Source organism: Lactuca virosa, chromosome 5 (assembly GCF_052849685.1).
Source record: "Lactuca virosa cultivar CGN04683 chromosome 5, Lactuca_virosa_CGN04683_v6, whole genome shotgun sequence".
Lineage (NCBI taxonomy): Eukaryota > Viridiplantae > Streptophyta > Magnoliopsida > Asterales > Asteraceae > Lactuca > Lactuca virosa.
In genome coordinates this window covers 286266073-286338161 of record NC_136430.1, presented here as the reverse complement: position 1 = coordinate 286338161, position 72089 = coordinate 286266073, and the positions used below count along the sequence as shown (strand labels likewise).

The 72089-nt window shown below is 37.2% G+C and overlaps 3 protein-coding genes and 1 long non-coding RNA gene across 9 annotated transcripts; 1 reads left to right on the top strand and 3 right to left on the bottom strand.

Moving 5' to 3' along the window:
* Window positions 1–18703: 18703 nt before the first annotated feature.
* Window positions 18704–36002, bottom strand: LOC145116978 (uncharacterized). 2 transcript variants are annotated; one of them, XR_013712416.1, is made up of 5 exons: window positions 35479–36002; window positions 34884–35324; window positions 19393–19635; window positions 19024–19069; window positions 18704–18941 (listed from the first exon to the last, which is right to left on the bottom strand). It is a non-coding gene; the product is annotated as an uncharacterized LOC145116978 (long non-coding RNA). The 2 variants fall into 2 exon arrangements; XR_013712415.1 differs by lacking the exons at window positions 18704–18941; window positions 19024–19069 and having other exon boundaries at window positions 19079–19635.
* Window positions 36003–36555: 553 nt separating this feature from the next.
* On the top strand, window positions 36556–44510 carry LOC145114856 (uncharacterized). Of its 4 annotated transcripts, XM_079050953.1 has the most exons (7): window positions 36565–36648; window positions 38250–38422; window positions 38870–38921; window positions 42272–42891; window positions 43104–43224; window positions 43345–43404; window positions 43483–44510. In XM_079050953.1, the coding sequence occupies exons 4-7, from the start codon at window positions 42308–42310 to the stop codon at window positions 44314–44316; spliced, it is 1599 nt and encodes a 532-aa protein (XP_078907079.1). In that variant the 5' UTR covers window positions 36565–36648; window positions 38250–38422; window positions 38870–38921; window positions 42272–42307; the 3' UTR covers window positions 44317–44510. The 4 variants fall into 4 exon arrangements, with proteins under 4 accessions (XP_078907077.1, XP_078907076.1, XP_078907079.1 ...); XM_079050951.1 differs by lacking the exons at window positions 38250–38422; window positions 38870–38921 and adding an exon at window positions 37210–37292 and having other exon boundaries at window positions 36556–36648; XM_079050952.1 differs by lacking the exon at window positions 38870–38921.
* A 1537-nt stretch (window positions 44511–46047) lies between these two features.
* On the bottom strand, window positions 46048–47917 carry LOC145117302 (uncharacterized). The gene is made up of 3 exons (XM_079053606.1): window positions 47262–47917; window positions 46692–46876; window positions 46048–46615 (listed from the first exon to the last, which is right to left on the bottom strand). Exons 1-3 carry the CDS (start codon window positions 47770–47772, stop codon window positions 46238–46240), a joined length of 1074 nt encoding a protein of 357 aa, XP_078909732.1. The 5' UTR covers window positions 47773–47917; the 3' UTR covers window positions 46048–46237.
* Window positions 47918–52660: 4743 nt separating this feature from the next.
* On the bottom strand, window positions 52661–56460 carry LOC145116389 (putative clathrin assembly protein At5g35200). 2 transcript variants are annotated; one of them, XM_079052731.1, is made up of 15 exons: window positions 56353–56460; window positions 55688–55796; window positions 55540–55609; window positions 55353–55450; window positions 55130–55271; window positions 54956–55056; window positions 54784–54867; window positions 54610–54660; window positions 54385–54450; window positions 54235–54300; window positions 54075–54155; window positions 53768–53992; window positions 53601–53676; window positions 53369–53472; window positions 52661–53219 (listed from the first exon to the last, which is right to left on the bottom strand). In XM_079052731.1, the coding sequence occupies exons 2-15, from the start codon at window positions 55784–55786 to the stop codon at window positions 52914–52916; spliced, it is 1569 nt and encodes a 522-aa protein (XP_078908857.1). In that variant the 5' UTR covers window positions 55787–55796; window positions 56353–56460; the 3' UTR covers window positions 52661–52913. The 2 variants fall into 2 exon arrangements, with proteins under 2 accessions (XP_078908857.1, XP_078908858.1); XM_079052732.1 differs by having other exon boundaries at window positions 53369–53469.
* Window positions 56461–72089: the final 15629 nt, after the last annotated feature.

The window sequence follows — 72089 nt, the reverse complement described above, 5'->3', positions numbered from 1 at the left end:
CTTCTTAGGGTAAAATGACCATTTTACCCCTGGTCAAATTCAACATCCTGGTCAAGGTCAACTCCCAGTCAACCTAACTCGTCGAGTTATCTCCCAACTCGGCGAGTTCCTGTACTACTCAAACTCATGGCCAACCGACTCAACTCGTCGAGTCCCTTCACATAATCGTCGAGTTCTACCTGACATACAAACGGGACAACCCGCTTCAACTCGCCGAGTCCCTTACTGGACTCGCAGAGTTCCCCTGTCTGTTTTGGCTATCTTAAGGGATTAAGCCCCTACAATTCAGATCCAAGCTTCATACTTCACCTAATCCTTGAAAATGTCCTTTTTAAAGGTAAAGTTTATGACTTTACCCCTTAATACCACTTTTTAAAGGGTTTAGCCCAAACCCTAATTCCTTGGGACATAGAACTTGGTCCTTAAGCCTTCCTTACACCAAACTCAAGCTTACAACCTCATATCTAAACCCCTAACACTACTTAGACACGTAAAGTTCCCACCTTTTCCCCCACATGCATGGCCTTTTAGGCTAAAAAGGCCAATATGATACTCTATGGCTTGCATGGGGGCTCCAATGGCATAAAGTTTGCACCTTTATGCCATAACAGCCCCTCTAGATCCTGGATCTAGAAGATTATCCGCTTGGGTTGTCCATTCTCTAAAGGTTATCATTCTTGGGCCAAAACCTTCATAAAAGAGGAAGGAAGAGATCTAATGAACTAGAGGTCAAGATAAAAACTTGATTACCAGGAAATTAAGGAAAAATGATGTTGCTCCTGGATCTACAACCTTCTCTTGGAGTCCTCTAGCTTCTTCTTCTTCTCATAAGCTTCAAATCACACCAAATCACTCAAAAATGGTTCATACACTCACACAAGGCTCAAGCTCACTGATTAGGGTTTTCTGGACAAGGGAAGACGATGAGGGAGGCCACAAGGGGTGTTATGTTCTTTAAATAAGGGGGCCAAACCCTTAAAATTAGGGTTTCATCCTGGCAGTCCTACTCGTCGAGTCGGGGCTTCCCAGGAGTAGACATCAAAACCCGCGTCCCTCTCAATCTCTACTCGGTGAGTTTGGGGATACCTCCAGTTGCCTTGTGAAAATGAGCAAATAAATATCTAAATGCATACCAGGGATCTAGGCGTTACAAAAATAAACGACCGAACCTCGACCACGAGAGACGTGGTGTTGTGTAATGGGCTTATATGACACTAGGTGGCTTGATACTCCTTTTTTCTCAAGAGTATGATTCGATTGATGCGATTCAACGTAACTTGCTGATAATTTGATGCAGTGTAGGGTTGCTAATGATGTCAGAGCGAGGCTGCTGTATGAAGATGGTGTCGATAAGATGTTGGGCCAAGGTAGCTAGGAAGCACGACTTCGCCATACAATTTCTGAGATTTTCCTTTGGCGCGGTTGTTGTACCAACTGCGACGTACTCGATTCATGACTCCTGCCTCTTAGTCACGCCCAAAAGTTGTCCATAGAAACACCGTTGAGGAAAATATGCATGCTCTGGTGAGGGGGGATGAGATTCGCAGCTAGCACCGGATAGCAGGTTATATTTCTATGCCCAGGGGGAAACTTTGGATGACTGTAAAGTAGTGCACATTTCACAAGTCCCCTTTAAGTGTTTTACAGGTCGAGCTTTGCTCTGCGATCCTGCTGCCGGCACACTTTGAGTGTCGCGGCATTTGGAGTGGTTATCTAAAAAGACAACATAATCAAATCATAAGTCGATTCGAATTTCCTCTCGCGGTTGTTTCCATACGCTTTGCGGAGTAACAGTAGTAGCGTGCTGCTCTTCTCCCCCCTTTTTTGGAAAAAAAATGTATGGGGTTGGATTGAAACGTATATTCTGAATACTTGTTTTGTCTAGCAAAAGGTTGCAGTATTCGAGCGCCGAGTGGCTGACTCTTAACTTGTAATATGGTCATTTTTGTTGTTGAGCTAACCCATTAAAAATGTGATTGGGAGCCCAAAAAACTGTTGGAGCCCAAAAAAGAATTTGTTCAACCCACTTGGGGGAGTCCAAAATGAAATATAAAGTGCCCAAAAATGAGTTGTTGGATCTCATTTAAAATACTTGTCCCAAATGTTGGTTTGTTTTTTAGAATGTCGAGCGATTCCAGACCGCAATACGTATTCTGAAAACGTATTTTGTTGGGCGAAGCTTACGGAATGCAAGCGTAGAATGGCTGAATTTTATCTTTTAAAATTGAGCCATTATTGTGTTGTGGTTATAGCCCAATAAAATCAGAAACTGGATTGGGGAGGCCCAAAATAGCAACAACCTAAAATAAGATTCTTTGGAGCCCAGTCTCGAAATTAGGCCGAAATACTGATTTTCTTGTTTGAACTTATTAGGGCACCTACAGGCCCACTTATGTTTTGTCAGCTTGGATGAAAAATGTTGCAGCCTCCTTTTCATGATCTTTCACAAACAGCGAGAAGGAAAATGGAATCCGATGTATGGAGCTCCTAATGACTGCTCGCTAAAGTTCGCCATATGCAGACAAAGGTTGAAGCTCGATTAAAGGAGGTCGGAGCAAAGATCAGAGTTCGTTGCCGGAGTTCGTCGTTAGTAGAGGAAGATCGGAGCAGCGACGTCTTCGTCAGCTACTAAGGAGCGGTGATAACCTTGCAACTCCGGTCTGCTTTATCTACGACGGTGACGGAGTTACAGGAGGCGACCTGGAGTTCGAGTTTGGGTCACGCTAAACGAAGGAGGTGAGGTATGGATGCCTCGTTGATTTTGGAACGTCCACTGGCATCGCTGATGGTGATTTTTTGCTATCTCTCGTCAGGATTCGTCACCAGAGGAGAAGATCGGGGTTTCTCTTGGCGACTGTTGGTGATGTACCTCTAGGGGCGATGACAGATCGAGAGAAATGAAGGTTGGCGGTCGACTGGCGATGATGTTGCTTTCGTCGTCGATGATTAATTGAACACAAGAGTTGGCGATTTTCGTTGGGATAAGCAAAGACTGTTACCGGGGTTCTTCCAGCTAGCTGATTTTCCAGTGGTGCTTCGTCTGAGCTAGTGATCGGTGACGGCGACCTGTTGGTCCTGTGATGGTTCCCTGTTCCGAAAGAGTGATGGACCAAGCGAGCCCACTTACAACAACTTTTTCTTTTATGCCAACTTTTAAGTGGCCTTTTTCTTTTTTGTGTTTGTCGGCTAATCTAAGACCAAGCATATCACTCTTGTACCATTACTGAAATGGTAAGCTATAGAGTGATAGGGTAGGAGCCACAAAACCCACCTCACTCTTTTTTTTGGTCATAAAGACATATATGCATTATTCTTGTACATTTTATTACCCTTTGTACAACCATGAGTTGTAAAATTGTCCAACTTTTGAGGTTGGGTTTTATCTGATATATTTTAGTGAAAATAAAATGAACACCACGAAATTTAAGGGATCTTTTAGATGGGTTTTAGAATGTACAAACACCATGACAATATTTACGAGCATATCCTACATAAAACATCAAGTATTCATGAAAACTTCAACTAAAAAGAGTTTTATAGGAATATGAATTGGTAAAGGTAAATAAATTCATAAAACTTTCTTTCTTCCCCATTTTTCTGACTAAATCACGAAAATGAACTAATAAGAGAGATACAAAATTCTTTTCTCCTCAACTTTATGAATAAGTTACCAAAACACAAATGAAAACTAATCTGAAAATGTTTTGTTGAAAGAATAAACTTTTTTTTCAACTTTCTGAATAAGTTATCAAAATACAAACAATAACTGATTTGAGAAACTTTTATTGTGCTTGAAAAATGTTTTGATGAGCTAAAAATTGATTTTATTGATCATATAAATTGAAAATGGTGTGAGAACTTCTGTTCTTCTAAGATTATTTGGATAAAACACCAAAATATGAACAAAAAATGAGTAAAAGCTCGTATAAACTTATTTTCTTCTCATCTTGCTGCACAAACCACCAAATCTTAAACGAGAATGGATCTGAGAAGATCTTTGCAAGCTCGGAAAATGTTCAAATGAGAAAGAAATGAAGCAGATCTAGAGATTTTAGGGAAGAAACGAAGCAGATCTAGAGATCTGAACGTTTAGGAAGCAGATTTGAACAAATCTTGGCAAAAGCTAAACATATCTGAACAAATAATGGGTCAAACGAACATATCTGAGCAAATATGAGGCGAAGAACAGCAGATCTGAACGGATCGGAGGCGAAACTGAGGTTGAGACCAAGAGACGACAGTTATTCGTTCTTGGTCCCACAGATGGCACCAAATGTTGCGACATCTCACTAGGTTTTCGGGTCTTGGAGTCTTTGATCCAGATCAGAGATCTGGAAGTGATGTTGTCTGCTTATTCCCGACTTGATACCTAGAAACAACCACAACATATCGTTAGAGTTTCCCCAGTGCTTAAGCCCCGGGAGTAAGCTCCAACGATCAAGTTAGATCGGTGTTGAGGATGAACGAGTTTCTCCTAGCCGGAGAGAATCACTTTGGTGTGTGGGGTGTGTGTTTAGCCATGACGGCTGGTTAAAGATTGAGAGACTAAAGGGAAGTCCCCAAGGTTTAGATCTAGGTTCTAGAAGATGCCCGCCCAAGGAGGTGGACTTATTCTATTTATAGGGGACAATTAGGTCTAGGGAGAGTTAGGTCAGGCTTTAGGGCCGACCCAACTCAGGCCCATCTAGCAAGGAGTTGGGTAAGGCCTCCTGGGGTCGCCAGGAGAGCGCCAGGGGCGGGCGTTACACGAGTGCCAGATGCGGGTGCTATATAAGGCTGGCAGACGAGCACCAGGAGAGCGTTGGGCTAGGTTGGCATGTTAAGTCTTGACGTCTGGACCATGCTAATGGACCATACGTTAACAATGTATATATATATATATATATATATATATATATATATATATATATAGAGAGAGAGAGAGTGTGTGTGTGTGTGTGTGTGTGTGTGTCCATATCTGGTAGGAACCCAAAAATTGGTAGGAACCGCGAGGATTATTCTCCACCAATCATTTCATCAAGTGCACAAACGTCAAACCCATTTACTTGGTCGTGATGTGTTTGCACGCGACGCGTGTCCATAGAACGTAATACGGCTTCGAGGGAATAATCACGTGCGACGAACGTCCATGGAACGTCATTTAAATGAGTTTTATTATTTTTTTCGATTTTTCGTTTTTTTATTTTTTGTTAAAAAAAAAACAAACATGTGTGTGTATATATATATATATATATATATATATATATATATATATATATATATATATATATATCTGCTCGGTTTTAACGTTTATACTTTTTTTCGTTTTTTTTTAATTTTTTTCGTTTTTCTAATTAATTTTTTCGTTTTTTCATTTTTTTAATATCTTTAGTACATATTTAAAGATACTAGTGTTTTTCTTTATTTTTTGTTTTTATTTTTTTTATTTTTAATTTTTTTTAAAATTTTTTTTGATCAATATATACTCGGTTTTTCAGTTCTTCTATTTTTTCGTTTCTTTTTCCTTTTTTTTCTTTTTAAGTTTTTTGTTTCTTTTTATTTTTTGAATTAAATATCGGTTCAATTTTGTGATCTTTAATCATTATAAAAAGTTTCGAATCATAACAATATTATGCATCATATATTTTTGGATCATCAAAATTTAGAGCATCTCATTTTTAATCATAAAATTTTGGATCATATCATTTTGAATCATAGTAATTTAGATCATATTATTTATGAATGATATGATTTTGGATCACAATATATTGAATTAAATAAAAATTTTGTTCAATACAACATTTAGATTATTATAGTTATTAAATCATTTAATTTTGAATCATACAAATATAATTATTAGGGATCATTAAATATTTGAATCAAAATATTTATAGATCATAGCAAGTTAAGGATCATAAACATATTGAATCATAATATTTTGAATCACAAATATTTTGAATCATATTTATTTCAATCATATTATGTTCAACATTTTTTTAAATAACTTTTAATCAATTAAAATCAAGTTTGGTATCGAAAACACCTTATTTTTTAAAAAATCTTTTTACAAGGTCATTTGAATTGTTGGTAGAAGTATTCCTTAAATTTGTATAATTTTTGGAGAATTCTTTTTCTGATTTTTTTTATAAATATAAAAAATTAAAAAAATAACTTTTTTTTTCAAATTTTAATGATTGTGCTCATTTTGTAGATAATTAAATTTTAAGAACTTTGGTTTTTCAGAATTTTTTTTAAAGATGTAACACCCATAAAATTCATGAAAATTTTAAACTTTTAAAACCAACCCACAAATCATCATTGTTTACAAAATAGTTGTAACATCCCGCTTTCCATGGCTGGAATTCTAGGGATTTTGGACATTTTAGAAAGCCTACTCGACGAGTTGGAAGGCCCAACTCATCGTGTAGGAACCCTTATGGCCGCGTGGATTATGAGACCAACTCGACGAGTTGAAGGACCTATCTCGACGAGTTGGAGCTGGATATGAAAACCCTAAATTTTTAGGGTTTGCACCCTATTTAAAGAATGTTATGGTTCATTCACAACCCCTTTCATCGTCCCCTTACTAGAGAAAACCCTAATCTCCCCATTGTGTGAGTGTATGAGCTTGGAAGTCATTTTGGGTGCTCTTTTGAAAGGAAACTTGAAGATTGAGAAGCTTGGATCAAGAAGAAGGTTGTAGATCCATTATCTACTTTGTATTGGTAATCAATCTGAGGTATAAAGCTAATACCTTGACTTCTCATTGCTTAGATCTTCCCTTGTTAAAGAAAATGGTAATTTCTAGTGCAAAATGGAGTCACTTTCGGGTTTGAGCTTGTCACAAGGACATGGTTTCAGATCTGGACTCCTCTCGGCCCTCATAGTCATAAAGTCATCGACTTTATCAAGCTTTGGCCCTTCTCCATGCCCTAAACCTCTTCTTAGACTTAGTTTTGGTGTTTTAAGCCTTTTGAGACCTTGCATGTGCGTAAAGTCAACAACTTTACATGGTAACTTCACCCTAGGAAGCTAGATCTGGAGTTTGGAGTTATGTACTTGACTGGAATTAGCTGAATAGGAAATGGCTGAAGGAACTCGATGAGTTGGATAGCCAACTCGACGAAATGAGTAAGGTTTTCCTGCTTTCTGGATTCTGAGTGAACTCGATGAGTTGGTAAGATAACTCGACGAGTTGGTTAGTGTTTTCCCGGTCTTCTGGACAATGCATGGACTCAACGAGTTGTTTGGCAACTCGGCGAGTTGACTCGAGTTTTCACGATTTTTGAGTTCTGAAGGAACTCGGCGAGTCAGTAAGCTGCACTCGACGAGTTGGGTTAACATGGACTGTTGACCTTGACCGTTGACTTTGACTTTGACCAAGGGTAGACCAAGTTTGACTTCTGAGGGTATTATGGTCAATTGGGATTTTGATGGACTTGGTCCTATGGTGGTTATAGGTGGTGGAGGTTGTGGCTGTGATTCGGGAGTTTGATCTTATCACTACAATTCGACATTGTGAGGTGAGTTTTCCTCACTATACTCAAGGGTTGAAGGCACCAAGGCCGGCCCTTTGGATTGCTATCCTGCTTTATTATTAGTGAGATCGGTTAGATCATACCCTAGTATGTTTGAGGGTATATCATCCTGAGGATGATTGGACCCTATTATGTTGTCTCTATAGATTGTTATATGATTATCTGATATAGGTGCACATGTTTGATTGGTAGTGAGAGTATTCCATCCCGGGGATGATTGGACTCGTAATATGTGGGCATTCCAACCTGATGGTTGAGGGCATGGGATATTCCAACCCGATGATTGATTGGACCCATAGTATGTTGGCATTCCAACCCGATGGTTGAGGGCCGGGGGTATTCCAACCCGATGGTTGATTGGACCCATAGTATGTTTGCATTCCAACCCGATGGTTGAGAGTCGGGGGTATTCCAACCCGATGGTTGATTGGACCCATAATATGTTGTTTGTGATTATATGTATATTGTTGTGTGTATGGGTATTTTGGGGGAACTCACTAAGCTTCGAGCTTACAGTTTTGGATTTTGTTTCAGGTACTTCGGATGATCGCGGGAAGGCGAAGGCGTGATCGTGCACCTCCTCATATTTTATGATTTTGATTTCTCGGATACTGTGATATGAAACTATGTTGAAAACATTTTGTAATAAATAATGGTTTTTGAATGCTTGAAAAAATTTTAAATTTTAATGAATTTTATGGATGTTACAAGTTGGTATCAGAGCCTTAGTTTGAGTGAATTGGAGGTACACTCGTGTGAATCCAGTCTCAAACTAAGGAAAAAGGTTTCAAAATGGTTTTCAAATGGTTTTCAAAATACGAAAGGAGGATGCAGAGTGTATGATCAGCCGGAGCCAGTAAGTAGACCCCAAAATACCATACGGATATTTGATATTGTGATATGTTAGAACAACATGCTAGTAATAGGCTAGGGATCTTCAGGAATTGCATGATTATATGATGCCTTAGTTCCTATAGGGTTCTCTTGTTGAGATGATATGTGACTCTTTCGCGTGTGAACTGGCTATTGAGTGGATACGCTAAGTCACATAATGCATGGTTTAAAGGATCTTAGGCTGAGAGGTTTGGTCCTGCTGCGCAACTCTTGTCTGAGTCCAACCATTGTGGGATTGAATCTTTTAGCCTAAGATTGTTTAAACTGTGGGGCATGTGATTGTATACATGCGATAGTCATCTGGCACCAACGGAGGGTCGTGTGGCAGTTAGTGGTAGGACGAATGAGTTGTGCGGGGTCAGTCGGCCAGTTATGAGATATTTAGCCTTCCTCTAGGAGTGAGGATTGAGCGCTCGCCTATGCTGATGTATATTGTTAGGGTGTTATGATGATACTTGAGACAAATATGGGTAGGTGTGGAAGGTAGTATGGGCTCGTACTACTGAAAGCACAAGACCCATACGTGTAGCAAGGAAGTCACAAATCCCTAGGGTTTTGATTGGTAGTTGGTTTTTCCGTTGTTGCACGGAATGTCTGATATCTTCCTGGTATGTATTTTTAGTATGGTGATTACGAGACGATTTGAGGTCAGATCTGGGTTAGGATCAGGAGCTGGCAGCCAGCATAGGCCAGCGTTGACAGAGGATCGCGTCAGGGAGATCATCCGGGAGGAGGTGATTGAGATAGTCCAGGGTCAGATTCCGGAGATGTTTGGGTCTATTAAGACCGCCATGATGGAGTATTTTGATGACAGATACGCAACCATTGCTGAGACTGCGGCTGCTGCAGCCATGGCGGTTGCAGGTGCGGGGACAGGTTGGGCTTTTCAGTATCGGGACTTCGATAACACGAAGCCCCCGAACTTCGAGGGGATTCAGGATCCGATCATAGCCATGAGGTGGCTATCTGACATGGATGGACGCTTCTTTACATGTTCATGCCCTGCTGACCAGAAGGTCAGGTGTGCTCTGAACCTGTTGAGGTCCGAAGCAAAGGATTGGTGGAGGTTGATTACTGGGTCGTATTCTGACGAGTAGAGAGCTGCGGCTACGTGGGATCAGTTCAGGGAACTATTCTGTACTCGATACATTCCGCAGGTCGAGCGATAGAGGTTGGCTCAGGAGATTTTGGAGATGAGACAGGGTACAGAGTCGGTGACAGAGATCACCCGCATGTTTACTGAGAGGGCGATTTTTTGCCCTGAGTTTGCTTTAGATCAGGCTCAGATGACCCGAAATCTGAGCATGCTCAAGATGGACATCAGACAGTTCATGTCCATACAGAGATTTGATACCTTACTAGAGTTATAGGAGGCCGCCAGGCGGTGTGAGTTGGAGATTGATCTTTAGTTGAGGGAGCAGAGGCAGACCCCGGTGCAGTCACAGCCTGCGCCGAAATGGTTTAGGGCCGTTGATTCCAGGCAGGAGAGTCAGAGGAGTCGCACTTGTGGGAAGTGCTTCAAGGTGCATGATGGGGTTTGCCGATCTTCTTCAGGATGCCACAAGTGTGGCAAGGAGGGTCACATCGCGAAGGATTGTAGGCAGCAGACTCCAGGTTCCGGTGTCAGACTTTGTTACCATTGCGAGCAGGTGGGCCATATGAAGGCCCAGTGTCCCTTGCTAGCCGCCAGGCCAGCACCGGCTCCAACATCGGCTACCTTGAGGATTGCTGACCAGAGTCAGGGTAGGGCAGAGCCTCCGAGGGCTAAGGGACACGCCTTCCAGCTTACTGCCGAGGAGGCCAAGACAACACCTGATGTGGCGACTGGTATGTCATTACCTCTTATCTTATTGTTTATTTTTGTATTGTGAACTTTCATTTGCCTTCTGCATGAGACGCTAGGACCTAGGAGGGTCAGGGGAATTTAGTATCAAAGGGTTGTAGATGGTTAGGATCCAAGGATGCATTTGAGGATGATAAGTTAAGTAGGGAATCGCCATTCCAGGGTCGGTAGTTGTAATTTGGAAATTCGGAAGTATCCAGCTGGGATTCAGGTTTCTCTTGGAGTTCGGTTGCTCCGTGTCGGGAGGATTGTTTTGCGTAGGTTATTCATTCCAGGGTTAATCATTCCATGGTTAAGTATGGTAATACCTGGTTGGGACGGTTAAGTCGTGTTTTGGTTTCGCCACCACTAGGTGGTGGTTAGTGTCCTAAGTGGGGGAGAATTGAGAATTCTCAGATGGAGCATCATCCATTGAAGGTTTTGTTTGTTTATGTCCGGATAAGGTTTCCAGAGAGTTTGGGCAATCAAACATGAGTTCAAGGGTTTCCCCAAGTACACGCATGAAGCGATTCTTTCGAGTGTATCTGTAGGTGTTCAAGGTAGAATTGGGGTTTGGTACGACTTACGTGTATGGTTAGGTCGGGATTATAGTTTGCGAATTGGATCAAGAGTTCGAACCCCAAGTGAGGGAGAGTTGGTTATTTATGGAAAGGGCACCAGGATGGGTTCCGGTTTTTGCTCAACAGACCTAGGGCGACCCGGATAGATTGAAGGCCAACGGGGCGTACCAGTCAGGCCGAAGGCCCAGAGAACGGTCCAGACAGGCTAAAGGCCTGAAGAGGCGGTCTAGACATGTTGAAGGTTCTGAGAGTGGTCCAGATAGGCTGAAGGCCCGGTGAGGCGGTCCAGTCATGCTGAAGACTCTGCGTGTATTCTGTTAGATCTACGTTTTGGTATTGAGCATGCTGCTTTGTGATAATAACCTGTGGAACCATGCGGTATCTGTGCTTGCGGGTTATCACTTATAGAGTGCCCTTAGGGACTGTCGGTGGTCATGAAGGAGAGCCTGGAAACTCTTGGGTAGCAACTTGTTCCAAAGGGAATCGTGCATGGTAGAGTTTCAGTATTGTGGTGCTTGTTTGGTGATGTGAGGAATGCTGATTAGGCCTTTTAGGCAACGGAGGAAGGTGGGTACCTTCAGGCCTGAAGGATTGGGCAACTGACGAGAAAACGACAACGTCAATAGGTTATCAGGAGCATTCCAGTCAGAGGTTGTAGGCCTAGAGATCGTAATGGTTTATCACTCCTGTGGGAGCACTTTCGGAATAGATGTATTGTTGAGGTTCGGGTGAGTTGTAATCGGTTACGACGAATCAGAGGATTTTGACCGAGATGCAAGGATAGGTCCTTGGATCTCAAGTTAGGGGTTTAGACCCGAGTTATGTATATAGTGGTATTCCAATCTAGGATATTCCATCATGAAGATGACCGGACCTTATGATTGATTGGACCTGACATGTTTGGTATTCCAACGCGAGGGTTGATTGGGCTAAACATGTGTGTGATACGAGGGTATTCCATCCTAGGGATGACTGGACCCGTCGTGGGCATGCCTGGTATTCTAGCCCGAGGCTGATTGGGCCAGGTATGAGTGTTCATGCTTGTTAGCTGGTTGTTTATGTATGGTGGTTCGGGAGCTAAAAGAAGCATTATCCTATCAGCTCAGAAGTCAGGAATTATCTACAGCCGCGTATGATCTATGATTTTGTTTCTGGCAAGAACTTCAGGTCTTCAGGGTGTGATCCTCTTTAGGAAGAAAGGAAGTTGGGTCCCAGATATATCGGGTCATTTCGGGTTGTTGCCAAGGTTGGCAGGGTGGCGCATAAACTGGATCTTCCAGAGGAGCTCAGTCAGATTCATAGCACTTTCCGTGATTCGCAGTTATGAAAGTACGTGTAGGACGGGGATGATGTGGTATCATTGGGTGGTATACAGGTCGATGAGTGTCTGACTTACATCGAGAAGTCGGTGGCTGTCGTGGAAGGTAAGGTAAGGGTTCTGCATAGAAGGGAGATACCTTGGTAAAGGTACAGTAGTAGCATCGGAAGGGGTCCGAGTAGGCTTGGGAGCCGAAGGTTGAAATGCAAGAGCATTATCCGGAGTTGTTCGCCGCAGCAGACTTCGAGGACGAAGCCTAGTTCAAGTGGGGGAGAGTTGTAACATCCCGATTTCCATGGCTGGAATTCTAGGGATTTTGGACATTTTAGAAAGCCTACTCGACGAGTTGGAAGGCCCCAACTCGTCGTGTAGGAACCCTTATGGCCGCGTAGATTATGAGACCAACTCGACGAGTTGAAGGACCCAACTCGACGAGTTGGAGTTGGATATGAAAACCCTAAATTTTTAGGGTTTGCACCCTATTTAAAGAATGTTATGGTTCATTCACAGCCCCTTTCATCGTCCCCTTACCAGAGAAAACCCTAATCTCCCCATTATGTGAGTGTGTGAGCTTGGAAGTCATTTTGGGTGCTCTTTTGAAAGGAAACTTGAAGATTGAGAAGCTTGGATCAAGAAGAAGGGTGTAGATCCATTATCTACTTTGTATTGGCAACCAATCTGAGGTATAAAGCTAATACCTTGACTTCTCATTGGTTAGATCTTCCCTCGTGAAAGAAAATGGTCATTTCTAGTGCAAAATGGAGTCACTTTCGGGTTTGAGCTTGTCACAAGGACATGGTTTCAGATATGGACTCCTCTCGGCCCCATAGTCATAAAGTCATCGACTTTATCAAACTTTGGCCCTTCTCCATGCCCTAAACCACTTCTTAGACTTAGTTTTGGTGTTTTAAGCCTTTTGAGACCTTGCATGCGCGTAAAGTCGGCAACTTTACGTGGTAACTTCACCCTAGGAAGCTAGATCTGGAGTTTGGAGCTATGGACTTGACTGGAATGAGCTGAATGCGAAATGGCTGAAGGAACTCGACGAGTTGGATAGCCAACTCGACGAGCTGAGTAGGGTTTTCCCGCTTTCTAGATTCTGAGTGAAATCGACGAGTTGGTAAGATAACTCAACGAGTTGGTTAGGGTTTTCCTGGTTTTCTGGACACTGTATGGACTCGACGAGTTGTTTGGCAACTCGGCGAGTTGACTCGAGTTTCACGGTTTCTGAGTTCTGAAGGAACTTGGCGAGTCAGTAAGCTACACTCGACGAGTTGGGTCAACATGGACTGTTGACCTTGACCGTTGACTTTGACTTTGACCAAGGGTTGACCAAGTTTGACTTCTGAGTGTATTCTGGTAAATTGGAATTTTGATGGACTTGGTCCTATGGTGGTTATAGGTGGTGGAGTTTGTATCTGTGATTCGGGAGTTTGATTTTATCACTACAGCTCGGACATTGTGAAGTGAGTTTTCCTCACTATACTCAAGGGTCGAAGGCACCAAGGCCGACCCTTTGGATTGCTATCCTGCTTTATTATTAGTGAGATCGGTTAGATCGGTATCCTGGTAGATAGGATATTGCTATGATTAGAGATCTGTAGATCGGTTTGACTGTCTGTAGACTGTTATGTGATTACCTGTTATATGTGTACATGTTTGATTGGTAGTTAAGGGTATTCCACCCTGATGATGATTGGACCCTAGTATGTTGTCTCTGTAGATTGTTATATGATTATCTGATATAAGTGCACTTGTTTGATTGGTAGTGAGAGTATTCCATCCCGAGGATGATTGGACTCGTAATACGTGGGTATTCCAACCCGATGGTTGAGGGCCTGGGGTATTCCAACCTGACGGTTGATTGGACCCATAGTATGTTGGCATTCCAACCCGATGGTTGAGTGTCGGGGGTATTCCAACCCGATGGTTGATTGGACCTACAATATGTTGGCATTCCAACCCGAAGGTTGAGGGTCGGGGGTATTCCAACCCGATGGTTGATTGGACACATAGAATGTTGGCATTCTAACCCGATGGTTGAGGGCCGGGGGTATTCCAACCGTGTACATAATATAGATCCAATCAACCATCATGTTGAAATACCCCAGGCCCCTCGACCATCGGGTTGGAATGTCATCATACTATGGGTCAAATCATCCTTGGGATGGAATACCCTTGGGCCCATTCAACCATCGGGTTGTATGCCCCGGCCTGTTGTCTTACGCACAAAGCAGTGAAGCCTCAACCACTGACCAAACATGTGTACATATAACAAATAATCATACAACAGTCTACAACTAGTCAAACAGATCTACATATTACTAAGCATAACATCATCCTACCAGGATACCGATCTAACTAATCACGACAGTACAATAACATGCATAACAGGATATCAATCCAATGGGTCGGTATTGGTGCCTTCGACCCGCAAGTACAGTGAGGAAAACTCACCTCACAAAACTAAACAGAACTGATGAGGTCCGACTCCGAATCACAACTCTCTAACCGATACCTATTTCCACCAAGTGACAATTTCCATCAAAATCCCAAAATACCCAAAATACCCTCAAGGTCAAACTTGGTCAAAGTCAACCGAGTCAACCCGGCCAAGTCGACCCAACCGAGTCAACCCAACCGTGATGACCCAGTGCGAGTACGCGGGGCGTACTCCAAAGGTACACTTAGCATACTCCAATCCTCACATTGACCACCATCGGGGTGGTTGACTGCGTACGTGGGGCGTACCCTTGCAACCCCCAAAAACTTCATTAAGTCCTTAATGGCTTAAGAACTCAAGTCCATACTTCAGATCTACGGTCCAAATGCACCCTAAAGTCATAAAAGTTTCCAACTTTATGACTTTACAAGCCCAGAAAGTGCTTATCACAAGGTCTTAATCCATTAAGACCTTCTACAAAATACATGAAGCTATTCTAGCAATTAGGACCTCATTTTTATGGCTTAGGACCCTTCCTAGGGTCTGGAAGGACAGCTCAAAACGACAATAAAAAACCATGCACAAGATGGGACCTTTTGGACAAGAAAAGCAACATAAAACATCCAAAAATGGTATCTAACAACCAAGACATCAATGTATAGACTTTATACCTTCTGGAGCTTCTCAAGAAGACAAAGATCCCAGATCCACAAACTTGCTTCCACTTTAAGGCTCCTTGATGCAACTTCTTCTTTCGTTAACACACCAAAAACACACTCTTGAGCTTAAAACACACACTGAGGGGGCTAGGGTTTGCGAAAACGTCTCAAAGGATGTGGAGGCTAAAAAGGTTGAGAGAAATGAATCATAATGTTGCTTAAATACCACCCAAACCCTAAAAAATAGGGTTTCCTCCTGACGTTAGTACGCCCCGCGTACATAAGTGTACGCCCAGCGTATAAGGGCGCGTCTTAGTATGCTCCGCGTACACACATGTACTCTTGGCATACTCCTCTTACCCTATTTACGAAATTGCCACTAGGGCTTGAAGCATAATTCTTGGACTTAGGGACCAATTTGACATGACATAGAACTATAGGGATGAATTTAGAAATACCTTAAACCGGGATGTTACAAAGGGAAAAAAATAATTAACTAAAAACAAAAAATAAAAAATAAAAAAACCCAGTTGTTGTAATGGCGACATGTGTCTTGCTGTTGAGAAGGTTTAGACGCATGTGATGATTCTCCTGACGATGTAACGTTCCAATTTAATTTAAGTGACCATATTGCCCTTCAACTTTTATCCAATAACCCTTAAACTTTTTATTACTTACATTACTAACCTTCATATTTATAAAGATTAATCAGTTTTTTCACATTGGATCAAAACCATCCAATTAAATTAATAAACATCATACATGATCCTATATATATATATATATATATATATATATATATATATATATATATATATATAGAGGAGGGTTCAATTGAGAAAAAAAAAAGATTGAGAATGGGGGAATGATTCTCATCCATACATTTATTTTGCCGCAAAACACTTAGGCGTACCGTCGGAAATGGATAACGGATAAACATGTGTTTTCCAACCAAACATGTTTCCTTAAACTATGTTAATCATTACCTTAATATACACAAAAACATACTTTTTTTATTTTTTTTATTTTTAGAAAGCCATTTTTATCGAAAAATTATTTAAATATATCAAAATTCATAATTTTTTATTCTCTATAAATATACATTCATATTGATATAGTTTTAAGATAAAATAAAAAATTTATTTTTTTTAGAGTTTCAGCTCTCGTTATTCATAAGTGAATAAAAATCTATCAGATTTTTATTACAGTACATTCGTTATTTACTTATAAATAAAACGTATGCTTAACTTTTTTTATAGTTTAAGTATCGTTTATATATGAATATGACACGTAATAAAGTTTTCTTACTTAAAATATATTTTTTACATCATCTTTTGTCATATATATTATTTATATACGAATAAAACGTGTATTAGTTGTCGTTAATATTTTATATTCATATATGAATAAAACATTTATCAGATTTTTGTTACAGTTAATTTGTTATTCATATATGCATAAGTAGTATAAATGATACTTAAACTGTAAAAAAAATTAATTATATATTTTTATTCATAAGTGAATAACGAATGTACTGTAGCAAAAATCTGATGCATTTTTATTCACTTATAAATAACGATAGCTGAAAATATAAAAAAAATAATTTTTTTATTTTATCTTAAAAGTATATCAATATGAATGTCTATTTGTAGAGAATAAAAAATCATGAATTTTGATATATTTAAAATCATTTTTCAATAAAAATAGTTTTTTAAAAATTAAAAAAACGAAAAAAACTATGTTTTTGTATATATTAAGGTAATGATTAGCATTGTTTAAGGAAACATGTTTTGTTGGAAACACATGTGTATTCCTTATCCATTTTCGCTGTTACAACGGAGGCTTTTGCGGCAAAAATAAATGAGTGGCTGAGAATTATTCCTCCATTCTCAACCTTTTTTATTTTCTCAATTGAACTTACCTCTCTCTCTCTCTCTCTCTCTCTCTCTCTATATATATATATATATATATATATATATATATATATATATATATATAAAAGACAATCATATTTTGTGAGACATGAGGACATAATCATAACCATTCATTTTGGAGATCAAAAGAATATTTTTAAATTGCAAAATTAATGAAAATTTTCAATTTCTTTTTTAAATATTATTTTTGTCATTTAGATTATCCAAAAAAATTACCGTCTTTTTTTGAAGTACACGTGAAATATTTAAATAGAATATTATATTGTAAATATTCAAATCGAACTTTTACAATGTTAGAATATTCTACTAAAATAATAAACTATAAATATTCAAACAATTTAATCGAATAGTAGAATATTCTAACTAATCTAACCATTCTAATAGAATATTAGAATATTTTAATATATCTAACAATTTTAGTAGAATATTAAAATAATCTAACATTTTAAAATTTTGATTTGAATATTTACAGTGTAATATATCATTAGAACATTTCACATATATTTTGAAAACAAAAACAGTAAGTTTTTCATTTTTTTTATATTTTTTGGATAAATTAAATGACGAAAATAATATTATTTTTTCGGATTTTTCCTTTAATTTTGCATTTTACAATTTTTTTTTTTAAATTTTTTGATCTCCGAGATGAGTGGTTAAGATCGCGTCTCATGTCTTATAAATTTAGCATGATCTCAAATGAACTTCTATATATATATATATATATATATATATATATATATATATATAACAGATTTAAATAAGTAGTTAAAATGATCATTTACAATAATAATAACACTACCTTAATATACATTTTTTTCTAAAAGTTTATTATTTATTTTATTAACCCGAGGATTGTTAAAAATAATCCTAGGGAAAAATTCAAATGCAGAAAGTTTTATAACAAAATGGTTTTCTTTCTTATTGGAATAGAGATAGATCCTTAAGAGAAATGAGTTTAGCAATTGAAAGAGATAGAGCAAAACATTTGTTTCGTTGGAAACAATGCCACTGCATCAATCGGTTTGGGTTGTGGTGACTTGCTAAAACATGTAGAAGATATAGTGGATAAGCTATTGACCTATATTCAAGTCTTGACACTACTCAGCTCATGTGGCCATGAAGGTTCGTCTGCACTGACTCCAAAGCATGAGACATAACCTCATGTTTGCAGCGGGGATTAGTCAGTGCGCGAGTGCGCGAAAACTGGCCCAAAACGGTATTCTAACTAGAACTTAACTAACTAAAACGCACTTAGGCAGTGTATCTAATTAGAATATATAATAGTAAAGTAAGTCGTGTATCGATCACACAGAACAATATTCTAACTAGAAAATAACTACTATAAATTAAACCAAAGAAAAACAACTAATATCACAATTTAGTAGAAAACTAGGGAAGAACCCCGCTTTGCGGGATTAGATACGGCAAAGTAATCCAATGCCACATTTCACCCGTTTTAAGTTTCAAGTTTCAAAATACCGATAAAAAATTTAACAGGGTAACATACAAAGTAAATCATCACTATGAAGATCATATGAGCTCAACCGCAAACTTTCCCTTCTTGGTTTCTTTCACGTTCTCCTATATGTGCAAATGTAAAACACCAAGGTGTTATTTGACAAAACCAAAAAAATGTATGTTCTCTTTTTTATTTAACTGTTGTTGGTAGTGAAAAATTGCCATCAATTATACATTTATCAACTATACAATTGTAACAGTTTTATTTATTGCTCTGCCTATTGCTTTAAACACATTTTCTGATGAGCCTTTTTCCTACCAAAGAGTAGAAAAACTGAAAATTATTTATGAAAAATGAGTATTCATTGAAATAGTAAAAAAAAAGGAATATATATACCTGAAGCAAACCCATGACATTTGTGATATTACGCATCCTTCCTTGGCTTGTAAATTCAAAGTAAATAATCAGCAACTAAACCATGAAAAAGACACAATGGCTCGACATTTCTTATGTAAACTATAGAAAATTAGTATGATAAGAAACTTTTTATGCATGTAATATTACACGGGCTTCATATATCGCTCCAAAACACAAAGACATGAACCAATTAAAACCAAAGTATAAAGTCAACAATTAAATTACAAAAAAGGCATTTAGTGCAAAATACATTTGAATTGGAGTCTAATAACTTATACATAAATGAAAAGAGTCTAATAAGCTATTGGAAGATTAGGATAAGGAATTGGGGAAGAGAAAAATGAATACCTACAAAGACACCAATAATTGAAATCAAAGCTTTGATGACAGTAAAGTGATAATAAAAGGGAGTCATGCTTGATTATGATTTCCAGTTTACGTCATCGCTGTGTCTACATGCTTTCCACATTAAGCTTTTGCTTGAAATACATAGTCCAATTGTAACTGATGACAGTTATATCTAACTGCTATTAACCACCCTAGAACTGATATTAAGCAACTTTATCCTCCACAACAACAATCTATAATAACCTGCAATGCTAGAACAATCAGATACTTAGATTTAATGAAGTCATAACTGTTGGATTAGTGTCTAAGCCCGTAACTATATTTGGTATGTACTTGACCCGGTTGTGCATGGTCCTTTTGGGTTGCCTTCACCAAAGCAACTTGACAAGGTAATTTGATATGAGAGAGAGGATATTATGGTTTATTAATATATTATAAGAATAATATATTAAAGGAGAAATCATATTTATTTAATTAGTATTAGTCATAAATTAATTATGAATTAATTTGGTGACCAAAAGAGATTAATTAAATAAAGTGGTATAAACTGTCAAAAGTGTGATAGTTAGATTTTGGGTTAAGGAATCCTAATGGACTTAAGGGGGAACGAAATTATGATGGGTATCCATCATATTTTCGTCCAAGGGCCTCATTCTAGAAGATTCCTTGGGTTGCTTGGTGGCTAAGCTGTCCATTAGGGTTTAGACTGAAACCCTAGTAGCCTGCAAGTATAAATATGACCCCTAGGCTATGGAAATCAGTTAGACATTATTCCAAGAGAAACCCTAGGCCGATTTCTAGCATCCTCCCTCCTCTCTCTTATTGCCTTCTTGCTACTTGGTGTTTGTGATCCATTAGAGGAATTATAATTGTGATTCTAAGCTCAAGCAAAGAAGATTCAAGCTATTTGAAGAGGTAAACATCTAGATCTGATGTTGTTTGTTATTTTGATAATATGTATGCTAGTTTAGGGTTTGCAAGACTTGGATTCAAAGCATGTACAATAGAGAAACCTAGATCCAAGCATTAGGGTTTGTATGAGCACATAGGATTGTTTCTTATGCATAAAACCCATCAGTGGCATCAGAGCCTTGATTGGTTTCAATTGTATGTGATGCTTAATTGTTTTGCTTGCTGAAAATCGAGTTTTTTTGCCTCTGCCCGACTCAACTCGGCGAGTCAGTATCTGGACTCGGCGAGTTGGCCCCTACTCGGCGAGTTCAGAGCTGACTCGGCGAGTTCGAGCGTCAGACAGAGGATATTTCGGGATTTAGTTGCTGTTTTGACTTGGATACAATGCCTAAATCGTTTTTTGAAGTTAAAATCCAAATTTTATCTTAATTAAATGATTATCCTTGCCAAAACAATAGATAATTTCAAATCTTTTGAATATTGGTTGTTTATATGATAAATATGGATTATTTAAAATTATTTGGTAATTATCTAATGACTAAATAAAGTTAGATCAAATATAGATAATTATGAAATTAATTGTTTAATTTAAATTATGTGTTATTTGATCCCTTATGTTTTGAAAAGTTCAAAACTTGCCCTCAAGTTTTGAAATTTGAATTTTGTGATTAAAAGTTTAATTTGAATAATTTAAATTTCAAACCCTTAGAATTTTACAAGTTTAAAATTCAACCTTATGCTATTATATTATTACAAGATTAATTAATATATATGTATAAGAATAAGCTAGTCTTATCGCTAGTAGGCCTCATTCACGAAGCCAGTCTATAAGGTGGGTATAAGGTTGCTGCCTATAAAATGGTGCTTAATGGGTGTACACTCACACCTACCGCTTGCTTGACTGGTGGAGGGTCGTTAGCCGAACGGATAGGATAGGGCATTTAATTCATCATTATAAGTATAATGGAAATATTAAAGTAACTACATTGTTTTATAAATTCCCAATCTTAGTTACTTTAGGGTAAAATGTGAAAATGATGCTACTCCATGGAATTACACTTTGTACCCATGTCAAACGTTAGTGGAGCGTGCGTGGTTAACCGGCACACTAATTTGGGATTGACATTGGTGACAAAGGGTGGCTCGAGGTTTTATCATAGATCAATGGAGCGTGCGTGGCTAACCAGCACATTGATTAGGTGATGAAGACATTAAGTACACCATGTTGATTCGCATGGTTATTCACAAACTTATTTGCGATCCTCGGCATCCCAGTCGCAAATCTGAAGTGCATATCGAGATTTAAACATGCCATTGAAATGTTCAATGAATCTCAAAAGAAATCTAGGAATTTTCAAATACATTTAAAACTTAATTCTTTTAGTTTTGCATGGTGAAAATTAGTGAATCGTCATTCACTTATCTTCAATATTATTTACTTTTAGATTACGGCATCCCTTTTCTAAGTTGTATATAATGTTGTTGGATCATAGCCCTAATTTCTCATTTGGGTGTTTAATTGGGGATTCATTTCTAATCAAACCTTGTTCATTTCTATTTCAGATGTCTAATGCAAACGCAAACAACAACACTTCTAGGTCGTTCTCGTTGATGAACCTGTGTCAAAAGGTGACATTTGATGGCTCGAACTTCAACGAGTGGATGAGATACATTCGCATGATAACTCGCTACGAGGACAAAGAATATGTCCTCGACGAGAAGCTAGAGAAGATTGACCCAGAAGAAGCTACTCCTGAAGAGCTGGCCGCCTTTGAGGCCCACGAGCGTGATGCAACGAAAGTTCATTGCATCATGTTGGCCACCATGAACCTCGAACTCCAAAAGTCCTATGAGGACATGTATCCATATGAAATGCATCAAGATTTGATGGACAGGTACCACCAGAGCGCGAGGCAAGAGCGCTATGAGATCATCACCAATATGATCACCGCTAGGATAGGAAGTGGAGAATCCCTAACATCTCATTTGCAAAGAATGCAAAGGTATGTTGATCGTCTTCACAAACTTAATGTTAAGTTTGATGAGGATTTGGCTATCGACATCATCCTCCACTCCTTGCCTTCCTGCTACAACCAAGTCAGGATGACCTACCACATGAACAAGGAAGAGGTCACCCTGAGTAAACTCCAAGGGCTTCTGAGGACAGCTGAGAGCAACCTCAAGGACAAATCTGTTGCAACATCCTCTACTGTAGCTGCTCCTGTGTTGGCAATTAGCCAAGGAAAGGGTAAGAAGAGGAAGGCTCCTTCCAAGAGCCACCATAAGGGTAAGACCCAAGATGGTTCCTCTTCTAGTGGGACCAAAGCAGGTTCTATTAAACCCTCTTCTGACCCCAAGGAAGCAGAGTGCTTCTACTGCCACCAGAAGGGCCACTGGAAACGAAGTTGCCCCAAGTATCTGCAGGATATCAAGGATGGGAAGATAAAGCCCACCTTCGCAGGTATGTATTTAATTAAATCTAATAACTCATCACTTGCTACTTCATGGGTCCTTGATACAGGATGTGGTTGCCACATTTGTTCTGATTTGCAGGGGCTAAGAAAAAGTAGGGAAGTGGAGCATGGAAGGATAAGCTTGATCATGGGAAACAAGAAGTCTTCACTAGTAACCAAGATCGGAGTTTATTCCTTAGTGTTGAGTAATGGGTTAGGACTAGATTTAAATAATTGTTGCTATTCGCCAGATATGGCAAGGAACATCATTTCTTTTCATGGATTGTTTAGACAAGGTTTCAGATATTCGTTTGATAATAGTAATGGTTCTATTAATGCTTATTTGAATGGTGTCTTTTATTTCAATGCATTACCTTGTAATGGGATTTATGAATCTGTGTTAGTTATTGGTAATTTAGGAAATGATGTTTTGAATATTGATTCGTCCACAAGTTTGGACAAAGCATGCTTGTGGCATTGTCGCCTTGGCCATGTTAACAAGAAACGCATAGCCCAACTCCAAAAGGATGGAGTCTTGGAGTCATTCGACCTAAGGGACGATGATGTGTGTGAGTCTTGTTTACTTGGGAAGATGACCAAGTCACCCTTTACTGGCATATGTGAAAGGGGTGAGGGTATATTGGATCTCATACATACAGATGTATGTGGACCCTTTAGATCCACCACAAGGGACGCTTGTCGCTTCTACGTGACTTTTACAGACGATTATAGCAGATATGGATATATCTACTTGATTAAGCAAAAGTCATAAACCTTTGAGAAATTCAAAGAGTTTAAGAATGAAGTGGAAAATCAGCTGGGCAGGAAAATCAAGATGCTTCGATCTGATCGGGGGGGGGAGAGTACCTAAGTCTTGAGTTTCACGACTATCTAAAAGAGTGTGCAATAGTTTCACAATTGACGCCTCCTAGAACGCCACAATTGAATGGTGTGGCTGAGAGACGTAATCGAACCTTGTTGGACATGGTTCGCTCTATGATGAGTCGTGCTTCGTTACCAATCTCATTCTGGGGGTATGCCTTAGAGACTGCCGCCCATATCCTTAACTTAGTTCCCACCAAGAAGGTTACCAAGACACTGATGGGTTTTGAGCATTCTAACACTTCCTAAGTGTACATGCAACCCTAATAACCTTGAATCTATGTTTTCTCTATATACATGCAAATTACTTTTTCAAGGTTATTTCCTAACTAGCATGGCATGGGGATTACATAAAACATAAAACTAGTAGAAATACATACCTTGTTGTTGCTTGGATACCTTCAAGACTTTGTGAGCCTAGCACCCCAAATGTTGTGCCTCAAATGCTTCACACAACACCACAAGACTTGGAATAACTTGAGAGAATACTTCTAGCACTCAAAATTGGTTATGCCCTCTCTAGTAACACTATGTCCACTAGCTCCACTTTTTGCTAGCTATAGGGTTCCTTTTATAGTGTTGTCACAATTAGGGTTTACACATGAATGCCCTTAATTGCCATGACTCTTGATTTCCCATGACCCATGGATTTGTAACTCCCATGGACCATCCATGGAGCTCCATTTGGTTACATCCATAACCCATAAACTATGGATCATTAATCCACCATAAAAGAATTGATGATTGTCATAATCAACCCTATATATTTAATTAGTCTCACTTTGATCACCAAATTAATCCTAGATTAATACTTGATCAATACTAATTAAATAATACTATTATTAATATATTAGAACTTATAATATATTAATAATCATAAGTGCCTTATTCTCTCATTTAGTCTATCCAAGTATTGCAATGCCATGCAACCCAAATGGACCATGCCGGGTCGGGTCAAGTACATACCAAATAAAGTTATGGACTTAGACACTATATCCAACAGTCTCCCACTTGGATAAGTCTAATAACTATATTTGCGAATATGACTTCAAAATCCGACTAGCAATCGTAGCTCTTTCAAAGTCTCTCGGAACTGAGATGATGATGATACGCCATTTAAGATAAGTGATCATATAATCCTCTGTTCTCATGATATCAGCCGGACAAACACATGGAACATGGTCTTACTTATTGTCCAGCATTTGTTTCTCGATCTCTGATTTGTTTCGACATAGAACTAAATTGAACACATCAATTAGGTTCTGACCGGGCCCGGTACATAGGTCAAAACCAAATCATCGAGGGGCCCAGATATCGCTTCTATTTCTAGAAGGAACAGATAAACTTCGACTGATATGCTTGTACTAACTACTTGTTGAATTACTCACAAAGGCACGTTTTATGACATCGAGTTACCAATGCGTTTTCGTGCAATCAATGAATAACCAACTCATAGTCAACAACTCATATCTCTAGGTTTGAAGATTTATTTGATATTACCGTCTCACGATCACTCGAGATAAATTCCATGAAGTGATGCAAGTGAGCGTGGGTTGGATCCAATACTCAGCCCTTATGAGTACTCATGAATGTTGTAGCAACCATTGCATTGTCCAAAGCACTTTTAGACAAATCATACAAGCCAAATTCATGACAGTCTTAAATCAATACTTACTTCCAAAGTTTGACTGACTGTGGATGGTTTGAATAATAACATAATTATTCTGGAAGTAAAAACATGCAAAATTGAAACATAGTAAACAATCAACATAAGATAGTAACACCTTACTCATAAATAAATAACAACTTTTATTTATCATCAAATGTCAATTACATTTTACAAGTTTCAGGAATCTAATTATTGAAACTAATATCATCCTTCAGCCCAATGCGCCTCGCATGCTGTAAATGCTTAACCCTGGTCAGTCCCTTCGTGAGGGGATCTGTCGGGTTCTCATCTGATGATACCCTCTTAGCCACGAGGAGTCCTTCTTCTATTCGATGTCTTATGAAATGGTATTTTCTGTCAATGTGCCTAGATCTCCCGTGATCTCTTGGTTCCTTAGCCAAAGCAACCGCACTTTCGCTGTCACAGAAAATTTCCATTGGCTCTTTTATAGCTGGTACAACTCCAAGGTCTCCGATGAAGTTCTTTAGCCATATCGCCTCCTTAGCTGCTTCACTTGCTGCTATGTACTCTGATTCACAAGTAGAATCAGCTACTGTCTCCTGCTTGGAACTTTTCCAAGTAATTGCCCCTCCATTTAGGATAAAGACCCAGCCTGACTGAGAGCGGAAATTATCCCTATCAGTCTGAAAGCTAGCATCGCTATATCCTTCCACTCTCAAGTCATCACTGCCCCCGAGGGTAAGGACCCAATCCTTAGTCCTCCGCAGATACTTGAGAATGTTCTTTACCGCTGTCCAGTGTGCCTTGCCAGGGTTCCCTTGATATCTACTGACCATGCTCAAAGCAAAGGCCACATCAGGGCGAGTACAAGTCATAGCATACATGATCGAGCCCACAGCGGAAGCATATGGTATATGACTCATTTCAGCTATCTCAGCCTCTGTACTCGGACTCTGAGTCTTACTCAGCTTGGCATTACTCTGGATTGGTAATTCTCCTTTCTTGGAATCTTGCATACTGAACCTCTTCAGTACCTTATCCACATAAGTACTTTGACTAAGTCCAATTAGTCTCTTACTCCTATCTCTCAATATCCTTATCCCTAGGATATAGGCAGCTTCCCCAAGGTCCTTCATAGCGAAACACTTCCCAAGCCAGGACTTAACCTCCTGCAAGGTTGGGACGTCGTTTCCTATGAGAAGTATGTCATCCACATACAACACCAAGAAGCTAACTATGCTCCCACTAGCCCTGACATACACACAAGACTCATCCTCACTCCTAGAAAAGCCAAACTCTTTGACTTTCTCATCAAAGCAAAGATTCCATCTGCGAGATGCTTGTTTCAATCCATAAATGGATTTATCAAGCTTACACACTCTATTAGGGTATCTTGTATCGACAAAACCCTCTGGTTGAGCCATGTAAACATCCTCAGCCAACTTTCCATTAAGGAAAGCGATTTTGACATCCATTTGCCATATTTCATAATCATGAAATGCAGCTATGGCTAACAATACTCTAATAGACTTAATTTTAGCTACTGGTGAGAAGGTCTCATCATAGTCAACTCCCGGAGTTTGAGTAAAGCCCTTCGCAACCAGTCGCGCTTTATAAGTGTGTACCTTCCCATCCATGTCGGTCTTCTTCTTGAAGATCCATTTGCACCCAACTGTCTTACGACCTGGTACATTGTTAACCAAGTTCCAAACTTGATTGTCATACATGGACTGAATCTCGCTGTCCATAGCCTCCTTCCATTTAGCAGACTCAGGGCCTGCCATGGCTTCCCTGTAATTATTAGGTTCATCCAAATCTATTAGTGTACTATCACTAATAAATGTATCACCTTCAGTGGTGATGTGATAACCATAATAAAAATCAGGTGTGTTCCTCACCCTAGTGGAACGTCTTGGAGGTACAGACTCATCTATCAGATCAACAGGAGTTTCTTCCTCAGGTTGGTCGATAGCATTAGAGGTTCCTTCACCACTTGACTCTTGAAGCTCTTCAAGGTCAATTTGCCTCCCACTGTCCCCTTGGCTTATGAATTCTCTCTCACGAAAGACTCCTCTTCTTGCTACAAAAACCACATTATCACTAGGTCTGTAGAAGAGGTAACCAAAGGATCTCTGTGGGTAGCCGATGAAAAAACACCTCTCACTTCGAGGTTCAAGCTTATCATGAGTCTCACGCCTCACGAAAGCTTCACAACCCCAAATCTTGATGTGGTCCAAATTGGGAACTTTCCCAGTCCACATCTCGTGAGGTGTTTTGGCAACCTTTTTAGTAGGGACTAGATTAAGGATATGGGCGGCAGTCTCTAAGGCATACCCCCAGAAAGAGATTGGTAATGAAGCTCGACTCATCATGGAACGAACCATATCCAACAAGGTTCGATTGCGCCTCTCAGCTACACCATTCAACTGTGGTGTTCTGGGAGGTGTCAATTGTGAGACAATCCCACATTCCTTAAGATAGTCAAGGAACTCAATGCTAAGATACTCTCCTCCTCGATCGGATCGGAGCATCTTGATGTTCCTGCCCAATTGATTCTCAACTTCCTGCTTAAACTCTTTAAACTTTTCAAAGGTTTCTGACTTATGCTTGATTAAGTAAATATATCCATATCTACTGTAATCATCAGTAAAAGTCACATAATAGCGATTAGCATCCCTTGTAGCAACTCTGAAGGGCCCACACACATCCGTGTGTACAAGGTCCAACAAACCTTCACCCCTATCACAAGTACCTGTGAAGGGTGACTTTGTCATTTTTCCAAGTAAACAAGACTCGCAACTATCATCTGACTTGAGGTCAAATGATTCCAAGACTCCAACCTTTTGGAGTTGGCCTATGCGCTTCTTGTTAACATGTCCAAGTCGACAATGCCACAAGGATGCTTTATCCAAGCTATCTAAAGAATCAATATACAACACATTATTTCCTAGATTGTCTACAACATTCACGGCTTCATATACACCATCACAAGGTAATGCTTTAAAGTAAAATACATCATTGTAATAAACATTAATAGCACCATTTTTATTATCAAATGAAAATGTAAAACCTTGTTTGTACAAGCCATGAAAGGAAATAATATTTCTCGCCATTTCGGGCGAGTAACAACACTTATTCAAATCTAACATTAACCCATTATTAAGCAATAAAGAATAAACTCCTATCTTGGTAACAGGTGATGCTTTCCTGTTGCCCATGACTAAGTTTATCTTCCTGTGCTCCACTTGCTCACTTCTTCTTAGTGCCTGCAAATCAGTACAAATGTGAATACCACACCCTGTATCAAGCACCCAAGAATTAGCATTAGATGAGTTGTTAGACAATATTGTGTAAATACCTGCATGGGTGGGTTTAACCTTCCCATCCTTTAGATCTTGCAGATATTTGGGGCAGCTTCGCTTGAAGTGTCCCTTATCCTGGCAATAGAAGCATTGTGCTTCCTTTGGGTTTGAAGAAGGAGTAATGGGACCTTTCTTTGTCCCACTTGAAGAGGAACCATCAAGAGTCTTACCCTTGGTACCCTTCGAAGGGTTTTTCCTTTTCTTACCCTTTCCCTGCCCAATAGCCAGAACAGGGGCTGTTGAAGGAGTAGAAGTAGCAACCGCTTTACCCTTAAGGCCATTTTCAGCTGTCCTTAAGAGTCCTTGAAGTTTGCTAAGTGTGACTTCCTCCTTGTTCATATGATAAGTCATACGAAACTGATCATAACTTGGAGGTAAGGAATGGAGAATGATGTCAATCGCCATTTCCTCAGGAAAGTCAACATTTAGCTTCAGCAACCGGTCAACGAACCTTTGCATCTTCTGCAAGTGACCGGTGATGGGTTCACCATCCTTCATCCTTGCGGTTATCATGGAGGAGATGATTTCATACCTCTCCTGACGCGCGCTCTGATGGTACCTTTCCATCAGATCCAGGTGCATCTCATAGGGGTAGAAATCTTCATAGGATTTTTGAAGTTCAGGAGTCATGGTGGCCATCATGATGCATGCTACTTTAGTAGCATCCTTTTCATGTGCAACAAACTCCGCAAACTCTTCAGGAGTAGCAGTGGCTTCATTCACAACCTTAAGCTCCCTATCGAGGACATATTCTTTGTCCTCGTAGCGGGTAATCATTCTGATGTTTCTGATCCACTCATTGAAATTGGATCCATCAAAGATGACCTTACCACACAAGTTCATAAGGGAAAAGGAGCCTGTTGGGTTTGAGCCAGAAGCATTGTTGGAAGACATCTGAAAGGAAAGAAAGACAAGTTTCATTAGATTAGGAATCCTTAATAATTCACCCAAATGAAATATTAAGGCTAGGATCCAACAAACTATTTATAGTTGGAAGAGGGATGCCGTAATCCATACTATAAAATATTTGAAGGTAGGTAAATGACGATTTACCAATTTCCACCATAAGAACGAAATATTTTATTATTAGGTTTTATTGGTTTTGAAACTCCTAGATCTTTTGAGATACATTGAACTTTTCAATGGCATGTTTGAATCTCGATTGTGCCCTCTCAAGTTTGTGACTGGGATGCCGAGGATCACAAACAAGGTGTGAATAACCATACAAATTGACTTGGTACCCTCAACAATATTACCTAATCGATGTGCCGGTTAACCACACACGCTCCACCGATCTATAATAAAGTCAAGTTACCCTTTGCCACTCTTACTAGTCCATATTAGTGTGCCGGTTAACCACACACGCTCCACTAACGACTTGGTAAGGTACAAAGTGTAATTTTATGGGCTAGCACCAATTTCACATTTTCCTAAAGTAACTAAGATTGGGAATTTATAATGTATAGTTACTTTATAATTCATTATACTTTTAACAAGTATTTAAAGTCGTATCCTACCCGTTCGGCTAACGACCCTCCACCGATCAAGGAAGCGGTGGGTGAGAGTGGACACCCATTAAGTCACCATTTTATAGGCAACAACCTTATACCCCCCTTATAGACCGGCTTCGTGAATGAGGCCTACTAACAGTAAGAATGACATATTCTTATACATATCTATATAATAAAATTATAATAATAGTATAAGTGTTGATTTTTAAACCTTTTTAAAAATCTAAGGTTTAATTTGGAATTAAAGTATTAAAGTATAAGACTTTTCAAATTCCAAAACTTGAGGGCAAGATTTGAAACTATTCCAAGTCTCTTCAATTTGTAACTTATGAGTTTTAATGGTTCATAAAAATGAAGACTCTTCATTTTATGAAACCTCTTTAGTTCTTTAATCATAATTAAAAGAAGTGACTTTTGGTTATCCATAACTTGAGGACAAGTTATGGACACCATCATAGCCATTAAGATCATGAATTAAACACACATGGTGGTTACACATAATTCCTATGATCTTCTAAAAACTCATAAGAACACAAATTCATATTAAGCAATTTCAAGAAATCATATAACTATATACAATACTTGAAAATTGATAAAAGCCATGTAAAATGGGTTAACATAATCATTATCATTTTGAAAAACAGATTTTACAAGTCCAAAACAGATTGGGATAATGATCTTAATCCATTTCCAGCAACAAAACTCGAAAAAACTGCCCAGCACGCTCCTACTCGCCGAGTGCATTATTCTACTCGCCGAGTAGGATGAATTTGTTCATGGACTCGGCGAGTCCTCCCCATGGACTCGGCGAGTCTAGTCGTCAGAATGCAGAATTTTCGATTTTTAAGCAGTTTTGCATCAAGTATACAGAAAACAGTCCTAGGCTCTGATACCACTGATGGGTTTTGAGCATTCTAACACTTCCTAAGTGTACATGCAACCCTAATAACCTTGAATCTATGTTTTCTCTATATACATGCAAATTACTTTTTCAAGGTTATTTCCTAACTAGCATGGCATGGGGATTACATAAAACATAAAACTAGTAGAAATACATACCTTGTTGTTGCTTGGATACCTTCAAGACTTTGTGAGCCTAGCACCCCAAATGTTGTGCCTCAAATGCTTCACACAACACCACAAGACTTGGAATAACTTGAGAGAATACTTCTAGCACTCAAAATTGGTTATGCCCTCTCTAGTAACACTATGTCCACTAGCTCCACTTTTTGCTAGCTATAGGGTTCCTTTTATAGTGTTGTCACAATTAGGGTTTACACATGAATGCCCTTAATTGTCATGACTCTTGATTTCCCATGACCCATGGATTTGTAACTCCCATGGACCATCCATGGAGCTCCATTTGGTTACATCCATAACCCATAAACTATGGATCATTAATCCACCATAAAAGAATTGATGATTGTCATAATCAACCCTATATATTTAATTAGTCTCACTTTGATCACCAAATTAATCCTAGATTAATACTTGATCAATACTAATTAAATAATACTATTATTAATATATTAGAACTTATAATATATTAATAATCATAAGTGCCTTATTCTCTCATTTAGTCTATCCAAGTATTGCAATGCCATGCAACCCAAATGGACCATGCCGGGTCGGGTCAAGTACATACCAAATAAAGTTATGGACTTAGACACTATATCCAACAGACACCTCACGAGATGTGGACAGGGAAAGCTCCCTCGTTAGCACATATCAAGGTTTGGGGTTGTGAAGCTTTCGTAAGACGAGAGACTCACGACAAGCTAGAACCTCGTAGTGAGAAGTGTTATTTCATCGGCTACCCACAGAAGTCTTTTGGCTATCTCTTCTATAGACCAAGTGACAATGTTGTCTTTGTTGCTAGGAGAGGGGTTTTCAGAGAGAGAGAACCCATAAGTCAAAGAGACAGTGGGAGTCAGATTGACCTTGAAGAGCTTCAAGAGTCAGGAGATGAAGGAACCTCTGACACTGGCATGCAACCTGAGGAGGAAACTCCTGTTGAACCAATTGACCAGTCCTTACCTCTCAGACGTTCAAGTAGAGTTGTTGTTCCACCCCAGTTTTATGGTTTCCATATTACTACTGACGAGGATACGTTTATTAGTGATAGTACACTAGTAAATCTGGACGAACCTAATAACTATAAGGAAGCCATGGCAGGCCCAGAGTCTGATAAATGGAATCTTTGTTTTGACGAGAAAGTCAAAGAGTTTGGTTTTCTGCGAAACGAGGATGAGTCATGTGTGTATGTCAAGACCAGTGGGAGTATAGTGAGCTTCCTCGTATTGTATGTCGATGACATACTACTCATAGGAAACGACATCCCAACCTTGCAGGAGGTAAAGTCCTGGCTTGGGAAGTGTTTCACTATGAAGGACCTCGGAGAAGCTGCATATATTCTGGGAATAAGGATAGTGAGAGACAGAAGTAAGAGACTGATAGGACTCAGTCAGGATACATACTTGGAAAAGGTACTAAAACGTTTTAGTATGGAAAATTCCAAGAGAGGGGAGTTACCAATCCAATGCAATACCAAACTGAGTAAGACTCAGAGCCCAAGTACAGAGGCAGAGATAGCAGATATGAGCCGAGTACCTTACGCTTCCGCAGTTGGCTCGATTATGTACGCTATGACCTGTACTCGCCCTGATGTGGCCTTCGCTTTGAGCATGGTCAGCAGATATCAAGGGAACCCTGGTAGAGCACATTGGATTGCTGTCAAGAATATTCTTAAGTACCTACGAAGGACCAAGGAATGGTTTCTAGTCCTCGGTGGGAGTGATGACTTAAGGGTGCGAGGGTACAGTGACGCTAGTTTCCAGACAGATCGGGATAATTACCGATCACAGTCGGGCTGGGTCTTTACCCTGAATGGAGGAGCAGTGACTTGGAAGAGTTCCAAGCAAGAGACCGTAGTTGATTCAACGTGCGAATCGGAGTACATTGCGGCAAGCGAAGCGTCAAAGGAGGCTATATGGTTGAAGAACTTCATAGGAGACCTTGGAGTTGTGCCAACCATAAAGGAGCCCATGGAAATTTTCTGTGATAATGAAGGAGCTGTTGCCTTGACCAAGAAACCAAGGGATCATGGCAGATCTCGACATATCGACAGGAAATATCATTTTATTAGACATCGGGTAGAAGAGGGACTCCTCGTTGTGAAGAGGGTATCGTTAGAAGATAACTCAGCAGATCCCCTTACGAAGGGACTGAGTAGGGTCAAGCATTTGAAGCACGCTAGGAGCATTGAGCTAAAGGACGATGTTAGTTTAGATTAGATAGGTAGGAAACTTGTAATAGATAATTTTATATTCAACATTTGATGATTAAATAAAGGTGTTTTATTTATAAGAAAGTTACTATCCTATGTTGATTATTTATCTATTGTTTCAATTTTGCATGTTTTGACTTCCTGAATAATAAGATTATTCGAACAGTAACTTGATGTTATAAAACGTATTATTGTGTGTAACTTAGCTAGTAGATAATAAGAGCATATAAGTCGAAGTTTATCTGTTCCTTTTATTCTAAGAGGATAAAAGCGATATCTTGGCCACTCGATGATTTGGTTTGACTTATGTGCCGGGCCCGGTCAGGATAATGTTGATGTGTTCAACTGAATTCTATGTCGAACGAATCAGAGATCGAGAAACAGAATGCTAGACAATAAGTATTGTCTAAATGATATCTAGAACAGAGGATTATAGGATCCCTTATCTGAAGGACAGGATTTTGATCAGAGTGACAGAAGCGTATAAGAGCTACGATTGCTAATCGGATTCTGAAGACGTATGTGAGATATAGTTACTAGACTTATCCAAGTGGGAGACTGTTGGATTAGTGTCTAAGCCCGTAACTATATTTGGTATGTACTTGACCCGGTTGTGCATGGTCCTTTTGGGTTGCCTTCACCAAAGCAACTTGACAAGGTAATTTGATATGAGAGAGAGGATATTATGGTTTATTAATATATTATAAGAATAATATATTAAAGGAGAAATCATATTTATTTAATTAGTATTAGTCATAAATTAATTATGAATTAATTTGGTGACCAAAAGAGATTAATTAAATAAAGGGGTATAAACTGTCAAAAGTGTGATAGTTAGATTTTGGGTTAAGGAATCCTAATGGACTTAAGGGGGAACGAAATTATGATGGGTATCCATCATATTTTCGTCCAAGGGCCTCATATCAGAAGGTTCCTTGGGCTACTTGGTGGCTAAGCTGTCCATTAGGGTTTAGACTGAAACCCTAGTAGCCTGCAAGTATAAATATGACCCCTAGGCTATGGAAATCGGTTAGACATTATTCCAAGAGAAACCCTAGGCCGATTTCTAGCATCCTCCCTCCTCTCTCTTATTGCCTTCTTGCTACTTGGTGTTTGTGATCCATTAGAGGAATTACAATTGTGATTCTAAGCTCAAGCAAAGAAGATTCAAGCTATTTGAAGAGGTAAACATCTAGATCTGATGTTGTTTGTTATTTTGATAATATGTATGCTAGTTTAGGGTTTGCAAGACTTGGATTCAAAGCATGTACAATAGAGAAACCTAGATCCAAGCATTAGGGTTTGTATGAGCACATAGGATTGTTTCTTATGCATAAAACCCATCAATAACATCTCACTGTACATAGTTTCCTATGAAAAGTCTGAAGCACTTTAAAAAAATTCAATACTAAAATAAATATTTTTAAAAAATTTATGACCCAAACATATACTTACCTCTGGAGAAAAGGACTTCCTCTTTCTGTAATCTTCATTTCTTTCACATTGCCAAGTGGATCCAGTCTCTTTGCACAGTCCATTGGTGGGTGTCTGCAAAAGAATCAATAAACCATAAAAACATAAATTACTAAATTATCCATCTAAAGTTAACATAGATTGAACAACCCTAGAAATGATGGAACCAAACCTCAATGTGAAACATATAACTAAATTCAATACTTAAACCACACTTATCATTTCTGTATTACTGCTAGGAATGATTAGGATAAAGTAGTAAACTACACCATAGAGTAATCATGGATCATAAATCCATAAGTCAACAGAAGTTCACTGTAAAGTAGCACGAATCTAATAAACCTAACTATAGAAATCCAATATGTAATGTATTCAACTTGGGGTTGCCTTATTCTTGCCGATAAGAAATATAGCATGTCTCGCCTGAAAAAAATAATAATTATTCATCACATGTGGTTTTCGATTTCAATAAAAAATATGAAATCACATAATAATAAACCCAAATTATGCAATGAAGCAGTTAATACGGTTGTAACTTCTAGTAAATACAACAAAAAAAAGTAAAAAAGATGATTACTCTTTGGAGCAATACGTCGAGCAGTTGGTGGAGCAATACGTCGAGCAGTTGGTGTGTGCAACATAGTAATAGAAGAAAGCGGACCAGTTAAGCACTTGCTTTTGATGGGGGCGACAATCAAAAACAGAGAATCATCAAGGGTCAAATCCAAATAAACTCAAGGTGAAATTAAAGTCAATAAGATTGAAAGACACAAAAAAATTATGAAACTGAGAAACAACTGGTGGAATTAGAAAACAAAAATTGACCTGTCTTGTTAATCACGCTAAACATTTGGTGAAACCCAACTGGAGTACCGATTCATGGGAATCTAGAGAGATTGTTGGCGATTGTAAGGCGCATTGGTTAGTGGATAACATAGAAAGGGAACCGACGTGCCGATGGTGGAGTAGACAGAAGGCATCGCTGGCGGATGGAAGCAGCAGAAGCACCGTCGGCGGCGGCGCGGGTAGAAGAAATGAGACGTCGCCCAGTAAAGAAGAAGATGATTGTGTGCAGTCGATGAAGCTAACCCTGAACAAAAAAAAATTGATTAACTTCATCGATTGAGATTATCAACTGAAATCGGGAAGCGATGATATTTGGAGGATAAAGATTGGTTGTGGTCGCGGTGATAGTGTAACACAACACGTGTCCAACACATTAAAACACGTGTGCTGGTTATGCTATCAATAGTCAACAATAGAGAAAGATAAAAAATAAAAACAGATTAAAAAAATCCACCAAAAAGTTACAGCAAATTATTAAAAAAAAATCAAGAAGTGATCTAATAGAAAGCAAGTCATGTTCATCATGTAGTTGTAAATTAGTATATTATATAATGAAATTTTTTATAAATTTTCTGAACTATATATATATATATATATATATATATATATATATATATATATATATATATATAAAATTCAAACCCTAACTACAAATATTACAAAAGTAATTTTAAATCATTTTGCTTTTAATTTATTTATTTATTTTTCATGGAAATATAGCCACAGCCCGCAAATCTGCATCATGGACCTGTTGTAGGTCACTTCAAGAATTTGGCCCAATAGGCTACTGGAACCTCATAAATACTTATTAAATTAGGGGTTTTCTGGAGCACCTTGGCAGATATCAAAAACCGATCGATAGGAATTGCGAACACGAAGGGTTTTGAGGCACAAGTTTAAGGTTAGTAATCTTTATTAAGCATCAAATTACTGCGTAATTGGTCAATATGTAGGACTTATGATCACTCTCACAGTGTAGTTTGACACGTCACAAACACTTGAACTGTTTAGTGATCAGTTAGGGTTTGTGGGTGTTTTGTATGCTCTTCTAGGTTCTTACCCCTTCGAATTTTTTTATATTTGTGTTTATTGATGCACATTTGTATATATCATCGTGTGCACCTGTTTATTGATTGGTAGAATGCTTATGTTATTTTTTTCATTTAAATTTAATGAGATTTTGTTAGTTTGGATGTAAGAGAGTGTCGTCAGTGAGGTTTGAGGTTTGAACTGTGGAAATTGACTCCTAGATTAAAGCCCTAATTATGGCGAATTTAAGGTTCTAATGAAAGTCTGATGGATAAAGAGGCTTATACTGGTTGAAGAATCAGAAATTGAGTAAAATTTTGGTGTTCTTTTTTTTTTTTGCTTGGTATAAACATTTATTATGTATGTGTATGTGTCTGTATGCGTTTTAGAAAAATGTGATAAAGACTTAGTACACTCTGTGTATGTGTTTCAGGTCTTTCATAAAAGGTTAGGCATATGGTTAAAAATGGAAAGGTAGCAAAGTATGGGTGGAAAAGAGAGCTTATTGTTATATAGGTTATTAACTTCAAATATGTGATCAAGCCTTAATACCACATTTATAAACACACTCCTTATTTGCATCGGAATGCATCATGCTTTTTAAAACCAAGTTTCTAACTTACATTTACATCTTAATCCTTTACATGACATCTTATGTATAGTCATACATACATATTATGCCAGATAGTATATCCCAACATATCTACTCATCATAATGACCTATTTCATACTTTAACATAACATCCTATCTGACCTTGCTTTACATAGATATGTAGGCATATCATGTGTACACATACATGTATATAATATGTAGGCATATCATGTATACACATACATGTTCTATTACATATGCTAAAAAACTTGCATACTGTATAACATGTGTTTACATACATATGTCATTTATACTCAATCTTTAACTTTACATGCCATTTATATTATCATAGAAACCTTGTGCATGTTTGTCCTTCACATTAGCCTTTTTGGCATAACATGAACATTACTTAATGCTTTAATGTTAATGTTACAACATATATAAACATGTTCAATCTTTAGTCTTTAGACTTTCAACCAAATGTTCATTTCCTTGACTAATTCATACACATACATGATCATAAATTTGACCAAATTTTCATAAATTCAAACACTTGATTCTTAACAATTTAACTCCATTCTCAGATATAATGAATCTCTTGTTCGTTTTCATATGAAAAATCTAATATGCATCTTCATTTGATGATCACCGCAATTACAAGAACACTGAACATCAATTTTAAGAGAAAAATGATATTAAATACCTCTTATTTGTAGTGGAAATCTCTTCAAATGTTAGAATTGTTGGATATCAGCTTTAGTCACTAAAAGATTGCCAATTACTTACCATCATAGCAGCTTTGGTTGTATGTATATGATGTATAACTTAAAACATGTATAATTAATTTTTTATTGATTACTTTTTTCTATATATTTCTTCAGCCTCATTGTCATAAAACTAGAGTAAATATCTTAGCACTAGTGGCATTTTGTGAGGAAAAAAACAGAGAAGCAAACTTTGAAAATCTTAACCTTTTGTAACAACAAATCAAGAGAGGGATTATAATAGAGGAACTAATTCAACTTGATGACTGACAGAAGTTCTGGAAAAATTGGTATGGCTTTCAATTTATTCTTTTCAAAAGAGAATTTATTTAGAAAAATTGGCTTCTTTTATTAACATCTGTTTTCTAAGTAATTAGGGGGTGTTTGTATAAGATTATTTTTTTGGGCTTAAGCTTATGAGCTTAAGAGCTTATAAGATAAAAAAGTGTTTGGACAAGCTAAAAAGCCTGAAAAATAAGCAAAAAACAAACACCCCCTTAGTCTGGTTTATACCCCAGTTTATAAAACTTTGTAGAAATATATTTCTTTTCTCTAGGCCTCATTTGCTTCCATCACTCACTCTTCCTTCTTACATAGGACAAATTACAGCAAATAGCAACGTACTTTGCCCTCTTTTACCCATAATAGCAACCAACTTACATATTTTTACCAATATAGGTAATATGTATCTTGAAAGCTATAAAGAATAAGCTGGCTTATATTTCAACTTATTGCAGTGTAGTGTTTGGTGGGACCACTAAAGTAACTTATAAGCTAGCTTAAAACAAGGTAATTGAGATAACCTAATGGGTCTTTTTACACAAGTTTTCCAAATATACCCCTGTTATTATTGTTTTTGCGACAATTGGCTTTATGAGTTTTGGATTTCAGGCTGGAAAAATGGTGTTGTGGGCGGAGTTGGTCTGCATAAGAAAGTAAAAAGATTAAAAAAGATATAAGTTATAACAATCAATTAAATTTTAAAACTAAATGATATTGCCAACATGACAATCATGGGGCAGCTGAGCCAATAATAACATGCCACATCAGCATTTCCGGACATAGAAACTAGGTGTTTATCGATATTATATAGGTGTATCTACAGTTTGCATCCAATTGGCATAAGTTTTAAGCATCTGATTCATAGAAAGCAAGTGATTTACACAATTAAAATGAATAAAATAATGAACTGTGACATAACACAATCAACAGAAAGCATTTGCAAGACAGGAAAGAAGGAAGAAATGCAATCTGTCACAAGCACATCAATGAAAAAAAAAATTTCTATTAGATTGATTGAGGTCTATGGAAAATAAACATTTTTAACATGGTTAATCACTCCAAGTTCATAGCTCAACGTTGGGTTCATCTGATTTCTGATCTACATGTATTGAATTTAATATGGGTTCATAAAGAAGAGCAACAATTACATGGAAATAGATGCCAACTAAATTCTAACCATATGATATACATGGTTTTGAATCAGATCACCAGATTTATTGCTAACCATTTCATAAAAATGAAAATTGTGTCAATCTCATCAATATGCTTAGTGAAACAAACGGATCCATTGCATAAAATATGAAAATTTCATTAACTTGTCATAAAGCAAAAGCCAAAGAATACAATGGAAGGAAAATGAGTAATTATCAGCTCAATTAGTTGTTTGGTATGATTCTTTGTTTTGTAAAGATGAGTAAATTGCACAATTGGTCCCTATGGTATTCCAAAAAGTGCAGTTTGAGTCTATTATGAAATCTGAAAAATGCCGTTTGATTTCTGTTTTTTAAGACGCCAGTATCTACATTAAAATTTCAATTTTAGACTGATCATGTGAAGGAAAAAAATGGATTCAAACAACATTTTTTGGGATACCATATAGACCAATTTTGCAATTTACTCTTAAAAGATTTTAAATTACAAATGACAAAGAAATGAAAAATAACAGAAGGGAGAATGTTTACATCTCCTAGTCACTTAGCTGAAAAGGACTTTACATCTCCTAGTCACTTCAATCAAGGAAAAAACCCAAAATGCTAAAAATGTACTAATTTTAAAATTTTACTCAATCAGTTTGTCTGTGGATTCAAGCTCAAGCACTAAGGTCTATGGAAAACTTATCTTAAGAAAGAGTTTAAAATTAATGAAATGGAAATGTCTTTAAATAGCAACCAAGTTTGACTTGTTACCTGTTGGAGTGGTGATATGGACATGGGAATATATTTGGATTTCAATCAATTAAATAGTAAAATTTGTCGTATTTAATAAAATTAATAATTTTTTATTATATTTGTCATCATCTAAAAATAATAGGAAAACGGGTAGGAAGATATTTAATTTATCTTTGTTTTAATGGTTTGAAAATGGTTAACCATTTATTAAAGGCTTTACACCATTCATTTCTCGTGTTTGTGTCAAAACGCACGTTTAGTCCCTATTTTCAAAAATTAATTCGAACTGTTTCTCGTTTGTTTAAAACTTGCACATTTCATCCCTCTTAACGTGAAAAGACTATTTTACCCTTGGTAATTTCTTTTTTAATTTTCTTTTAATCTTTTATCATTTTTAAATTATAAAAAAAAGTAAAAAGAAAATATATCCACCACCCACCCTCCCCATTCCTTTTCCTAGTGTCCTTTCCTCTCAATAATCAATAGAAAGCTCCACATCTCCGATCAAAACTCTCAAGCAAATCATCGTCGACTTTTCCACCTCCACTTCATTTTGTTTCCAAACTTGTCTCATTACCTCCGATTCTCCACCATGTACAAACTCTTGAAACCACCAATCAAACTCCAACTTTGGTGGCCACACATGACAAAAGAAGAGATTATCGATGGTGGTGACGGTAATGCTCGATCTGAAACCCTCAAAGTGAAATCCGTCATGAAACCCCCAAAGTTCTCGATCTAAAACCACACATTTCCTTGTATATGAGTCTGTAACCCTAGGTGGTGGTTTTGAAACCCTAGGCGACGACAAGACTCTTCGTCTCCATCTCCGATGGCATCGTACAGGTGATTATGCACATGTGAACAAGGAGATCATCGATCTCGAAACCCTGGCTGATGGTGTTCGTGAAACCCTAAGCGACGATTTGAAACCATGGCCTGTTTTCTTGGTCGTTGAAGGTGGTCGACGGGACAAGAGTTGTGCTCAGTGGTTGAAGGTGGCTCACGGTGAAGATGATGACCGGTGGAGGAGATTACAAGATGGTGATTGGAGAAGAAGGGGTATCCGATCGGAAAATGAGGAGGAAAGAGAGACTATGGTGGCGGGCAGTTCTCCGGCGATGGTGGTTCGCCGCCGGTGGTTGAAAGGCAACGGTGGTGTTTGTGATTTTTTTGTGAGGGTGAGGTTGGTTGTTCATAATGAGAGACTAATGAATAAGGGGATGGACCTTTTTTTCTAAATATAATTATTAACAATAAATAAATCAAAAATAATTGGAAAAAAAAAAAAAAAAAAAGGGACTAATGAATAGGGGGATGGTCATTTCTGAACTAAATTCGCAATAAAACCACATATCATGGACGAAGCGTGTAAGTTTTAAACAAACGAGGGACGGTCCGAGTTAATTTTTGAAAATAGAGACTAAATGTGCATTTTGGCACCTACACGAATCAACTAACCTATTGGTCATTTGTGGACTTTACTGTGAATTTCCACCCAATTGAGTAATTCCCATGTGAAAAACATTGCAAAATGCAAGTTAAAAGAGAAAGAAATGTGGACTTTTTAATAAAATTAGTAAAACTTGATTACTATTTAATAAAACTAGTAAAACTTGATTACGAAATGTGGACTTTTTAAATTATATATCGCTGGACACTCCTCCTAACTAAATGCACTATTGACTTAATAGAGAAAGAAAATCAGGGATCATATTCTCAAATACTTTTTCAACCGCTTATCCATAGACAACATTCAGAAAAAAGAGAAACAGAGCCTAAGACATAAATTCATTGAAAATCAAAACTCACGTAATCTGTAATCACCTAGTTTGACGGGAACCGGTTATCTTACATGATATGAATAATAAAATAATCATCCTGCTTTAGCCACATTGCACATAAAACCTTATTTTCTACTTATATTTATACTTTCTTGAATTGATCAAGTTTCATTCTCTATTTCAGTTTGTGGGTGAAATTAGAAATCAATATCTTAGGGTTATGTTGAAAGATAATTGGGAAGAGAAACATGGTACTCATGTGGGCAATATGAATATGATGCTTCAATCTCTTGAAGGATTTTCTGATAATCAACCATCTTCTATAATAGAAGCAGTGAGCTTCAAGCATCACCAGAATCATAATGTATCAGAAACTCGACCAGTAGTAGATAATGGTTTTAGCCAAAGTGAAGCTCATAAATCTTTGCCCCCCATGGAAGCTTGTAGAACAAATGCAGAAAAATCTATCGTTGGTTCTACTTCTAATATGCAAGAATTGATAAAGTTTCTATCTACCAATTATGGACCCTTGAAAACGCCTCTTGAGATGGGAACTCCTGAATATTTGAGACTTGTTGAGATCTTGCAACAGAGTGATTCTTATTCAAAAGTTGGAGGACTTGATAATAATAATGCTACAAGTGTAGTAGGGATGTCAGAGCAAAATGAAATACTAAGCATAAATAATGATGATGAAGAGAAAGTAGTTGGGTATGACAAGAAAAATGATTCAAAGAAGCTGTGGGAGGGATCTCTTCAACTAAGTTCTTCTGTCACTTTATCCGCAGCTGCCTTCTTTAGAAGGTCTTTTTTATGTTTTACCTTTAACCTATCCATGTGCAAACTACAAATATTAGTTCAAATGGGATTTAACTTTTAACCATATTTCAACCTTTTCCTTGAATCTAAGATCTTGTAAACATCAAGAAATGATTGCATATGGAGTTTGTGAAGATATTATTTAGTGTTAGGGTTTGATCGTATCTTATGTGTGATTGTTTGTTTGTATTATGTAGTGGTGAGAAATTGGTTTGTGACAAGTGGCCTGAATCCATACAAGTGAAAGGAAAAGTAAGATTAGAGGCTTTTGAGAAATATGTTAAAGATCTTCCTCGCTCACGCAACCGTGGATTAATGGTAACATGTCATCTTGCTTTCATCTTATGATCATTAGAACAACACATATATGTGAGTGAAACAATATTCCATAATGTATTTATTACTTCTCTGTTAAAGTTTTGATATAATGATGTGTAGGTTATCTCAGTATGCTGGAAGGAAGGATCTTCCAACACTGGGCTAACAGGCATGAAAGAGGTAAGTTTCACTTTCATATATATGGGACCACAAATTTCTCCCAAAATAACCATATTCATCACTTGTTATATTTTTTAGGTAGCGAAAGGATACAAGAAAAGTTCAAGGGTTGGATTTGCACAAGTTTTATCAGGAATAGATCTTTACATATGTCCACGCAGCGACCCCATCATCACAATTTTAGCCAAATACGGTTTCTTCAAAGGCATGTCGGTCCTTGATGACAAGCAACAGGATTACATGATCGGTTGTGTTGTATGGCGTAAAAACCGTCCTCTAAATCCTGTAAATACCAAAAATACCCCTGATTCAAATCCTTCAATCCAACCTCCAAATTCCTCACCCTCTTTACCTGAAGAACCTCCTCAGACTTCCAACACTGAAACTGCTACTGATGTTGACCATAATTCTACTCCTGATACTTGTAATTTGGTTGTTCAAAAAAGGGCTTTTCAGGATGATGTTGATGATCTTCCTGAGTTTGACTTTGGTGCCAGATTGGCGGCAGTGGTCAACTGTCAAAACATGGATAATTCTGTAGAGCAGTTGTCCAAAAAGACTAAACTTTTTGATGATAACGATGATGACATGCCTGAATGGTGCCCGCCCATGCCGCCATCCAACTTCCACAATTTACCATTATGCCCTCCACGACCGCCACCCGTTCCTGTCCTGCCACCGCCACGACCTGACACCCGTCCGTCATTCTCTTATCAACCGTTTCGACCTTCCATTACTTCTCCACCGCCAACTTTCATGGCAACTCCACTTCCACCACCGCCACCACTGCCGCTGCCGCTGCCGCTGCCACCACCACCACCAGGCAGGTTCAATTCTAATCAAGGTATGTGGCATAGGCCGGGTTTGTCCACTGGTAATCCGTTGTTTAACAGAAGACCTCCACAGCATTGAAATGAAGAAGGATCTGTAATGACAGGGTTGGTAGGAAGTTTGTACATAAGTTGTTTTTTTTTTTTTAATGAAACAGGTAGAAGGTGTTTTGCATGGGTTTCATGTTGTAGTCTATGTTCATCTTTTTGAATACCTGGAAACACATGTTAAATCTTTTCTTTGTTTTTTGTTCAAAAAATCGCCTTAAATAGCAACTAACTGTGTTTTATTGTTTTTATTTTTTAACAAAATAGTTACTTTTACCCACAATACCAACCAACTTGTAAATTCATGATGTGGCACCCGTTAATGTCCACATCATCCATGTCTTAGAAAAAATGACATGGAATTTTCTTAATTTAAAAAAAAAAAAAAAGATACTAAATTTTGTTTTTATCTTAACAGAACATAGAACATGAAATAACTAGCTAGTCTGAACCACAAAATGGCCTTATTCAGAAAATTACTAAATTTGCTTATAAGTTATAATGAGCTTTTATGATGTAGAGAACGAAAGATCACGACTTGTGTGTATGTATAGGATATATAATTCAATTTGACAATAACGTGTTCTGTTTGTAAACAATAGTATGTGATGATAACTCATCCACAAGCATAAGCTTCATATGGCATCTAAAATCTAAATGTAGTTATAACAAGATTACCCTCAATTATGGAGTAAGAGGATATAAGGCCGTTCATAAATTATACTCATGAATCACAATTCCCTCACCGAAAGGCAGAGTCATCTTAAGTACTCTATTATTCAAAGCTTTTTATACTTAAGATATTTTTGTTGTCAGTTTTTATTTAATATTATGGCACTTATATTGGAAAGAAAAACATTTTGCTCCACAAATTAAGTTTATTAAAATAAACATGTATAATACTTTGTTAGAAATATGCGGTATTTCGATTGCTTGGATTCATTGAAAGTCGTGATTGCATTATCAAGTTGAAGTATTTCGATGATACTCTCGAAATCTCAATTAGATAAATTTCAGTGATGTTTCAAAACAGAGAATGTAAGAAGTTATGATCTTGATGTATCAGATTAATGACCAAAATCGGGTATAACACCATTGTCTGAAAACTAAAATCGGGCATATTCATCAAGATTGCATTGGTCAACAAATTAATCTCATTACACTTAAATAATATTAGTCATACAAATCACCAACAAATTTAGTCTTCAAAAAAAAATATAAATGATTACAACACTCAATCCCAAACACAAATACAAAATAAAACAAAAGTGTAAATATAGAAGAGTAAAGATTAATGGAGAGATAAGTAAATTGATCACACGAATTCATAGTAGTTCACCTCAACTTAAGGCTAAATGATCCTTTTTTATACAACATGAAAAAGCACGATGATGAAAAGAATCGTGATTACTCACTACATGTGAAACACTACATTACCACCCACTATCTAATGCAATAATGCACAAACACACATAACAATAAAAAAAAAAATTACAACAACCTTCTACACTATGTATGTTAGTATTTTGCTCCTTACATTTATAATTAAATTTGACGAAAAAAATTAAGCTACAATCATCAATAATCTAAGAAGCGAAATATCAACATACATGTCCCAAATAATCACGTAACAATGTAATAAGTACAACTATTTGTTTTGTAATTTTAATCTTATTATGTATGTTTGGACAATAATGCACTAGATAGCGAGTGCCCAAATATTTTCCTGAATGTAATCAACAACAACGTTTTATTTACACACAAATACATTAACCTACCGAATTATCAGATTCCATAAAACCGATCAACATTTACAATGTAGATTTATGAACTCTACAAACAATTTCACCACATCCCTTTAGAAAAACATGTAATTCCCCAAAATGGAAAGAAACAATTCGGTAAAAGATTTAAGGAAGATAAGCTTCACTAGGATTAAATCATAAAAGTGTGTTCTAAAGATCAACATCCCCTACAGCTTGCCAATCACTTGACTCTTCACTTTCTGAATAATGCCTTGACTGATTTGTTTTTCTTTCATTAAGACGAACCCAATCACTTGTTTCACTAGCTGAAGAAACCCTGCTACTTTCTCTTTGTCTAATACCAGATAATCTACCAGAAAGATCATTATCTTCATCCTCTAGATCACTGAAAGAAACATCATCTTCATGGTGTTCACTCTTAGTACTCTTGTTGGCTTGTTCACTGCTATTTACCTCACTACCCTTTTCAGATAAACTTGTATTTCCTTTGGTATCCTCTGATAACTCCATGGATGTATTATTCTTGTTTCTCAGTTTCTGCAGAAGCACCTCGCGTATTTCCACAATCTATATGGAAAACAACACTTGAGTTATGTTTTTGTCTCATTGTTGTAATAATTAATATATGAAGTTATGATCTTACCTCTGGGGTTGATAGAAGCATATAATCATCCTCTTTCAATCTTGGAAGCAACAGAATGAAATAAATCATCCAAAAGTGTTGTTCGCTCATGTGATTGTGAATTTTATGCCTCAAAGTGGTCAAACTTGGTACTAATTGTTGTATGGCAGATGTGTGGTCTCTCTGAATGTCGGATAGATCAAAATCTGTTTATTGATCGAATTACATTAAATTTTCCATAGTATTAACTATTAACATGACTACACAAGATTAGAATAATCTTTAATCCTTTTTTGACATCTTAAATCAGCATCTAGCTATCTCAATTTAACTTAGGATCATAATACAAACATACAAATTTAATTTAATCCGATAAGATTTGACATTCATTAATTAGTTATTAGAACTTTTATATCAGTCAGCATCCACAATCAACATTCAACAAAATGCAAAATCAAAGAAAAGGGAGGTAAACCCAAAAAAGAACTCCATGCATTTTGGATACCCAATTATCTTGTTAGGTTTTCATAAACCAATTCATAATGATCATACCCAGTTATGAAATTGCCAAAAAGGGGGAAGATATCACACCTTGGTTTTGTAGAGATAAAGGGAAATCGATCCAACATTCAGGGCGAATAGAGATTTCTTGAACGAAATTGATAACATCATCGGTAACCCCAACAGGATCAATCTCTTCAAGATCATGATCATGATCATCCCCTTGATCAAACTGAAGTAAATTGGAAGCGAATTTAGAAATTTCACTCACTGCTTTATTGGATGAGAGCAGAGAGAGGCCTGTTTTGAAGCTACCACCAATTTCAGCAAGATCGTTCTTTATGCCTGTGTAAGAGGAAGTAGACGACGGTGAAGCCTCGCCAGAATCATCGGACTGCAGTGGCGGGGTTGAAGAAGAAGGTTGTTGTGGTGGTGGAGCAAGAAAGGAAGCAACGTTGTGAAGTTGACGGCCGATGGTTTGTGTGATGATGGAAAAGCCTGGTTTGGCGGTGGCGGTGGCGGTGGGGGACTGGGGAGGAGATTTTTCTTCGTCGGAGTTGAAGGGGTTGGGAAGAGAGAGAGAAAACCACGACGAGGACATAGTTTTGTGGTTAGGTTTCTTGGGATTTAGGAGAAAGATGAGAGGGACGCGGACGCCATTAAAGGAGGAGGTGTGAGTTTGGGGATGACGACAAAGACGATGATGGATGCTTTATCTGCGCGCCGTCAGCTTTGTATTATGTAATGTCTCCAGAAAAGGCTTGCAAATATTAAAATAAAGTAGTAAGTTAGTATCTTTACGGGATCGATACAGGATGTCAACGGGGCAAACGGGACGGGGAGTGCATCCCCCGCCCCCGCCCCCAAAGTTTCCCCGTTCCCCGCCCCCGAAATGTTCAGCCTTTCTATCCCGCCGCCGCCCCCGAATCCCCTTTATTACTCTCGCCCCCGCCCCGGTTCCCCCGCCCCCGATTGATTTTGAGCTACTTTTTTTAGGCTAAAAGAAGTTGTTATTTAGGCTAAAAGAATCTATTTTTTAGGTAACAAATAATTATTTATAGCAAAATTTTACATGTTAAAAATAAAAAAGTTATAGCATTTTAAAAAATTATACTAACAACTTAAAAACACGTTTTTTTGATGAATTTTGGAAGCTCAAAATCATGTTATTGTTTATTATATTATTATAATTAATATATGTAAATATATGTGTAATTTATTAACGGGGTCCCCATGGGGGTTTCGGGACGGGATTGCCTACCCCCGCCCCCGCCCCCGAAAATAAAACGGGGGTTAACATTGCCCCCGCCCCCGCCCCCAATTTTTTTTAAAAAAATCCCCCAAACGGGACGGGACCCCCACGGGAACGGGGTCTCACGGGACTTTTTGACATCCCTAGATCGATCTTACATACGAAAGTGTATCGAATAATGTTAAGCTGTTTACAATTATGATTTGTGGCTTCAAAAAAACCTAATAAACTTAATCTCTTAATCTTTTGTTTAAAAAAGTCCAACTAACTTATATTTGTGTTTAATTCTTATTAGGGTCAACCGGCTTATAACGTGTAATTAAATATCGAGAAAATAACTTGTAAGACCAACGAAGTTTCATCTGTTCAAAAAACTCAATAAACTTAATCTTTTGTCTAAAAAAACCAAACGAACTTACATTTTTGTTCAATTCTCATTAGAGGCAACTATATTCATTAGGTATACAATTAGTTGCAAATGATATGGCTAATATTTAATGACATGGAATAAACATATTAGAATTGCCCTTTATATATCGATTTAGGGCTTGAAGAAGAGAAAAACGAACGACGTCTGTGTTCGATCTCTTGTATTGGCGATATTCAAGATACTAAAGATAAACATGATCCTGATAGATAACATAGCTAACAATTGTATAGGATTTAAACTCTTGTTTATTAGCTTAGTTAGTTTTCACATATCTTGTACTCTGTTATATATACGCATGAATAATATTAATTAGATTCAAGGGATAACACTTCTGTTATGGTATCAGAGCGGGCACGACATTAACCGTGGCCAATATCTTAATTTTGTGGAAGTTGTTTAGTGCAAGTATTAGTTTTTCGAGGTGAGAATACATGGTCTCGGGATCCAAGAGACTTTTACTTACATAGTAGATAAGATGTTGTTCACTGTCAAGATCCTTGGCCAAAACAATACTTACATTATTCGAAGATACTAAAAGATATAGGAGGAGTGGTTCCCTATTCGAAGATCCTTGGACAAGACTCGCTTCTATTCCCCTCTTGGTAACCATGTAACCAAGGAATTTTCCTGCCTTCATTCCCAAGTGACATTTGGACAGGTTCAACTTCATGTTGTATTCATCTAATATATTAAAGGCTTCTTCAAGATCCCCGAGGTGATCATCAGCTTTGACCACCATGTCATAAATGTAGACATCCATGGTGTCCCCCGGTTTGTCTTTGAACATTCGATTTACCAATCTTTGATAAGTTGCACCTGTATTTTTTTAGACCGAAGGGCATAACAATATAACAATATATACCTATGGGGGTTATAAAAGGCAGTATCTTCTTGATCAGATGGTTCCATTTGTATTTGTTGGAATCTAGTTGAGGCATCCATGAATGTTAGTAATTCACGGTCTGCTGTGACATCTATCATAGAGTCGATGCATGGCAAAGGGAAAGGATCCTTAGGGAAATCCTTATTAAGATCTATGTAGTCCACACTTACTCTCCATTTTTTGTTCTTCTTTTGTACCACCACTACGTTGGCTAACCATCTTAGAAACTTTACCTTTTTAATAATTCTTGTCTTAAGAAGTTTTTCAACTTCCTCTTGGATGATTTGGTTTCTCTTGGGTGCCAACTTCATTCTTTTTTGATTTATAGGCCTGAAAGAAGGATTTATATTGAGTCAGTGACTTATAATTTTTTTTTTTATCTATACCTGTCATATCTTCGTGTTTCCATGCGAAGGTCTTTTTTCTATATTTTAGGAACTTTATTAGGTGATGCTCGATTTCCTTTGGTATTGAAGATCCTACGAGTACTTTAGCATAAAGATCCTTAAGTTTTAATGGCACTTCTTTTAGATCTTGTTCTTCAGCTTCTATTACGTCTTGTGCCCTTTGCTTTCGTTGCTATGCTTTTCTTGGTATTGTGGAAGGCTTCATCGAGGTCTTGTAGCATTCTTTGGATTCTTATTGATCTACGATGATCTTCACTGTCCCCAAGGGGTAGGCATCTTGACGCATTAATGGTACGTCGATGGAACCGCTTCCATGTCATTGCAATTTATTATGAGAAATTCTATATGTACCCCCTAAAATGTTTTTTGTACCCCTTGTAAGTAGAATAATGTCTGTGTATCCCCCATAATTTGACAATTTATGTGAGTGAGAGAGTATGTATAACAACATCCTTTAATATCTATATAATATGATTTCTTTTGGATTTGTAATTCTATAAAAATTAAAGGTGATTTTTTATTTAAGAAAATGACCACAATAGCAATTTTTTCATCAAAATGAAAAATACAAAAATAACCATAATTTTCGCGACCACATGCAAATATGTAGATTTTTGTAGTTGTTTGCGTTTTATTTTATTTTATTTGTTTATTTATTTTCAAATTTCAAACCTAATAACTCTATAATACGAACTACATTTAAGTTGATTTGTTTTTACAACATGTTCTTTGTAACAAGAGCTTTCCACTAATATATTACACTCCAAATTTGAATATCAGAAAATCATAATTTTTAGCTCCAAAGTAGGTCAATCGATGAAAAATATGAAAAACAACTCAACTTTGATCCTTCATAAATTTCAAATACGAATTCCGTTTGAGCTGATTTCTTTGTAACAATGAATTTCTATAGACTTATTAAACTCTCAATTTGGATGTCGGAAAATCATACTTTTTTAGCTTTAAAGTAAGCTATTCGGTGAAAATTATGAAAAAAAAAAACTTCATAGCTTTTTCACACGAACTTCATAACAATCATCATACCATTTATGTTCTCCCAATCACAAAGGTGAAATTAAAAAATCTGAAGAAAAAAAAACTTTTTCCGAAGACCGTCTAGATTTTCGCAAATGGTTGGCTGGGAAAATAATGGTTATTTGGTCATTTTTCATTTTTGTCTTTATTTGGTGGTAAAAGTTTACAAAAATGGTTATTATGGTCATTTTTCTAATTAAAGAATTTATTTATGTTGGCTACAACAACCTTACATAATCTGATTTATCTATATAAAATGTATATTTTAATGATTTGCTATTAGCTGGAAATACATTATATCTTATGTGGATAAATTAACTTCTATTTATGAAATTGATTAATCCATATAAAATATATGTTTCTATTAAGTTATTAGCTATAAAAAATTGATTAATCTATATAAGATACAATACCTTTACAAATAAATAAAATATTAAATATATATTTGATGTTGATAAATCAAAATGAAAGAATTACTTCCCATAAGAATACGGTGTTTTCAAATTGATGTACGATTTTGATGTATTAGATGTCGGCAACCTTCAGTTCACATTTACATATCATCTAAAACTATGTATTTTTTGAAATACTTGACCTAAAGTAGAGAGAGTGAAACAAGAAAGAATGTTTTATCAAATTTAACAGCAAAGGACATTGTAAGCGGATAAAAAATATAAAGAAAAATAAAATATACACCTTTGGTTTTTTTTTTTTTTTTTTCTTCAAGAGGTCGATTAAATTAACCATTTTAAAAAAAAATCGATTAAATTAATCAACCATTTGTATAAAATGTAGCATTCATTTACGTCCTGACATAAAGGTTAGGCAGTTTATTAATGGTGGTGATTTTGATTGGCAGTTTATTAGTGGTCGTGATTTTAGAAGTTAAAAATGGTAGTAGGTGTCCAATTTAAATGATGGTAATCAATGTTTTTTGTGTTATTTTATTTTTATTAAAATTTTAAAAAAATATAGATGATTGGCATATTAAAAAGGGCTAATTACTTAAAAAGATAATTTATTTTTTTATTTGTACACATTTAATCGATTAGTTTTTTTTTCCATATTTTTCCATTGAACTTGTTTGAATTGTTCAAAAATAATCCTTATGACCTGCTATCCAAGATTTAACTGGTCTCCGACGCATTTGACAACTCCGGCGAGGCTCCAATCATCTTCTCCGGTGATTATAATTTTTCCGGCAATCGTTCTCGTAGAGAAAATGGGTAAGAAATAGAGTGTTGAAGAGGGAAACGAGAGAGATTGAAACAGTGAAACATTTTTGCTAGAAACCTACTATAACAGGTCATAAAGATAATTTTTGAACAGTTCAAACAAGTTTAATGGAAAAATATGGATAAAAAATTCAGTGACTAAATCAAATGTGTACAAATCAAAAAATAAGTTACCCTTTTAAGTCATCATCCTTATTTAAAAAACGACTAAACTATCACATAGTTGTAGTCCGATACATGTCCCACATACACCACCCAATCGTTATACATTTTATACAAGAATCTACAAAAGAAAAACAAATCTTTCTAGTTCCATACCATAATGTGAAATGTAAATCAGGTACATAATAAAAACCAGTATTCTTCAACCCTAAAAGATATCTATTTGATTCTACCTACTATATATGTGTGCTTACAGCTGTATAGTCTGTGTATACCAAGACATATATATCAATGACCTACACTCCCAACTCCTTTTTCTGTAAAAATAATAACTAATTCTAAATAAGCCCATTATATTGATCATAGGGTCGAACCGGGTTGTAGGGATACGGGTTCCCAAACGGGTTCGAACCGTGTTGTGGCATCATCATTTGTTGTTGTTGCTGAGCCATGGCTGCCATCTGTACATTGCGTGGTGCAGCCATCATGGTCGAACCATAAAACGGGTCCGGTCCAGTCTGTGGTGCCATCATGGAACCTTGTGGGCCCCACGGGTTGTAGCTTGCTGGGGTCTGGATCTGGTTGCTTCTTCTCACTGCATCATCGTACAGGCTGTCAAGTGTAAGTTTATCCAGCCCTCCACCCTAATTTTATCAAAACAGTGTATCAGAAAACATAAATTTAACTATATATATATATATATATATATATATATATATATATATATATATATATATATATATATATATATATATATAAGTCTTCTAAAATATAAATTCATGGATATTCATACCAGTTTGATTGAAGATTTAGTGGGTTCGTTAGTTACAAGGGCTAATTCCCATCCTGCACTTCCATCAAATGAACTTGGGGCATTACACTCTTGTTCATCAGCTGCTGCAATACAAGGCCAAAACTATATGATTAGTAATGAATATTTGTTTTTTTTTTTGGAATGTAAGAGGGTAAAATGGTCATTTAGTCTCGTTCAGATGGTTTATTCGGTCTAGTATCAAATTACTTACACATTGGAACAATAGCTAAAGCCATAGCATTCTTCTGGTCTAATTCAGAGACTTCTTGAAGAGTATCATTCAGACCCTACAAAACAGAAAAAAAAAAAAAATCAAAAATCAAAAATCATCTACAATGAAATATACTCCACTTTAATCCCAATTATTAACGAAATTACCAGTAAATCCGGTGTTGCTTCAGCAACATGAGCTTCCACTTTAACCGCCTCTGGTTCAGGCTCCGGCTCCGGTAGTGGTTCTGCTGGCGGTTTGGCCGGAGCCTCCACCTCCGCCTCTTTTTTGTGTTCTATGGCGAGAATTCCTTTTGGTTTTCTGTCAACTGATGAAGCACGAGGAGCTTCTTTTACAAATTCTTCCATGGCTTGTGTGAATGATGATGGTGGCTTCACAATCATATGAATAAAAAAAAAAAGGAATTAAAAATATAAAAATCTAAAACTTGTTATACAAGAAGGTAAATCATACCTGTTCAATCTTAATAAACGTCTCACCACGTCCCATGTCAAGACTTTTACATATTTCATAAAACTCAGACAATCTCTCTGCCTGGAAACAAGGAAGGGTATTTCAGGAATTTACAAAAAACTTGGACATTGTTGTTTCTTGGATTTAGCCCTAAATATACCTGCTGGCCAGCCCTTCTATATATATCCAGAGCTTTAAGAGCATCATGTCTTTGCATCTCAAAGAACTGTTCACATAAACTCCACAATTTTCAAGATTAATTATTCAGAAAATGAAATTTGAAACTTTATACCCAAAATTAACACCTTACTTTATCAACCAAATTAAGTGAACCTTCATTAATTGCCTTGTATACTTTCACACTTTCAGAAGCCACCTGATCAAGTAAATAAAACATGGTCAGATCAAGATCATGACATGACATGACAGATCAGGTTGTACTATGTTTGTGTGCATTGTACAAAAGACATAAATACCCTTCTCATCCTCATCATTGAGGTAATAAATGCAGCCTGATGGATGTTATGTTACTAACCATAGAAAGTGCCAAACGAATCACAAAGTTATCAACTGCTGCTCCTTGTGGCTGCATAGAAGAAAACGATTTTTGCAAAGGTAAATGCAATAAATAGTAAAATATAATTTCAATATTTGTTTATCATAGAATCCTACTTTCATTTGGTCCAAAAAAGACAAGTATAGATGATACCTGACAACCTAACACACGGTATAGAAGTTGTTGCAAAGCTGGTAATTGTTGAAGCAACTCTGGAGTATCTAAATCTCTTGTTCTCTGGACCAAAATTTGTAAGCAAGAGTTATTTAACTTTTATAAAAATTGGTGTTTAATCAAATGATAACTTGATAAATTATTATCTTACTAGACGTTCTGTTTCAACATCATACATTAAGACACGGAAACACTCCAGTCTCTCCTCTAAAAATAAAGCATAAGTCCGAACCCAGGCAGAATAATCCCATGCTGGTCAAAAAGTCAACATAAATTTCATTAAACATTTATTGATCATTTCTATATACATGATAAGGTAAGGTACCATTTGGACTAGAATCATCTTTGAAGTGAGATAAGTTGAGCAAATGGTTACTAGTCCTGCCATAGTTAAGAAGCTCTTCTTGAAATGTGGGGTCTACCTCCCTTAAGGCTCGGTGAATAATAATTAGAGTTTTCAAAGCAACCTGAAAAAAGATGAAGCTTTCTATGAGAAATGTTAGTTAAACTAAAGAGATTCAATGATAGGGTAGGGATACAATACATACTGCCCAATTGTGTGTCTTTGACAATCTTCTTGCAAGAGCATGGATGCAATATGCAACATCAGCTCTAGGTCTTGTAGCAGAGATGGCTGCAAATATAGCTGTGATAATGGATCCAGGATTAGGGAAAGAAATATCAGGTCTCCCTTCTGTAAATAGACCACAAACAGATTATTTTATAGAAACACACCTCGCATATGTTTCTCTTTTGCAGGGTGCTCAACATGATTAGTGGCCTTAACAATATTTACATCCAATTCCTACAGAATTGAAACAAGCAGGGGATATTAAAGTAACAATCATACAAAACAAAAAAAAAAATCAGAATGTTTCATTACCTTATAATCACTATTGACTTTAGCCAAATTGAGAGTGGTGCTGTCCTTAATGGCCCCAAGAGCTTTTCTCAAACTCGTTTGAGATCCCCCACCCGACATCTAAATCAATCTGCATTATGTCGCAGTTCCATTAAAGTAGGAACAGAACAATCCGAGTGATACTCATCAGTAAAACCTATTGTTTCCTTGAATTTTAACATCTAGATGCTCACTCAAGTGGAGATTATAAATGATCGAAATCGAAATCAAACATACATAGTTTCCATACGGATGTAAGAAACATGGATATTAATACGAAAAAAATAAAATTCTACTTATACATCGAAATTGCATATTTAAAAGGATTCAATTTCAAGTAAAATCTCAAACCTAGGTCATACACAAGATAAAAAGTGGAAAAAAAGTTGCGAACACAGTATCATGACACAAACGGAGAGAATAAGGAGCATATAAAAGGATTTGCTGGTATCAGCTTGAAGAAACAGAACTAGAGTTCAAATTTCAATTCAAAGTCAAAGAGTAAACTGAAAATCCAGTGACTAGCCTCATGATTCTAACACTCTTTACTGAATCCACAGAATTACAGAACAAACAAAAATCAACGATGAGCTCCATTGTTAAAGCTCAAGGACATTAGATGGATCAAAAGGAAGAAATGGACTTACCTGAATCGTTGAGAGAGAGAGAGAGAGAGAGAGAGAGAGAGAGAGAGAGAGTCGGAGAGGGGTCTGTCGTATTTGTGTGTCCGCACCGAGTAAAAGTCTTTAGACAGAAAAACTCATAGTTGCTGGCCGTCGGCGTCATATATACATATGTAATTCTGTATGTATAATATTAATATTAATTGTATTTCTTTTTGTTCATGACCTCATGTGGTAAAAGTTGATCCATTTTTTTTATTATTATCTCAATGTAAATGTAATAAAACTTAAAATGTACTATTGGGAAATTGAGTAATCTAACCATTTTTTTGGGTTTTTTTTTAAATATAATCATTTTTTTCCCGTAAAATAACAACATATTCCGGAATGGGTCATTCCGGTGGTTGGATGTAGTGAAGGGCTACGATTGTGAGATCTTGTATCACCCAGACAAGGCCAATGTGTTGGCCGATGCCTTGAGCCGGAGGGCCGTGAGTACCCCGATGCGAGATGTATGTATAAGGATGACAGTGATGACTCCAATTTTGGAGATCATCAAGAAAGCACAGTCGGAGGCCATACAAGAAGAAAACCGTAAGAGTGAGCGGGTGATCAGTCAAGTTTCGACATTCGATATGGACAGTAGAGGGCTTTTGACTCTCCATGGGCGAGTATGGGTGTCATATGCGGGTGGCGCCCGACGGATTTTGATGGAGGAGGCCCACAAGTCGAGGTTTTCTATCCACCCGGGGGCACAAAGATGTATCTTGATCTGAAGCATAATTATTGGTGGTCATGTATGAAGAGAGATGTGACATGGTTTGTGGAGAGATGTTTGACCTGCCGAAAGGTCAAGGCGGAGCACCAACGCCCTCATGGCAAGTTGCAGCCTCTGGAGGTTCCATATAGAAGTGGGAACAGATTACTATGGATTTGATTACTAAGTTACTGAGGACTGCAAGGGGTGTTGACATTATTTGGGTGATAGTGGATCGTTTGACGAAGACTGCTCACTTCTTAGCTATAAGTGACAACTCTCTACAGAGAAGTTGGCCGAGATTTATATTCGTGAGGTGGTGGCTCGACATGGGGTGCCGACATTTATTGTGTCTGACCGGGATGTGCGTTTTACTTCCAGATTCTGGAAGAGGTTCCATGAGGATTTGGGTACACGACTACATTTTAGGACCACGTACCATCCACAGACGGATGGGAAGAGCGAGCAGACGATTCAGACGCTCAAGGATATGTTGCGCGCGTGCGTTATTGATTTTGGTGGGAGTTGGGAATCCTATCTTCCTTTGGTTGAGTTCTCTTATAATAACAACCATCATGTCAGTATCGATATGCCCCCATTCGAGCTCCTTTATGGTCGGAGGTGCCGAACTCCTATTTGTTGGGGCGAAGTGGGGCAAAGGGTCATGGGGAGCACGGAAGTCGTGCTCAAGACGAAAGAGCTTATACAACAAGTTCGACAAAGGCTTTTGACTGTGTAAAGTCATCCAAAGAGTTATGCGGTTCGGAGACGCTCTGAGTTAGAGTTTCAGGTGGGGGATTTTGTACTCCTGAAGGTGTCACCCTGGAAGGGTGTTATCCGCTTCAGGAAGCGGGGCAAGCTGGGCCCCAGATTCATTGGTCCTTTTCGAGTGTTGGCCCGTGTGGTCAAGGCGGCTTACTGGTTGGAGCTACCGGAGGAGTTCAGTCAGATCCATGATACCTTCCATGTATCCCAGCTGAGGAAATGCATAGCCGATAAGGCGGCTGTGGTTCCCTTAGAGGACATTCAGGTCGATGATTGCCTGAATTATGTGGAGAAGCATGTGGCCATCTTGGATCGTAAAGTGAAAACCTTAAGGAACAAGGTAGTGAACTTGGTCAAAGTTCAGTGGCAGCAACGTAGAGGGTCAGAGTGGAAATGGGAACCGGAGTCCGAGATGCGTGAGCAGTATCCTGAGTTGTTTCCGGAGGAGGACTTCGAGGGCGAAGTCTGATTCTAGTGGGGGGAGAATTGTAACATCCCAAAATGAGGTACAATTATCATTCTTGAATTATTCCTTTTTAAGTCAAAATCAGTCCCTTAATATGATAAATTGGCAAGTCAGTACGCAGGGTGTATGCATGAGTACGTGCAGCGTACTCATGCACCATGCAGATCACGAAGGTCACCTAGTACGCTAGGCGTACTAGGCTCAGATGCAAAACCCTAATATTTCTTTGGTCCCTATATAAAGAACATTATGGTCTCATTTCTAGCCACCCTTATCAGCCTCCAATCCTCTGTAAAGCCCTAATTTCATGTGTGTAGCTTGAGTGTGTGTTTTTTCAAGTTTTGAGTGGTTCTTGACTCTTGTAGAAGAAGAAGAAGGTTATAAAAGTAGAAGAAGAAGGTGCCATCCAGCTTAGAGATCTAGAAACTGTTGGATTAGTGTCTAAGTCCATAACTATTTTGGTATGTACTTGACCCGATTATGAGCATGGTCCTTTTGGGTTGCCTTCACCATAGCAATATGTAGGATGAATTAAGGAGAGAAAGGTTTAATTATGATTTATTAATATATTATGAGAATAATATATTAAAGGAGAAATCATATTGTTTAATTAAGATTAGTCAAGAATTAATAAAGAATTAATTTTGTGGCTAAAAGAGATTAATTAAACTTAGGGGATTGGAATTGTAATTATAAGATAACTGCAATTGGGCTATGGATCACCTTGGAATAATAGGTTGGACGAATTCTATGGGGAAGCCCATTAGAAATCGTCCAAGGCATGTTCCAGAAGGGGTTCATGGGCTGCTTAGGGCTTAAGCAGTCAAATTAGGGTTTCCTTGTTAGATAACCCTAATTGCCTACCTATTTAAAGAACCCTTGAGACCCAAAAACGTGGCTAAGTGTTCCTTTAAGGTTTCCAGTCGTTTTTGGTGCCTCCTCTCTCCTCCCTCTTCATCCAAGTTGCTTAGTGGTGTTTGTGACTCCATTAGAGGTGCAGCACTTGAGGCACTAAGCTTTCTGAAGCCAATGATTGATTGTTATTGCTATATAACAATTAAAGGTAAGATCTAAACCCAAATTTCAGTTATTGTTTATTAGATCTAAGGTTTATGGCTTTGGATTATCAATTGCATGTTCATTAGACAAACTAGATCCAAAGCTATTAGGGTTTGCATGTACATCATAGGAATGATGTATTGCTCATAACCCATACGTGGTATCAGAGCCTAGGGCTGTTTGTTTGATGTATTTGATGCTATATTTGATTATTCAAGCTTAAAATCGAAAAATTTGAGTTTCTGGGGGCTGGACTCGCCGAGTCCATGGCTGAACTCGCCGAGTCCATGGCTGAACTCGCCGAGTCCACTGTGAACTCGACGAGTCCAGTGCTGACTCGACGAGTCTGAGACGCAGAATGCTGTTTTTGCGGGATTTTGACCTGTTTTGGCTGTGGATAATTACCTAAAACGTTTTTTGTCAATAAAATTCGAATTTTATCCATATTGGGTTATTATCCTTGGCAAAATAGAAGATAATTGTCAAAAATTTAGATAATCATTTGTTTTAGAACAAATTACTGAAACCGTCCCTGTGGTTTGTTGAATATTGCACGTTCAGTCCTATGTTTTTTTTGAACTCGGACCGTCCCTATGTTTTGATTTTATTACGTTTTTCATCCCTCGTAAAGATAAAAAGACTATATTGCCCTTTGTTTTTTCATTTTCAGTTTTTTATTATTCGTTTATTATTAAATAATATAAATTATTAAATAAGCTTGAAAAAGGATCCACCTAAAACCCTACACCCCACACTCCCCATGTCCTCTCTCGTTTCAGTTCAGCTGAAGAACATCACCACCGCCATAGAGCCACTCCCACCGGAAACACCGCCTCCCCTGAAACCACCTCTCCCCGGTCGCCTGAAAATCGATACTAAACACCGAAATCTTCCAGATATGCTTTCCACTGCCACCCTGAAGCCACCACCGCCACAGTACCATGAAACCATCACCACCAGATCCACCACAATGTCACAGTGACAAGAAGGGAGGAAAACAAAGTAGAGAGAATCACCGATACCCCTAAACCCTTTTACAATCGATGGCGGCGGCGGTCACCTTCACCATCGTCGTAGGGACAATTTCATAAATATCTATTCAGTTAGATGTTGAAGAGGGAGGAACGAGGAGGGAGCAGATATAGTCGTTGACCGGACCTCTCGGTGGACTGATGAACCATATCTTCTTCCTACAGTGCTTCAGATCTCCTTCCGGCGGTGGAGAATGTGATGGTATTGGTCCTTAAAGGCTTCTAGCGGTCTCCGGTGGTACATATCAGTGGTTAATGGTGCAAATCGATTTGAGTGATGTTATTTCCGGTGAGTTTTCGTCGGAGCTTTGTGCTTTTCTGAGATGATAAAGGAGACGATTTCATGTTGGTGGTTGCTTTGTGCCTTTCACTGTCTCCCCTCAATTGATGTTCCAAATCTGTAGTTGTAGAGCATCGATCATTTTTATAGGATTTGGTTTTGATTTTTGGTTTGGTTTACTTAATAGATTGCAAGTTTTGATTTCATAAATAGTGGTGGGGGTAGTTGCAGGTTTTGATTTTGTAAAAAGTGGTGGGGTAGTAATTGATGGTGGTTGTCGGAGGTGAATTGGAGATGAACCATGGTTGAACGAAGATGATGTCGGAGGTGAACTGTGGAGGTTGAACGGTGGTTGCCGGAGGTGGATGGTGGAGGTGGAAGGTTGAGGGGAAGGGAGAAGGGTAGTTGGACCCACTTATTTATAGATTATTTATATTTCCTTTAATTAATAAATAATTTATAAATATAAAAAAAACTGAAAAAGAAAATACCAAGGGCAATATAGTCTTTTTATCTCTATAAGGGATTGTAAACGCAACAAAATGATATGTTAGGGACGGTCCGAGTGCAAAAAAAAAAAGTTAGGGACCCAACGCGTAATTTTATCCAAACCATAGGGACGATTTCAGTAATTTGTTCTTTGTTTTATTAGATAAAGATTGATTATTTGTAATTTAGATTTGAATTATCTTGTAAATTATCTTGATTAGGTCAAATTTAGATAATTATTAAATTAATTGTTTAATTTTAAATTATTTGCAATTTGATCTTGTGTGTTTTGAAAAGTTTCAAAACTTGCCCTCAAGTTTTTGAATTAAATTTTTTTTATTAAAAGTTTAATTTTGAAATATTTAAATTCTAAACCCTAATGTTTTGAAATGTTTCAAAACTTGCCCTCAAGTTTTGGAATTTAAAATTTTGATTAATAGTTTAATTATGTAATATTTAAATTCTAAAACTCTAGTATTTTGAAAAGTTCAAATTACACCCTCATGGTTTTGTTAAGTTAATTAAAAGTTTAATTAAAAGAGAAAGTTAATAAAACCACCTAGTATTTTAAAAGTGTAAAATACCCCCTGTACTATATATATGTAACATTAAAAGTCTAATATTATATATATATATATATATATATATATATATATATATATATATATATATATATATATATATATATATATGAGTAAAGAGTCAGTCTTACCGTTAGTAGGCCTCATTCACGAAGATGTTCTATAAGGGGTGTTTAAGGAAATTGCCTATAAAATGACGATTGAATGGGTATCCACTCTAACCCACCGCACTCTTGACTAGTGGAGGGTCGTTAGCCGAACGGGTAAGATAGGACAGAAACCTTCCATTATAAGTATAATGAAGTACAAAGTAACTAAATGTTTTTTCAAATTCCCAAATTATAGTTACTTTAGGCAAAATGTGAAATTGTATGCTAATCCATGGAATGACACTTTGTACCCTTGCCGAGACGTTAGTGGAGCGTGTGTGGTTAACCGACACACTAATTTGGGTTTGGCATTGGTAGCAAAGGGTGGCTCGATGTTTATCATAGATCAATGGAGCGTGTGTGGCTAACCGGCACATTGATTAGGTGATAGTAGCATTGAGTGCACCATGTACATTCGCATGGTTATTCACACCTTATTTGTGATCCTCGGCATCCCAGTCATAAATGAATGGCATAATCGAGATTAAACATGCCATTGAAAAGTTCAATGAATCTCAAAAGATCTAGGAGTTTCAATTCATTTAAAACTTAAATTTTCTTTTTCGTTTTTCATGGTGGAAATTGGTAAATCGTCATTTACCTACCTTCAAATATTCTGCAACTAGATTACGACATCCCTCTTCTAGGTTGTAGAGTATTGTGCAGGATCCTAGCCTTGATGTTTCATTTGGGTGTTACATCAAGGATTCTAATCAACTTGACTTGAATTTCTCCCGTTTTGTAGATGTCTGAATCTAACAATGGTCTTCCCAAATCCCATGGAACAAGTTTTCCAAATGGAGATGATATTCCACGATATGATCGAGGAACCAGAGATCATGCTTCACTTCCTCCACCTCCTCCAATTATTCTCCCTGACCCACAAGTTCGAAGGCTTGAAAAGTTCAAGCTCACTCAAGCCCTTTTGGCAAGTAAACACGAAGATGGGAAACCTGTGTGTGCACACGTCTTAGAGATGAAGTCACACATTGACAGGTTAAGGATGTTGGGTGTCGAGATTTCAGGTGAGTTGGATGTTGACTGTGTTCTTCAATCGCTTCCTGAATCATATAGTGAGTTCGTTAGAGAGTACTATATGATGGACCACAACGTGACCCTCATTGATCTCACCTATTTGCTTGTAGCTGCTGAATTAGCAATGATTTGGCGTGCTAGTCAAGCAAATTTGTCTGGTGAATCAAACTCCCAAATTTCAATGGACACTGGCAACATTGGAAGTCTAGAAAGGACTAAGTATGAGATTGTCCCATGTGCTGTGCCAAAGGAGTCCATTTGCTTTTATTGCCAAGAGAAGGGGCATTGGAGACGAAGCTGCCCAAACTACCTGAGAGATCTAAGAGATGGGAGAGTCAAGACGTATGGCTCTACTTCAGGTAAAATCCAATAACTAACTCTATAAGTTCCTATTCTTTGATTTTCAATACATGATGTGATAAGATTACATTTTGATGTTTTGTAGGATCGAAAAAAAGAGAGGAAGCTTAAGGGAAGAAGTAAGCTGAATCTGATCGTGAAGAAATGGATTTCGATCGCATTGCTTGAAGATCGGATTTTTGAGCTACTACTTTAGAGTTAGAATAGATCGCTTAGAAATTGAAATAGCATAGTTTTCATTTGAATTGCATTGTAAGGACAAGTTTTTCCGCAATAAAATGAATTTTGATTTCGTCTTATTTATTTATCCTTGCAATGGCATATGTGAAAATGGATGTTTATGTATTTCTAATTTTAGCAATGTTGAATTGGATGTGATTCTTGATTATGTTATTTGTGAAATGTCGAGAATTTACCAAATAGGGAGAGTTTCTCATTGCCCAAGTTTCAATTGGACAGAAACTTGAAATCATGCAACATGCATTGCGTGATGAATGAGAAACTTCATATTTGGAAATTAGACTAAATCTTTGGCAAAGTGTCAAGTGAAGGACTAAGAGATCGAGTACACTAGGTTGTACGTTGATCAAGTCCACCACAAGAGTGAAAAATATATTCGTCATGATTTACTAAAGTTTAGTAAATATGATTATACTTATAAGATTAAGTGTAATTCTGAGTTGGTTGAAAAAGTTTCAATGAATAGCAGAACGAATAAAGAAGAATCAAGTAGGCAGAAAGATAAAAGTTTCTCCATTCTAAGAAGAAGGGAGAGTACCTTTTATTGTGTTTTATGATAAGTCTTAATGATTAAGAACCATATCTCAATTGATCCTCTAAGTGAGTCTTAGTGCATTTGTATGTCTAAGAAGAGGAATCGAGAATTGTGGAAATGGTTAAATCAAGAAGTCAATCATACTTCATTCCAATATCAAGTCCTAGAGTTATACTCCAAGATTGTGAATTGAGTGACACGTCTTTAGTAGGTTTATAACACTCAACAAATGTGGAATTGGAAAAAGTCTTCTTATTCATGCACATTTGAGATTGGTAAGTTGTGATGACTTGGATAAGACAAAGACCAACTAGAACCAATTATGTGAAGTGATAGTCTTGATAAAAACTACACTAACTCTTGAATATTTGTTTTGTCAAGGAATGTTTCTTGACAAGAGAATCTTATATGTCAAGGAGTTAGTGGGAGTCTTAATGGTCTTGAAAGGTTTCAAGAACAAATCAAGAGTTAAACGTAGTTGATCATCACTAGCACACGACTTGAGGTTTAAAGCCTATCGTGGATGACATACTCTTTTTCTGTGCCATTCCAATTGAGTTAATTATGCATGTGAGTTCTATGAGTTCTCATTTGAATGCATAAAGACAAAGCACCTTGACCAATGGAAAGTACATTGATATGAAAGGGTGAGTTGCTTGGAAGACATGGTGGGCATTCATATTATCATGAGGCAAGAAATCAAGATTGAGCACGTTCGGTCCATATGAGTTTGGATTTGTCACAAACATTGTCTTATGATTGTTGTTATGACAAATTCACATGGATAGGAACACATACACTTTAAAATCTAAGTGTCATGAGGTTTCCCTCCTTCATGAAAATGATTGTAAGGAAATGCTTTCACTAAGAGAGATTTTAAGAAGATTGCAATTGTGAAAATTGTATTCTCAAATTCGATTATGATTACGACATCCCTCTTCATAGTTCGAATTGTGAGATTTGGCAATTAGTCTGAACATTTGGGACTTAGTAACATAAGTTCTGAATTTCTTTAGACACACATGTGAGCTTTCTAAGGCAAAGGTGTATGAGGTTAAGAAGCTTAGATAAAGGCTTATCAAAGCATCAGGTATTTAGAAATATGAACTTAAGGAATTCAATAAACATTGTTTTCTGGAAGTTTAAATGTTTTCTGAATATATGTCAAAGCTAGTGGGAGCATAAGTGTTATGCTTGTATGGTAATAATCATCGTGTTAGTGGGAGCATGATTATTATTTCAAGTATTGCAAGTTAGCAATATTAATTATAGAAAACAAAGATTCACTTTGCCAAGTTGTAGGGGTTGAAAAGTTGTTTTGCTATAATTAAGGGAGAGAATATTATACTTCATTTCAAATCTAAAGGCTTAGATTGTGGAATTTTAATCAAATTTAGTAAAATATATATGAATGTTGTGTTGGAATGGTTCAGCATGAGGAAATTCTATATATGGAAAGGATAATTGCATTCTCAAAATTTGGTTATGATTACGGCATCCCTTTTCATAATCAAAATTGTGAGAACATGGCAATTAGAAATATTATAGCAGAAGACTGGTAAAGTATCACGTCTTCATGTGAGACATTATGAATCGTGTTCCATACGCTTCGGGTATAGGATCGATTGCATATGCTATAATGTTTGATCATTCTAAAATTTTCCAAATGCTTAGCGCATTAAGAGGGAAAAAGGACTAGAACGGTTTTGACTAAAATAATTAAACAACTATCAAAGGACGATCTAAGGTTCGCCAAGGAGTTGTTGCTTGTGAGTAGTTGGAAGTATAGTATTGGATGGACCATGTTGACATTATTTTGAATAAATAAGATTCTATTTAGAATGAGTTGTCATATGACAAATATGGAAATGTTTCCATATTGGGAGTTGGATATTGAGAGTCTATGTCTAGATTAGAAACTTTTATGCAAGAAGGATGTTCAAAGGAATGTACTTTGAATCTGAGACTTCGCGTCTATGGAATTGTATTGTAAGAATTTCCGATAGAATACCTTCGAATTTCATTAGCCAAGTCTTGGTGACTTTTGTGCTATGGCATTACGAAAGGATCATTGCATGAAATGTTAGAATCTAACATATTCTATTAGTGGCAAGAATGTTGTGTTCTTACACTAATGATAAGGACTGGGAATTGTGAATTGAGTTTCATTGGAAAGGTTTTCAATTGATCTATTTCACAAAGTAAGGATCATAAGTAACATAGTGTGCATGCTCGGAGCATGGGACAACTATTGTTGTAATTCCAGTAATAAGTTGATTATCCGAAACATTAAACAATGAATAATGAGTAGTCAATATGGTGTTGAAATAAAAGTGTTTTATTTACGCTCAAAAGTTTTGGGGCCATATAGGATTAAGTATTATCGTTGTGTTTCATTTTGCATGTTTTGACTTCCAGAATAACTGGGTTATTCGAACCTCCACAGTCGGTCATACGTTGGAAGTAGGTATGAAGGAAGATTGTCATGAATCTGTCTGTAGATTGTCTAAAGTGTTTAGACATAGCACAAGTTTGCTGCAGAGTTCATGAGTGCTTTGATAAGATTAAAGTATTGGATTAAACCCATGCTCACTTGAATCACTTCATGGATTTATCACGGGTGATTAGTGAGACGATAACATTGAATATTCTTGAAACCGAGACGTGTGAGTTGTTATTTGCTGGTCGGTTGCACATTGATGATAAGTAAACGCACCAGTAACTTGGTGTTATAAAACTTATTGTTGTGTGTGATTCGATTAGTAGGTGCAAGCAAGCATTTGAGTCAAAGTTTATCCATTCCTTTTACCCAAAGTGGGATAAAAGCGATATCTGTGGGCCCCTCGATGATTTAGTGATGACACCCTAAGCGCTTGGCCAAGCCGGGACTAAGTTGATGTGTTCAATTGTAGTCTGTTGTCAGTCGTCATAAATCAGATGTCGGGAAACAATACATAGACAGGGAGAATGATTTAAATCCATGTCTCGTGTCTATACGATATCTTGAGAATGGAGGAATATATAATCCCTTATCTAAAGGACACGCGTATCTGATAAGATCAGAGTTGACAGCGGCTTTTGAAAGCTACGATTGCAGATCAGGTTCTAAAGTTACGCAAAATAGTTATTAGACTTATCCAAGTGGGAGACTGTTGGATTAGTGTCTAAGTCCATAACTATTTTGGTATGTACTTGACCCGATTATGAGCATGGTCCTTTTGGGTTGCCTTCACCATAGCAATATGTAGGATAAATTAAGGAGAGAAAGGTTTAATTATGATTTATTAATATATTATGAGAATAATATATTAAAGGAGAAATCATATTGTTTAATTAATATTAGTCAAGAATTAATAAAGAATTAATTTTGTGGCTAAAAGAGCTTAATTAAAGTTAGGGGACTGGAATTGTAATTATAAGATAATTGCAATTGGGCTATGAATCACCTTGGAATAATAGGTTGGACGAATTCTATGGGGAAGCCCATTAGAAATCGTCCAAGGCATGTTCCAGAAGGGGTCCATGGGCTGCTTAGGGCTTAAGCAGTCAAATTAGGGTTTCCTTGTTAGATAACCCTAATTGCCTACCTATTTAAAGAACCCTTGAGACCCAAAAACGTGGCTAAGTGTTCCTTTAGGGTTTCCAGCCGTTTTTGGTGCCTCCTCTCTCCTCCCTCTTCATCCAAGTTGCTTAGTGGTGTTTGTGACTCCATTAGAGGTGCAACACTTGAGGCACTAAGCTTTCTGAAGCCAAGGATTGATTGTTATTGCTATATAACTGTTAAAGGTAAGATCTAAACCCAAATTTCAGTTATTGTTTATTAGATCTAGGGTTTATGGCTTTGGATTATCAATTGCATGTTCATTAGACAAACTAGATCCAAAGCTATTAGGGTTTGCATGTACACCATAGGAATGATGTATTGCTCATAACCCATCAGAAACTCCCCACCTTTGTGCATCATTTTCAGGTATAAAGCTTATACCTTCGCTAGTGTTCTTCTAGATCTCTTTAGTGTAAGATTCATGAGTTTAAGTCCCCAAGTTTGGACCTTTAGAGTATTGAAACTCTCCAGAGAGTCTAAGCTGTCCTTTCATGTATCTTAAGGCACCTAGGTTGATAAAACTGCTTGCTTAATCTTTCTTTTGACCTCATACACGAGTAAAGTACTTTGGAATGAGTGAAATGGTGTTTTAATCTCTCTTAGCCATGCAAAGGCTGAAATCCCATGACTTTATGGATTAAGAGGTCATAAATTAGTCAGATCTATGGATGGAATGGTTGTCTTAATGAATTAAGACCCCAAAAGTGAGGAAATGGAAGTATGTGGAGTACATCATGCGTACTCACTGCTACACGCAACGTAGCCTTGTGGATCCTCACCGAGTGCTTAATCTGATAGTACGCCCAGCGTTAGGGGTTGTACGCCCAACGTACTCCCTGGGTGTTGACTTTGACTTTTGGTCAAAGTTTAGGGTTTTGGACTTAAGGAGGGGCAAAATGGTCATTTTTGCCCCTAGAAGGATTAACCGTGGACCTTAGACTCGTGAGTGGTTTGGAACTTAACTTTAATTGAGGTTAATTATTTTGTTAACTAGGTGGATTCTAGATCCGGCAGTTCGGGTGCTAGGTTTTCGTGTCATCAGTATCAGGTGAGTCTCCTCACTTACTCTTACCTATGTGGTAGGATAGCTGTAATATTATAACCAGCTGGGTCTAGTTGTTATGTTATGTTATGTTATGTTATGTTATGTTATGTTATGTGCTGATATGATATTTGCTGTAACTGGGGCTGCTGTTAGCCAATCGGGGGTTGCGGATAACCTCCCGAGCATGCTGTTAGCTCACCGGGACTGCTAATAGTCCCAGGGTTGCTGATAACCCATATATGTTTATTTTATGTTGTGTTGTATGTGGTATCTTGGGAAACTCACTAAGATTTATGCTTACAGTTGTTTATTTGTATGTGGCATGTACTTCGCACGACCACGGGAAGGCGAAGATCTGATTGTACACACGCACTGGGAATTTATTACTGGGACGTGGTCTTTTGTACTCTGATAACTATGACGCTTGTGTTTTGAAATTATTTGTATTTGATCTGGTTGTAAAACTCTGTTTTTGGAAGTTTTAAAATTTGAAAATTTTGGTTTAAAATTTGAGGTGTTACAATTAGCATACAAATTCACATATTCCTAAAGTAACTAAGAGTGGGATTTTAGAAAATAGTTTAGTTACATTATGTCATTATACTTATTAATGAGATTATGTCCTATCAAATCCGTTCGGCTAACAACCCTCCAGAGAGCGGTGAGTGAGAGTGGACACCCATTCAACGACCATTTTATAAGCTGCTTCCTTATACCCTCTTTATAACATGGTTTCGTGAATGAGGCGTACTAGCGATTTGATTGACTTTTCTTATACGTATAATATATATTAAACTTTTAATTATATATACATAGTATAAGGTGTATTTTAAAACATTTTGAAATTGCAAGAGTTTAATCTTTTAGTAAATTAAACTTTTAATTTAATTAAATTTAAACCATTTTATGGATTTATTAATTATCTTTTAATTAATCATTGAATTAAATTAATAATAAGATCCATAAGAACAATTTTAATCATATAAATTTATCATTATCTTATCTATAATCATCTCTTAATATTATCTAATATGACCAAAATTCAGATTATGGCAGATTGTATAAAAGATAATTACCAAATAAATCAAATTAGGCAAGAAAATCCAAAAATTCAGAATATACTATGCTCACGTCGTTAGCATGGACTGCTCACGTCATGAGTATAGTCTGGCAGAAATAGATTTCAGATTTTAACTGTGCTCACATCGTGAGCCTCTAAGCTCACGCCGTGAGATCTGGTTTTTCAGAAAAATCGATTTTGTTCATGTTCAAGCAATATACATTCAATTGTTAGACAACCAGGATTTGATACCACTGATAGGTTTTACATGTATTAATATGGATAAATCCTTAACACTTAAGGGTACATGCAACCTAAAGATCCATGTCATAACACTATTAAAGTGATATTCTATCGAACAACAAAGACCTATGAACCCTATGTCAAATTCGAAAAACACATACAAGTTAGGGTTTACATACCTTTTAGTTATAAATAACTAATCAAAAACCTTCTTGAAAAACTCTTGGAAGCAAGCACCACAAGTGTCGTTCTTCTAATGGTTCACACCCAAACCCTAGCAACCAAGGCACTTAAAGAAAGAGAGGATGGATGTAAGAATTTCGGCCTAACCCTCCTATAGAAGTCATGGCCGAAATTAGGATCTCAAGGGGTCTTTATATAGTGTCACAAAGAAACCCTAGATAAGCCCAAAACCAATATAATAATATTATCTTGAATTGGTAATTATCCAACTTCCTAATTATCCTCCAAGGATAATTCTAGAATCCTAAAACCCTACAAAAAAACCATCCAAGGCTTCTAGGAAGGTTTTAGAATGCCTCTTGCTCAACTATTGAACAATTACACTTTAACCCCTGCACTTTTAATTAATTCTATTAATCCCAAAATTAATCTCAATTATTTTTTGATTAATTATTAATTAAATACTACAATTTTATATTATTCTCATAATATATTAACAAATTATCTATTTGATTTCTAATTAATTTATTAACCATATAATAAATTAATAAATCAGTCTCTCTCTCTAAAAGTTATCTTATTCAATTGCTAGGTTTGAGGGCAACCCAAAAGGACTATGCTACTATCAATTCAAGTTTATACCAATTATAGTTATTGGATTAGACACCCAATCCAACAGATTCATGGAAGTGTTTCCGTATCTATCGATCTTTTGGTTATGGTTGTTCATGCTGATGATGGGTCTGGTGATTGTTTGGGTCTCAATGACCATGTTAGTTTGGGTTTGAACAGTACTGACCTGGGTGAGTTAGTTGATCTTGAGGTCTCAAGGGCCTTGTTTGAGGTAGTTCCAGTTGAGTCGTAGGACTCAAGAAAGAAGTGATTGTTATGATCGGCTAGAGGATTGTACCCGGAGCCTGAGTGATCGGCAGATGGATTAGAATGTCACTATCTATAGCAGGGGTTATGTTCTTCCAGCTTTCCATGTTCGGAGGAAAGAGAGAGCAGACATTTGATATTCAGAGCTGGGATGTAGACCCAACATGGGGGTAGTTGGTTGCGGTTTTTGGCGGTAGTATGGTGGTGTAGGAATTTACTGAAGGGTTTTGAGCAATCTAACACTCCTAAGGTGTACATGCAACCCTAGAAACCTTGGATCTATGTTTTACTAAGATACATGCAAATTTGATTTTCCAAGGTTCTTAACCTAACTAGCATGGCATGGGGAACATGAAACATAAAAGCTAGTAGAAGAACATACCTTTCTTGTTGCTTGGATTCCCTGAGAACCTTGTGAGCCTAGCACCTCAAATGTGACGCCTCACATGTTTCACACAACACCACAACTCTTGGAATAACTTTGAGAGAAGTACACTATCACTCAAAATCGGCTAGCCCTCTTGTTCTACACATAATGTCGATTTTGCTAGCCATGGGGTCCTTTTATAGTTATGTCACAAGTAGGGTTACAACATGTAAACCCTAATTGACATGGCTTTTCATATTCCATGATCCATGGGTCTCCATGGACTATCCATGGAGCACCTTATGGGTTTTAGCCCAATTCAATAAACCATGGATCATTAGCCCACTATAAAAGAATGGATGATTTGCACAATCAACCCCATATATTTAATTAGTTTTCTTTTGATCACCAAATTAATTCTAAATTAATTCTTGATAAAAACTAATTAAATACTATTATTAATATATTAGAACTGATAATATATTAATAAACCATAAGTGTCCTTTCTCTCATTTAGTCTATCCAAGCGTTGCAATGCCATGCAACCCAAAATGGACCATGCCAACCGGGTCAAGTACATTCCAGAAATAGTTATGAACTTAGACACCTAATCCAACAGTCTCCCACTTGGAT

Bases quoted from the DNA above. Each gene is read 5' to 3' on its own strand.
- LOC145114856 (XM_079050951.1), top strand. From the start codon at position 42,308: ATGTTGAAAGATAATTGGGAAGAGAAACATGGTACTCATGTGGGCAAT. The intron at 43,225-43,344 runs GTAACATGTCAT...AATGATGTGTAG, and splicing joins CACGCAACCGTGGATTAATG to GTTATCTCAGTATGCTGGAA. The intron at 43,405-43,482 runs GTAAGTTTCACT...TATATTTTTTAG, and splicing joins GGCTAACAGGCATGAAAGAG to GTAGCGAAAGGATACAAGAA.
- LOC145117302 (XM_079053606.1), bottom strand. From the start codon at position 47,772: ATGTCCTCGTCGTGGTTTTCTCTCTCTCTTCCCAACCCCTTCAACTCC. The intron at 46,877-47,261 runs GTGTGATATCTT...ATCAATAAACAG, and splicing joins TTTATCTCTACAAAACCAAG to ATTTTGATCTATCCGACATT. The intron at 46,616-46,691 runs GTAAGATCATAA...TTTTCCATATAG, and splicing joins TGCTTCTATCAACCCCAGAG to ATTGTGGAAATACGCGAGGT.
- LOC145116389 (XM_079052731.1), bottom strand. From the start codon at position 55,786: ATGTCGGGTGGGGGATCTCAAACGAGTTTGAGAAAAGCTCTTGGGGCC. The intron at 54,451-54,609 runs GTTAGTAACATA...TTACTTGATCAG, and splicing joins TTCGTTTGGCACTTTCTATG to GTGGCTTCTGAAAGTGTGAA. The intron at 54,301-54,384 runs GTAAGGTGTTAA...TTATGTGAACAG, and splicing joins CACTTAATTTGGTTGATAAA to TTCTTTGAGATGCAAAGACA.